This window comes from Oncorhynchus clarkii, chromosome 1 (assembly GCF_045791955.1).
Source record: "Oncorhynchus clarkii lewisi isolate Uvic-CL-2024 chromosome 1, UVic_Ocla_1.0, whole genome shotgun sequence".
Lineage (NCBI taxonomy): Eukaryota > Metazoa > Chordata > Actinopteri > Salmoniformes > Salmonidae > Oncorhynchus > Oncorhynchus clarkii.
The window spans coordinates 70,691,204-70,763,292 of NC_092147.1; the positions used below are offsets into that span (position 1 = coordinate 70,691,204).

General features: G+C 42.3%; 3 protein-coding genes across 3 annotated transcripts; 2 read left to right on the plus strand and 1 right to left on the minus strand.

Moving 5' to 3' along the window:
- The first annotated feature begins 16,365 nt into the window (after positions 1-16,365).
- Positions 16,366-28,507, plus strand: LOC139411594 (polymerase (DNA directed), eta). Its single transcript, XM_071158157.1, has 11 exons — positions 16,366-16,426; positions 16,635-16,802; positions 17,198-17,332; positions 17,444-17,676; positions 21,370-21,536; positions 21,745-21,848; positions 22,058-22,177; positions 24,684-24,807; positions 24,968-25,033; positions 26,687-26,859; positions 27,060-28,507. Exons 2-11 carry the CDS (start codon positions 16,666-16,668, stop codon positions 28,168-28,170), a joined length of 2,370 nt encoding a protein of 789 aa, XP_071014258.1. The 5' UTR covers positions 16,366-16,426; positions 16,635-16,665; the 3' UTR covers positions 28,171-28,507.
- A 6,024-nt stretch (positions 28,508-34,531) lies between these two features.
- Positions 34,532-58,228, minus strand: LOC139411601 (GTP-binding protein 2-like). The gene is made up of 12 exons (XM_071158170.1): positions 57,781-58,228; positions 54,546-54,572; positions 50,269-50,453; positions 49,825-49,933; positions 49,460-49,657; positions 49,158-49,332; positions 38,954-39,173; positions 38,031-38,166; positions 37,881-37,939; positions 37,447-37,618; positions 37,103-37,267; positions 34,532-36,769 (listed from the first exon to the last, which is right to left on the minus strand). The coding sequence occupies exons 1-12, from the start codon at positions 57,991-57,993 to the stop codon at positions 36,584-36,586; spliced, it is 1,845 nt and encodes a 614-aa protein (XP_071014271.1). The 5' UTR covers positions 57,994-58,228; the 3' UTR covers positions 34,532-36,583.
- An 8,927-nt stretch (positions 58,229-67,155) lies between these two features.
- LOC139417255 (otoraplin-like) lies at positions 67,156-68,689 on the plus strand. Its single transcript, XM_071166514.1, has 4 exons — positions 67,156-67,388; positions 67,638-67,777; positions 68,201-68,317; positions 68,487-68,689. Exons 1-4 carry the CDS (start codon positions 67,262-67,264, stop codon positions 68,508-68,510), a joined length of 408 nt encoding a protein of 135 aa, XP_071022615.1. The 5' UTR covers positions 67,156-67,261; the 3' UTR covers positions 68,511-68,689.
- Positions 68,690-72,089: the final 3,400 nt, after the last annotated feature.

A 72,089-nucleotide genomic window follows, 5' to 3' on the forward strand; every position in this document is an offset into this window, starting at 1 on the left:
TTACAATTCTAACAGAGCTACACACATCCTCAAATGATCTTCTTATGATTCTCAAACATTTCACACCATTATACAATATCAGAGTGGAACACTTTAGCCATTATCTCAAACCAGACAAATTATTCTATCAATTATCCATTTGGAAGACCCATTTGCGACCAAGCTTTAACTTCCTGACTGATGTCTTGATGTTGCTTCAATATATCCACATCATTTTCCTCCCTCATGATGTCATCTATTTGTGAAGTGTATCAGTCCCTCCTGCAGCAAAGCTTCCCCACAACATGATGCTGCCACCACCGTGCTTACAGTTCGGCTTGCAAGCCTCCCCCTTTTTCCTCCAAACCTAGCGATGGTCATTATGGCCAAACAGTTATATTTTTGTTTCATTAGACCAGAGAACATTTCTCCAATAAGTACGATCTTTGTCCCCATGTGCAGTTGCAAACCGTAGTCTGGCTTTTTTTATGGCGGTTTTGGAGCAGTGGCTTTTTCCTTGCTGAGCGGCCTTTGAGGTTATGTTGAGATAGGACTCGTTTTATTGTGGATTTCTATACTTTGTACCTGTTTCCTCCAGCATCTTCACAAGGTCCTTTGCTGTTGTTCTGATATTGAATTGCGCTTTTTGCACCAAAGTACGTTCATCTCTAGGAGACAGAACACGTCTCCTTCCTGAGCGGTATGACGGCTGCGTGGTCCCATGGTGTTTATACTTGCGTACTATTGTATGTACAGATGAACGTGGTACCTTCAGGCATTTGGAAATTGCTCCCAAGGATGAAGCAGACTTTTGGAGGGCTACAATTTTTTTTCTGAGGTCTTGGAAGATTTCTTTTCATTTTCCCATGATGTCAAGCAGAGGCACTGAGTTTGAAGGTAAACCTTGAAATTCATCCACAGGTACACCTCCAATTGACTCAAATTATGTCAATTAGCCTATCAAAAGCTTCTAAAGCCATGACATCATTTTCTGTAATTTTCCAAGCTGTATAAAAGGCAGTCAACTTAGTGTATGTAAACTTCTGACCCACTGGAATTGTGATACAGTGAAATAATCTGTCTGTAAACAATTGTTGGAAAAATTACTTGTCATGCAAAGTAGATGTCCTAACCAACTTGCCAAAACTATAGTTTGTTAATAATCGATCAAATTGTAGACGGGTCTATCTGTTTTCAACAGAGGACGAGAGGAAACTAACTCTACTTTTCAAGTCAAACGCAACTCTCAACAGTGTTACCCATTTCCTAGATGGCCGGACTTCTTCATTGCACAAAGGAATAACCTCAACCAAATTCCAAAGTCTGTTGACATGCAGTGGAAGCGGTAGGAACTGAAAACAAGTTCCTAAGAAATATAGTTTGCCAATGAGACCTCAATGAACAGACAGACCTCAAAAAAAAAATCTGAACGGTTAGTCCTCAGGGTTTTGCCTGCTACATAAGTTCTGTTATACTCACAGACATGATTCAAACAGTTTTAGAAACGTCAGTGTTTTCTATCCAAAGCTATTAATGATATGGATATCTTATATTCTTGGCATGAGTAGCAGGAAGTTGACACTGGGCACGTTATTTATCCAAAAGTGAAAATGCTGCCCCCTATCCCAAAGAGGTTCACTTCTTATGGTATAGGGGACGTTTGCGTCCCACTTTGAGCAAAAGCCAGGGAAAATGCAGCGCAGCATATTTAAACAATTTTTGATCAAAATCAAACTTTCATTAAATCACACATGTAATATACTCAATTAAAGCTACACTCGTTGTGAATCCAGCCACCGTGTCAGATTTGAAAATGGCTTTTCGGCAAAAGCATAAGCTATTATTTGATGATAGCACAACGGTAAACAAAGAGGGTAGCATATTTCAACCCTGCAGGCACTACACAAAACGCAGAAATAAAATATAAAACATGCCTTACCTTTGAGCTTCTTTTGTTGGCACTCCAATATGTCCCATAAACATCACAATTGGTCCTTTTGTTCGATTAATTCCGTCCATATATATCCAAAATGTCAATTTATTTGGCCCGTTTGATCCAGAAAAAATAGCTTCCAAAATGCGCAACGTCACTACAAAATATTTCAAAAGTTGCTCATAAACTTGCCAAAATATTTCAAATTACTTTTGTAATACAACTTTAGGTATTTTTTTACGTTAACAAGAAATTTGTGGAGTGGTTGAAAAACAAGTTTTAATGACTCCAACCTAAGTGTATGTTAACTGCATCTAACATAGAATGTGGGGAATGGTAAGAGACGATCTAAAGGACACTAATGTCGTTTGGTTGGAAATACTGTAACTTGAAAAGTACATACGCTACATGTACGAAGTGTCCATCCGATGCGTTGTGAATGAAATATGACATTTGTGTTAGTGCTAAGCGGGACATGGTTTTAGGAGCCATAAGAGATAATGGTTTTACATAACTCTTTTCAAGTGACACGTCATCCCCCGGAGTGAGGAAAGAGTGTGTGTCAGCCTGACGGAACCACCCTTCTCAAACAAACTGCATAAATTATTGGTATCGAAATTAACATGTCAGACCAGAGAGACATAGAGCTCCAGCTCACATTTAACGTGGTTTGAACTCTGAATCTCAACACGAGGTAGAGCCAATAAAGTCACCACCTGAACAATCACTGGTACAGCTGATTAGCTGTTCTAAGTATCTAGAAAGCTAATTGAAGTGGGACCATTCTACTACTCTGCTCAAACCCCCATAGTACGCTACTCTCATCACCCCATTGGGAACCATCGACACGGCTGGCTAGTCTATCTTCAATAAGCATCTTCCAAAGCGAATGGAAATAGAATAAACTCTGTAGTTCTATTCAGGTCTACACGGCAAGTCACCGGATACGTTGTGACTGAAGAGGAGAACAATAGTAGAAGACGGGTGGGAAATCCTTTTTGACAATCGGAGCCTTACAAGCATAACGCGAAAAGGAATGAGGAATCATTGGTTAAGGGTACACATAAATACTTTACTGAGAAACCTTAGCCGCAGGATCACTGTGCACTAGAAAAAACACAACACTAGGTCTCAAAAAACTCACTCAGGAAACGACCGCACACGATAAACAAGTCAAGCTTCTACAAAAGACAACATAAAACACACCTCTTTGAACAGGGAAATCATGAGTAAATAGGACACACCTGAGAGTTGTTAATGTCTCTAGGACAGTACCTGCCGCCCTCTGGTGACAGGTGGAACCCTGACAGGTTCAGAGAGATACATAGCGAACAAAAGCAGTTAAAAATATATATTTTTAAGTTCTCATTTACAACTGCGACCTGGCCAAGATAAAGTAAAGCAGTATAACAAAAAACAACACAGTTACACACAAACAAACGTACAGTCAATAACACAAGAGGAGAAATTGAAAAATCTATGTACAGTGTGTGCAAATGTAGAAGAGTAGGGAGGTAGGCGATATATAGGCCCTAGAGATGACAATAATGACAATTTAGCATTAATACTAGAATGATAGATGTGCAGATGATGATGTGCAAGTAGAGATTCTGGGGTGCAAAATAGCTATAGGGTAAGTAATAACATGGGATGAGGTAGTCGGGCGTGCTATTTACAAAAGGGCTGTGTACAGGTACAGTGATCGGTAAGCTGCTTTGACAGCTGATTCTTAAATTCGAGAGGGAAATATAAGACTCCAGCTTCAGAGATTTTTGCAATTCGTTCCAGTCATTGGCGACAGAGAACTGGAAGGAAAGACGGCCAAAGGAAGTGTTGGCTTTGGGGATGACCAGTGAAATATACCTGCTGGAGCACGTGCTATGGGTGGGTGTTGCTATGGTGACCAGTGAACTGAGATAAGGCAGGGCTTTACCTAGCAAAGACTTATAGATGACCTGGAGCCAGTGGGTTTGGCGACGGATATGTAGTGAGGGCCAGCCAACGAGAACATACAGGTCGCAGTGGTGGGTAGTATATGGGGCTTTGGTGGCAAAACGGATGGCACTGTGATAGACTGCATCCAATTTGTTGAGTAGAGTGTTGGAGGCTATTTTGTAAATGACATCGCCGAAGTCAAGGATCGGTTGGATAGTCAGTTTTACGAGGGTATGTTTGGCAGCATGAGTGAAGGAGACTTTGTTGCGAAATAGGAAGTCGATTCTAGATTTAATTTTGGATTGGAGATGCTTAATGTCAGTCTGGAAGGAGAGTTTACAGTCTAATCAGACACCTAGGTATTTGTAGTTGTCCACATATTCTAGGTCAGAACCTTCCAGAGTAGTGATGCTAGTCGGGCGGGAGGGTGTGGGCAGCAAATCTGTTGAAGAGCATGCACTTAGTTTTACTAGCATTTAAAAGCAGTTGGAGGCCACGGAAGGAGTGTTGTATGGCGTTGAAGCTCGTTTGGAAGTTAGAGGTGGATCAGAGAATCACCAGCAGCAAGAGCGACAATATTGATATATACAGAGTAAAGAGTCGACCTGAGAATTTAACCCTGTGGCACCCCCATAGAGACTGACAGATTTTCACGTAAATACATTAATGATTTCTTAATCCAAGCGGGCGGAAATATGTGTGCAAAGTATAGGAGTACTAATAAGTGAGAAGTTGTTTCTAAAATCTACCAACGTTAAGTGTCTCTGTCCCTCTCTCTCGCCCTCTCTGTGTCTTTGGTAACAAGCAGCCACATTGCCAGTCCTCTAGGGACGTGTTTTTAATGTATTAAGTGTGTGTTGATCCTGTGCTACCATTTAGTTAGCTAGTAAATAAATAATTTAACCAATTTGTGTAGTACTGAATCATCAAATCAAAGTTTATTTGTCACGTGCGCAGACCCTACAGTGAAATGCTTACTTACAGGCTCTAACCAATAGTGCAAAATAGGTATTTGGTGAACAATAGGTAGGTAAAGAAATAAAACAACAGTAAAAAGTGAGGCTATAAAGGTAGCAAGGCTACATACAGACACCAGTTAGTTAGGCTGATTGAGGTAGCATGTACATGTAGATATGGTTAAAGTGACTATACATATATGATGAACAGAGAGTAGCAGTGGCGTGAAAGAGGGGTTGGCGGGTGGTGGGACACAATGCAGATAGCCCGGTTAGCCACTGTGCGGGAGCACTGGTTGGTTGGCCCAATTGAGGTAGTATGTACATGAATGTATAGTTAAAGTGACTATGCATATATGATAAACAGAGAGTAGCAGCAGCGTAAAAAGATGGGTTGGGGGTGGCACACAATGCAAATGGTCTGAGTAGCCATTTGATTACTTGTTCAGGAGTCTTATGGCTTGTGGGTAAAAACAGTTGAAAAAGCCTTTTTGTCCTAGACTTGGCACTCCGGCACCGCTTGCCATTTGGTAGGAGAGAGTCTGTTTGGGGTGGCTGGGGTCTTTGACAATTTCTAAGCCTTCCTCTGACACCGCCTGGTGTATGGGTCCTGGATGGCAGGCAGCTTAGCCCCAGTGATGTACTGGGCCCTACGCACTACCCTCCTGTAGTGCCTTGCGGTCGGAGGCAGAGCAGTTGCCAGGCAGAGATGCAACCAGGTGCAACACCTATGCTCTCGAGGTTGCAACTGTAGAACCTTTTGAGGATCTGAGAACCCATGACAAATCTTTTTAGTTTCCTGACGGGGAATAGGCTTTGTCGTACCCTCTTCACAACTGTCTTGGTGTGTCTGAACCATTCTAGTTTGTTGGTGTTGTGGACACCAAGGAACTTGAAGCTGTCAACCTGCTCCACAACAGCCTCGTCGATGAGAATGGGGGCGTGCTCGGTCCTCCTTTTCCTGTAGTCCACAATCATCTCCTTACTCTTGGTTACGTTGAGGGATAGGTTGTTATTCTGGCACCACCCGGCCAGGTCTCTGATCTCCTCCCTATAGGCTGTCTCGTCGTTGTCGGTGATCAGGCAAACTTAATGATGGTGTTGGAGTCGTGCCTGGCCATGCAGTCATGGGTGAACAGAGAGTACAGGAGGGGACTGAGCATGCACCCTTGAGGGGCTCAAGTGTTGAGGATCAACGTGGCGGATGTCTTGCTACCTACCCTCACCACCTGGGGGTGACCCGTCAGGAAGTCCAGGATCCAGTTGCAGAGGGAGGTGTTTAGTCCCAGGATCCTAAGCTTAGTGATGAGTTTTGAGTGCACTATGGTGTTGAACGCTGAGTTGTCATCAATTAATAGCATTCTCAGGTAGGTGTTCCTTTTGTACAGGTGGGAAAGGGTAGTGTGGAGTGCAATAGAGATTGCATCATCTGTGGATCTGTTTGGGCGGTATGCAAATTGAAGTGGGTCTAGGGTTTCTGGGATAATGGTGTTGATGTGAGCCATAACCAGCCTTTCAAAGCACTTCATGGCTACGGACGTGAGTGCTAATGGGTCTGTAGTAATTTAGGCAGGTTGCCTTAGTGTTCTTGGGCACAGTGACTGTGGTGGTCTGCTTGAAACATGTTGGTATTACAGACTCAGACAGGGACATGTTGAAAATGTCAGTGAAGACACCTGCCAGTTGGTCAGCACATGCCCGGAGCACATGTCCTAGTAATCCATCTGGCCCCGCGGCCTTGTGAATGTTGACCCGTTTAAAGGTCTTACACACGTTGGCTATGGAGAGCGTGATCACACAGTTGTCCGGAACAGCTGATGCTCTCATGCATGCCTCAGTGTTGCTTGCCTCGAAACGAGCATAGAAGTGATTTAGCTCATCTGGTACTGTAGGCTCGTGTCACTGGGCAGCTCACAGCTGTGCTTCCCTTTTTAGTCTATGATAGTTTTCAAGCCCTGCCACATAAGATGAGCGTTGGAGCCGGTGTAGTACGATTCAATCTTAGCCCTGTATTGGCACTTTGCCTGTTTGATAGTTTGTCTGAGGGCATACCAGGATTTCTTATAAGCTTCTGGGTTAGATTGAAAGCGGCAGCTCTACCCTTTAGCTCAGTGCGAATGTTGCCTGTAATCCATGGCTTCTGTTTGGGGTATGTACGCACAGTCACTGTGGGGACGATGTCCTCGACGCACTTATTGATGAAGCCAGTGACTGATGTGGTGTACTCCTCAATGCAATCCGAAGAATCCCAGAACATGTTCCAGTCTGTGATAGCAAACCAGTCCTGTAGTTTAGCATCTGCTTCATCTGACCACATTTTTTATAGACCGAGTCACTGGTGCTTCCTGCTTTAATTGTTCCTTGTAAGCGGGAATCAGGAGGATAGAGTTGTGGTCAGATTTACCAAATGGAGGGTGAGGGAAGCGTAAGAACAGTGCATTACCAGCGTTCACCAGGTAGAAGATTGGTCATTCTGATGGGGTCAAATTGGGGTCATGATAGGGGCTGCACCAAATGTTTGATTTAGTTTAATAATTGATTATGCCTATGTTGTATTAATAGAAGGGGGAGGGTTATAAGACCCCTCCCCACTACATGTAAAGGGTCCTAGACTACAGATGAACAAAATATAAATGCATTATAAAGGTTTAATATTGTTCCACAGTCTTTTCTGGTCTCTGCTCTAACCACAGCTTGTGAATTGGGGTATGGGAAGGCCCTTACTTTCTACTCAGATTCAGCATATGCTAGTGAGATTTGGAAAGCAAGAGGGTTTACTACTACCACAGGCACACCTATTAAAAACATATTGAACAGTTGATTGAAGCTATGTGAAAATCTAACACGTTGGCTATTGTTAAGGTTGAGGCACACACAGGTTGGTGTGATTATGCTAGAATTGGTAACAGCATAGCTGATGAGGCGGCCAAATTGGCTGCTTCCTATTGTCACACACATGCATTCTATTTTTAGTTGTTTGTGTCATTTGAAACTACTGATGTTGAGAAACAGCAGCAGGCTAATATTCTCAATCACCGGGTGTGGAGGGAGAGAGGGTGTGCTCTCTGTCCTAGGTCTGGCTTATGGCCACATCTTTTTCTGGCACACCCGGTTTACCATCAACAATGATCTTTAATATTTGCTGATTGGCTCATGGAGTGAGCCATTCTTCAAAGGGGGATATTAAGAGAAGATTTCGGCCCAATGCTTTTGCCAAAATTTGAATCCGCACGTGAAAAAACCCAACATGTTTGTTATATTACATAGACAAAGGAATGCCACTGCATCCAGGGAAGTTCCCCACTCCAAAATGACCTTTTGTCCACCTTGCTATGGATTTCATAGACATGGTAGACCGAAAAGAAAGAAAGAGATACTGCCTGGTGATACTTGACAGGTTTACCAGGTGGGTGGAACCAACCCACTACCAACTCTTATGCGCGAACAGTTGCAAAATTGCTAGTTAGGGAAATTAAACTCAGGTTCAGAGTGCCTGAGGTTTGTCTGCAGACAATGGGACCCATCTCATAGGAGATGTGGTTACCCAAGTGGCCAAAATGATGGGTGTTGACCTATCATCCGCGGAGTAACGGGAGTTACTGAGAGGGCTAATCAGACCCTGAAAGGCTCCCTTGCCAAACTATGCCATTCCACAGGAATTACATGGGTAGAGGGATTACCTCTTGTCCTTAAGAAAATGCGCAGCAGCCTTAACAAAGGTATTGGGTGTACACCTTATGAAATGTTAACAAGACGACCAATGAACACCCCAGGGGTGAGACCGATGACTGACCGACAGAAAGACATAACTAAGACATAGTGTGACCATCTTGAGTACATGAAGGAACTAACTTCTGTTGTAAGTTTTCTCCACTCTCACACTATGAAAGCAGCAGAACCAATCCCAGAGGTCCGGATGGCACCATCTTTCCCATTGCAGACTTCTCCCAGGTTGGCAAGAAACGGGGGACACTACAGCCAGAGGGCCGAGACCAAAGGCCAGAAGAACCAACAGAAGGTTCAGCCACAGAACCTGAAGATTAATCAGATGTCGAGGACACCATCATACACAGACTATGGTTGTGAATCAAGAAAATGGCAACCATGGAAACACACATGCAGGATATTTATTGCTCTCCAAATCCTACTCGTTCCCTTTGTGGACAGGGATGTGGATAATAAATGGGTGAAAGCAGTGACAGACATAGGATAACAGGGGAAGGGAACACAACTGGCACACGGGTAATGATTTTACAGAAACCCACCTACACAGCCTCTCTGTAGGGAACCCAGGCAGTACCAATTGGAAAGAATGATTTTGGATGTGGATTACTCCATTTTATGCAAAGGAACAATACCAGGGTTCGACAAAGAAACAGCAATTATACTATTCTGATGTTGGTCACTAGGGGGAAGCAGTATGGGAAGGAGGATTATCCAATAAGACAATAGGTAATAGTTCAAATGTAGCTAAAGAATTTAAGGAGGGTGGACCCATTGAGACTAAATGGCCAAGGTGGAAGCAGGTTCCTAGCGTACAACCAGGTAACATTTCCCAGCTGATTAAATGCATAGGACATCCAAAAGTACAATGGGGAGAGTATCTGATGGTAGTGTAAAGCCCCTAAATGATAAAGGAGATGTTGTGTTGACAGGATTAAAACACACAATAACTCCCCCTGTTTGTATCAGGTGGATGTAGGAAACTAATTGCCTGTCTTACACAGGCCTAAAAATAGATAGCAGTAATTTTGATGTACTGGATGGTCAACAACTGAAAACTAGGGTAAGTATGTCAAACATAGGCAAAGGCATGGGGACACCTCCGGATCATCTCTGGATCTGTGGGGGTAAGGGCTACATTGCCCTCCCCATGGGACAGAAAGGGTGTTGTTAACTTGGGAAAACTGAACTGACAGCAGCAACATTACCTGCTTCTGAGCTGCTGAACAGTTCATTGCAAATTAGTTTCAGATCGAATGGCAGAGCTAAAAGAGCAGTGGCTCAAAATAATGAGGCTTATGGACGTGCTGTAATCTTTCCAGGTGCAGGAGTTGTAGTAAAGCGTAAGGTGATTAACAATTTGACATACTACATGCAGGTCCTTACTAATTTGACCGTACAGGGTTTTACTCAGTTGTCACTAGATGTGCAGAAATTGAAGGCAGTAGTGACCAGAGACGAAATGGCACTCGATTACATATTGGCTGCAGGGCCCTTGGAATAGACGATGCGGATGACTGTGTCATGTTGCATACTGACTCCTCTGACAACACTATTATTAATGACCTCGCTAAATTATGTTGTACTCTGGGAAAAGCTGACAACACCATCTTTGACCAAATTGGACACTGGTTTAAGGGTGTATTTTCACGCTTTACTGTTGCTCTCTGTATAGTAAAGGGCTTGGCTAAAAATACTGTTGAACAATAGGGGATTTGGGGTGGTCTCAAGAAGGGAGCAAATTTACCTCATCTGGTAGGCGGAAGATATGGGAGATACTAGAGCTTGTTGTGTTTATATGGGACAACTGAGAGAAGAGTATAGTGATAGGAGAAACAATACCATAAAGGGGATTGTAGTGTGTTAGACTTACAGCAACAGGTGACCAGTGTAAACATTTCCAGGATAGAGGAAGGCAAGAGAGAACCTTTTGGATGGATGTGGGTATGCAGTGATAAGAGGTATCTCACTTTACCTCCAGGATGGGGGGGATGTTGTTATTTTGGGAGAACAGAAATGTACATGTTAAGAATTCCAGTCACCTATCTTTTCAATGAGACAGGTAAAACCAACTCTGGGGAATTGAAGCGTGCCAAACGACTCATCACAGACAATCAAGAAGCCTATGGTCATGTTCTACACCTGGGTCAGATTTTTGGTATGCCAGTCATACCCTCCTGGGGTGTGACTGTCCTAGGAAAGTGGGTAAACAATTTAACATACTCTTTACAGCCCAATATGAATTTAACGAGCCGAGGAGTTAGCCAACTCTCATTTGATGTCCAAAATCTGAAAGCAGTTGTTAGACGCCATGAGGCTTCAGATTATCTTTTGGTGAAGGAAGGAGGACACTGTAATGTACTAGGTATTATTGATCCTGAAAATTGTGTTATACTCCTCCCTGACTCCTCTGAGAACATGACTGCGACAATTGATAAGATTGCTGATCTTAGTAAAACTCTCTCTAAATCTGAAAAATCTGTTTTTAACAAAATTGGTGACTGGTTTAATGTTAAATTTGGAAATGTAATGGGGAAAATTATGTTGACTTTGTTTTCATTGTTTTCTCCTATACTTGTGGGAGGTTTGGTGATTTTGGTTACTGTTTATATTTGTAAGAAAATGACTAACTGCTCATGAACATGCTGGAGTGATGGTGTTGGTGGAAGCTGATACAAATTGTGCTAAAGGTGAGACTGGTGCATTTTCTGGTTTCTCTTAATCCCATTGTTTATTCAACTCGTGTGGTTCTTCCTAGGACTCAGGAGGAATGGGAGTACAGACAGACTCACCCCACCACCATTCCAGGAACCTCAGGAGTTGTTTCTCCCTTTAGCAGACCACCCCTGGGATCAAATGGATCCGGGGGATTGCCAAATCTGTTTGATTTCAGAGGATAATATTATGATTGAAGGTGTGAAACTCTGGGTGAGTATCAAAGGGGGGAATGATGGGGTAAAATTGGGGTCATGATAGGGGCTGCACCAAATGTTTGATGTATTATAATAATTGATTATTATTATGTTGTATTAATAGAAGGGGGAGGGTTAGACCCCTGCCCCACTACATGCATAGGGTCCTAGACTACACATGAACAAAATATATATACATTATAAAGGTTTAATTCTTCCACAGTCTTTTCTGGTCTCTGCCTGAGAGATGTGTGAAATATTGCATGGGGTCTGTGAGAAAGCACTAAAGTAAAAGAGTAAAAGAGGTAAGAGACTAGTCAGACATACCTCTATAAATCAACTTGGGGGAGTGGACATTTACTGCTGAACCCTTAGAAAACACTGGAACTATTGTATCTCTTGCAAGTTTGTATAGCTGTGTATGCATGGGCTTGGTCTGATGAGTAGAAGGTAATGACGTATGCAGTGACATCACTAGGGCTGGACTTCGGGCTTAATAAAATAACTTGGGACTTTTCCTATGGGGCAGAACTCAGGAGAGACATCAGTTGTATGTGTGATGTTTGATCTTTGACTTCTGTCTACAGCTGTATTTTGATTAAAATTGTTATGATTTATAAGTGCACATTTTGAGTGTTCCTTATTTGTTAAGTAAATAAAACGGAGCACAGAAAAACGGAACCAACAATTCCAGTCTGTCTAAAGAATGTTGTTTTGCCATGACATTTTGAAAATGGTCAGACAGACAGTTTTTGGAGAGCAGATGTGCAGAGGACACTTCTTACTTCTAAACACTTTATACTTACCTCCTTACTTCCCTATACTATACTTCCCTTCTCCAGAATATATTTGCATATCTAGTTATTCATTTTCTAACCACTCAAAGAGCCCTTGAGCACGGCACTTAACCCTAAATGTTCCTGTAAGTCGCTCTGGATAAGAACATTTGCCAATTGAATAAAATGTAAATGCCATATTTGTATTTATTTATAGAAACCTTTTATCAATCAAATGTTCATCCATCTAAATATTTAAATTTAACATAAAATGTGTGGTAAGTTTGCATACATTTCTGTGGGATTTGCATTGCTACAAATGTTTTAAAAAAAGAACACTACTTTCAGAATTTGACTAGCTTCTAAATGAGGAAGTAAAGCATGGATTAAAGCATGGATCGTCGTAAATAGTCACTCAATACTTACTTATGGTGGGATTCTGTGTTGTGGTTTGTTGATTGACAGTCATATGAACAGGCATCTCTGTAGGTCTCCCAATGCACACCAGTACCAGCCTGTGTTCTTCATTTTTAGTGCACTCATAGTCACTGTTACGACTATTCTTCCAATGGCATCAATAATCCATTTTAATTCTACTGATGCTCCATCTAAATTCCCAACACTCCTATCCCCACAAGAGCCACCCAGCCTGCACCACCTTATAGCTCCAGAATTACCATAACAATTAACATTGAGATTCCCTCCTACAATTCCAGTCACATGTTGTTGGTCAACATATAGGCCTGGAATACCTAAAATCTCTGAGAGACAAAAATACAAATGTTATGTGTCAGATAAACTATGTAGACTGAACAAAAATATAATGCTTGCAACAATTGCAAAGATTTGACTGAGTTACAGTTCATATTAAAGGAAATGAGTCAATTGAAATAAATTCATTAGGCCCTAATCTATGGATTTCACATGACTGGGAATACAGATAAGCAAACGTTGGTCACAGATACCTTTAAAAAAAGGTAGGGGTGTGGATCAGAACCAGTCAGTATCTGGTGTGACCCCCATTTGCCTCATGCAACACGACACATCTCCGTCATATAGAGTTGATCAGGCTGTTGATTGTGGCCTGTGGAATGTTATCCCACTCCTCTTCAATGGCTGTGCGAAGTTGATGGATATTGGCGGGAACTGGACCATGCTGTCGTTCAAGTCTACCCAGAGCATCCCAAACATGCTCAATGGGTGACATGGCTGGTAAGTATGCAGGCCATGGAAGAACTGGGACATTTTCAGATCCTTGCGACATGGGACCGTGCATTATCATGCTGAAACATGAAGTGATGGCGGCGGATGAATGGTACGACAATGGGCCTCAGATTCATCATGGTATCTATGTGCATTCAAATTGCCATCGTTAAAATGCAATTGTGTCTGTTGTCTGTAGTTTATGCCTGCCCATACCATAACCCCACCATCATCATGGGGTGCTCTGACATCAGAAACCTCACAACGCCATACATGCTGTCTGCCATCTGCCCAGTACGGTTGAAACCGGGGTTAATCCGTGAAGAGTACAATTCTCCAGTGTGCCAGTGGCCATCAAAGGTGAGCATTTGCCCACTGAAGTCGGTTTACGACGCCAAACTGCAGTCAGGTCAAGACCCTGGTGAGGACGACGAGCAAGCAGATGAGCTTCCCTGAGACGGTTTCTGATAGTTTGTGCAAAAATTCTTTGGTTGGGCAAACCCACAGTTTCATCAGCTGTCCGGGTGGCTCGTCTCAGACCATCCCACAGGTGAAGAAGCCAGATGTGGAGGTCCTTGGCTGGCGTGGTTACACATGGTCTGCGGTTGTGAGGCCAGTTGGATGTACTGCCAAATTCTCTAAAATGACGTTGGAGGTGGCATATGGTAGAGAAATTAACATTAAATTCTCTGGCAACAGCTCTGCTGGACATTCCTGCAGTCAGCCTGCCAATTGCACGCTCCTGTGGCATTGTGTTTTGTGACAAAAGTGCACATTTTAGAGTGGCCTGTTATTGTCCCCAGCACATGGTGCACCTGTGTAATGATAATGCTATTTCATCACCTTCTTGATATGCCACACCTGTCAGGTGGATGGGTTATCTTGGCAAGGGAGAAATGCTCACTAACAGGGATGGAAACAAATTAGTGCTAAAATTAGAGAAATAAGCTTTTTGTTTGTATGGAACATTTCTGGGATATTTTATTTCAGCCAATGAAACATGGTACCAACACTTTCCATGTTGTGTTTATATTTTTGTTGAGTAAAATATGGACACTATTGCTAATAAATCATAAAATAATTTAGTTCACATTTAAATTAAATAAGCATTTTTGTGAAGTATAGACAGTGTGGGATAACCGGGGGAGGGGGTAATATTATTAACTTATTATTGATTTAGACAGCTGCAGCGGGAAAAGTATTCAACACATTTTATATTATTAAATTCAACATTCAACACATAGGACTGTTTATGGGACATTACTGAACCCTATTCATTCTGCTTTACTAAACATAGATGCTAGCAGTATAAGGATCTGAGTTTAAATGTATTTGATTTAGGTATATGTAAACTTCCGACTTCAACTATGTTTGATAACATTCCATGAAATAACGTACAAAAGTCAAGTTGATTCAGATGATTCAGCGAGGGTCGTCCGGCTGTGCAGTGGCTTGAGCTTTTTGAAGTCTGCTAGTCAGGTGGCGCGTTCAAGAGACTCAAACGAAAAGTAGTAGTGGAAATGGATGGAGACAAAAGGAATATGGAGGCTGACAGTGAAAGTAATAAGGATTCTAATGGAAGTATATTTCCAGGCTTGGAGAGATGGAAGGAAGTAGGTTACGAGTTTGAATCCGATGCAGACATCAACAACAAGAGAGGCGGTGCGTCAAGGAAGATTGGGGTCAAGTACAAACAGAATGAGCTGTACTCCAGTAGCACTGGAGGTGAATTGGAAGAGAATAGGGATGAATTACCTGAGGTTGCAGGAGTAGTGAAGATCTTGGAGCTCATGATGAAGATGACTGGTCCAGTAGGAGAGACGTTTTGGGAGAAAGTGGACCCCTTCTTTTTGGCTGACCCAGTTGGGTACTGTTGAATCGTTGAAAGTAACCTGAAGTGGACTTGTGAAGATTTTTTGTGTTTCTTCCTCCCAGAGGGAGTGGTCGCTCCGCATCACATGAATGGGGACAAGACCTGTTATTTGCTTTGCTGTCAAGAATAGAACACCTTTGAAAGGAGTGTTTACCGGGGTAGTGGTAAGGGTGATGGTGGATCAACTGAAGTTGAAGATTCTTGGTGTCTGTAACGCCCGCCGGTGGCGAAGGTGGTAGACCAGAATAGTCACTGTCTGTCTTTTTTAGTTTTAATGCTGAGTCATTACACGACAAAGTAATTTTAGTATATATCAGTTATCCCATAAGAGCTTTTGTACCGAATCCACTACGGTGTTTTAGGTGCCAAGCTTATGGACAGGTTGCAGCAGTATGTAGGAGGGAGATTTCTAGATGTGAGAAGTGTGCAGGAGGGCATGGGACAAAGGAATGTGTAGTATCGGTGAAAGAAGTGGTATGTGTTAACTGTAGGGGTGCCTATGTTGCTGGGGATCAGAAGTGTCTGGTGCGAGAGAGACGGGTTGAAGTTGCCAGGGTCAGAGTTTTACAGAAAGTGTTGTATTCTGAGGCAATGAAGAAAGTAGTGGAAGATGGGTCAAGGGTGAAGGATCCTAAGAGGCTCTTGGTGAGTAGTAGACTTTTGTCAGTACAGAGTGATAGGCCTACAAATGAAAAGTGCTTCAATAAGGTTGGCTTTTTAGTGTTTTATTACCATGGTTATCAACTTTACTGAAGGAATGGAACGTAAGTCACAGAAAATAGGTGTTGTGGTGGCAGCTGCAGAGAAGTACAGTACGTGGGATGACGAGATTTTACAGCAGAAGAGTTACAGGGTGTGTTGAATGATAGTGTCCCGTTCTCCCAGGCTGTCATCCTGGTGTAGGATCGGGTCAAAATAGTGGAATGGGGTCGTGGGTTTTAATGAGTGTAGGGTTAGTTGGCAGGGTACTTTTTTCCTTTCCCCTTTTCCATTTTTGTGTCACAAAGTATAATGAGTTCATGCTCCAGTCCAGTTGGTGGCGGTAATGCACAAATAATATTGGATGCCAACCGCCATTAAACCCCACCGAAGAAGATTATTCGGGGAGCGGCATAGTTACATTATGTAGCATTAATGTAATGTAACGTTATCTAATTTGTTTCCTTCGCTATTTAGCTACAGTAATATCTTAACGTTGTGTGTTTCAAGTTTCATATTTTACATTTAGCAATCTAGATAGCTATTAGATAGGCTAACTAACTAACTTATATCCAATGTAGGTCGGTAGCTTTATCTAGCTAGCTAACATGCATTCTACCATAACAATTCGTTTTTAACTTCCAGTGCTGTCCAGTCGTTCCGCATCTTTTCTGGAATGGATTATGGGAAGGAGAGGGTTGTGGCGTTGGTGGATATGGACTGTTTCTACGTGCAAGTGGAACAGAGGCTGAACCCAGCGCTGAAAAACACACCGTGTGTGGTCGCACAGTACAAGACATGGAAGGGAGGCGGGTGAGTCACCGACACAGAGTCTCCTTCCCAAGGCCAATGGGATTGAGAGCGGCGTAGCTAGCATGCACACATCAATCCAGAATAAAAACATGTAGACCTAGGGGCAATGGGACAGTGGGAGTGACTCGTAGGTGTTTCGCCCTTACCCCATGTTTCTTAGTTGTATGGGTCAGGCTGGCTAAGGTTTAACTTCAGTGTCCATTATAATGTAATGGAGACAGTCAGTGGAGTTAAACATTAGTTCAGGCTGGTCCTGATTTGTGATGCATACCTACATCGCCTGGTTCTCAGCTCTGCAAAACGTTTGTCTCTCCCATACATTACCGTTTTTTTGTTGCATGGACTGTTCAGAATATCATAGTCAAGTCATGTTCTCACACTTTATCTTTACCCAGTATCATAGCTGTGAGTTATGAGGCCAGGGCCCATGGTGTCACCAGGAACATGTGGGCAGACGATGCCAAGAAACTGTGCCCAGATCTCCAGGTTGCAAGGGTCAGAGAGTCACATGGGAAGGCAGACCTCACCCAGTACGTGTCCATTATACAATATTTTAAATGACTTCGGTGACTAAGTGAATCCCCAGGAACCCCTTCGGAAAGCCTGCAGTGCTAACCAGCTAACTGTCACCCCCTGTGTAGTTACCGGGAGGCGAGTGTACAGGTGTTTGAGGTGATGTCACGCTTCGCTGTGCTCGAGAGGGCCAGTATTGACGAGGCCTACATGGACCTGACTGCTGCGATACAGCAGAGATTGAAAAGCATGACTGACCTGCAGGTAGACCCTCAGCTCCTGAAGACCAGCCACGTCCAGGGCTACCCACTGGCTCCTCTTGACCAGGAAGAAGCAGCACAGGACACCACAACTGATAAAGGTGGGTTTTAAACCGCGGTTAGTTTACCCCAAGAACTCTAAATGAGTGTTGAGTTTTAGCATTTCAGAAAATATTTAGGCCTATCTCTTTTAGTGCTGTGTTCTCATTTTATATATGCGATATCTTGATATCCTGTATCTGTCCACATCCCTGGGTTTCTAATCAAATATCCTGTATCTGTCCACATCCCTGGGTTTCTAATCAAATATCCTGTATCTGTCCACATCCCTGGGTTTCTAATCAAATATCCTGTATCTGTCCACATCCCTGGGTTTCTAATCAAATATCCTGTATCTGTCCACATCCCTGGGTTTCTAATGAAAGACCATGTCAGTGCAGACTTTCAAATAAAACATGTCAGTTTCATTTTATCGGTTGCGTATACATATTTAGCAGATGTTCCTAACTCCAACAGTGCAGTAATACCCAACGATACATATACCCCCCCACACACACACACACACACATATACACACACACACATACACACACACACACACACACACACACACACACACACACACACACACACAAAAGGGATTAAGAAATATTAGAACGAGCAATGTCAGAGTTCAGAATATAAATATACACTGAGTGTACAAAATACTGCTTTTTCCATGACAGATAGACCAGGTGAATCCAGGCGAAAACTATTGACCTTTATTGAGGTCAATTTGGAGGTGAAAGAAACGCACACCTGTTTAGGCGAGGTGCGGGCTAGCAGAGTAGAACACTTGAAAAAGAAAAGGAGAGCTGCACACTCTAGGAGCTCAGATGCAACAATTTAATAACCAACGTTTCGACAGACATCATGGTATAATAACAGACACTGCGGGTCACTAGTTTGTATTAACTGGGTGGTTTGAGCACTGAATGCTGATTGGCTGAAAGCTGTGGTATATCAGACCGTATACCACGGGTATGACAGAACATTTACTTTTACTGTTCAAATTACATTTGTAACCAGTTTATAATAGCAATAAGGCACCTCGGGGGTTTGTGTTATATGGCCAATATACCACGGCTAAGGGCTGTATCAAGGCATTCCACGTTGCGTCGTGCGTTAGAACAGCCCTTAGCCGTGTTATATTGGCCATATACCACACCCCCTCGGGCCTTATTGCTTAAATATAGTGTCAAACGACACACAGGTCTCTGTAATCATGGCTGGGTGTGGCTTGATTTCATTGGTTAATTTGCAGATATAAATACAACATATAAAAAGCATAGATGGGAAGGGAGGGTGACCGTTTTCGATGCCGATATAATGAAGGGACGAAATAGTGGTTCGCTTCCAAAAAGTTGGCCGCAACTGGGTACGTCGAGTTTTTGCACCAAATGGTTCTGCGATGCTCCGGGATTCATACTTTTAATTTGCATTTTACCCACATAATTTGGTTACCACAAGGACAAGTTATAAGATAAATAACTGCCTTAGTGGAGCACGTAATAACACCTTTTAATTGGGATCTGTTTCCCAGTTTGAAGGATCTACATTTGTACATGCCTTTGCATTGAGTGCAGCCATTACACTTGTAGTTTCCATCCAGTAGAGGTGCAAATGGATGTTGTGCGGGGCAATTTTGGGGTGGTAAATCAGAGTTTACCCATTGATCTCTAAGATTTCTGCCCCACGAGAATACTACCAAGGGAGGGTCCGAAAACACATTACCGATACTGTCATCAGATCTTAGAATGTGCCAATGTTTGTGAACAATTCCTTTAATTTGTTCAGAGCAATTTGAATAGTGCGTAGTAAGAACGCAATAATGATTATTTTTGCGAGACTGTCCTTGAAAGAGATCATGTCTTGATTTGTTTTGGATTGGATTGTCTCAATGGCAGTATTTGACCATTTTTGTACCCCCTTTGCTTGAATTTTATCTCAGCCATATGTTATTTTGATTCAACAGAATTGGCTGTAGGGCAAATTGTTTTTCAAGGGAAGCGGGTGACAGCTATCAGCCCTCATCAACTGTCACGATCAGTAGGTTTCCTGTAAAAATCCGTGTATACTACATTATCCTCACACAAAATCAAAAGATCAAGGAAACTGATTTGACGTGTCTCAGATTGCATAGTAAATCTCAGGTGCTCAGAACAAGAGTTAAGAAAAGCCTGGAGCTGTTTTGCATCACCCCTCCATTGAACAAAAATATCATCTATGTACCGTTTCCAAATAATAATGTTAGGCAAGGAAACATTTGAGAGGATTGAGAATTGACTGTTTCTCCATGTAACCCACGTACAAATTAGCATAGTTAGGGGATCCCATAGCAGTATCCTTCATCTGGATAAAGAAATCCTTTAGAAACATTAAATAGTTGTTGTGTGTGTACTATTTCACCCAATGTTATACTGCATGAATGCACTGGAAGGTTGTTCATTAGGGTCACGTTGCAGAAGAAAATGTTCCATAGCTTCAATACCGCCCTCGTGTGGAATATTCGTGTATAACGACTCGACATCAGAAGTCATTTACAAAGTATTCTCAGGGAGAGGATCAAGAGATTCAATGATAGAGATCATACTGCTGGTGTCCTTTACAAAGGAGGGGAGCTGTTCTGTGAGTGGTCTGATAAAAAAAAAGTTGATAAAGGGGCCGTAAACTGTATCAATGTCTGCTACAATAGGGCACCCAGCAGGTTTTGTAACATTCTTGTGTAATTTTGGCAAAGTATAGAAAGTGGCAATTTTAGGGAGTTGAATAGCCAAAAAGTTCTTATTTTTTGGTGATTAGACCAGAACTTAACCCATCTAGGACAGTAAAGATGGTGTTCTGACATTGGGAAGTGAGGTCACTTCTGAGTTTCTTGGATAAGGTGTTGTCAAGCAGTTGTCTGACACTCATTTACATAAACTGTCCTATCCATGATTACTACCGACCCACCCTTATCAGCAGGGCGGGTAAGGACTGACGTACCAGACTAAGTCAAGCAACGCTTGTTTTTCATCCTTACGTAAATTATGGAAAGAGATGTACTTGTTCTTAAAAGAGATTCCCAACATCTTTTTCAACGAGTCTGCAGTATGTCTCAATAGAGCGATTGCGGTTGGCTGGAGGTACAAAATAACTCTTACTTCTAGAAGGAGTCGGAGTGTGTGCAGGTGAGGTCACCTGTTAAATCCACTTCAATCAGTGTAGGTGAAGCGGAGGAGACAAGTTAATAAAGGAGTTTTAAGCCTTGAGACAATTGAGACATGGATTGTGTATGTTTGCCATTTCAGCGAATTAATTGGCAACACAGAATCTTTAAGTGCCTTTGAGCGGGGTATGGCAGTATAGGCCAGGTGCACTGGTTTGTGTCAAGAACTGCAACCCTGCTGGGTTTTTCATGCTGAACAGTTTCCCGTGTGTATCAAGAATGGTCCTCCACCCAAAGGACACCCAGCCTTGGAGTCAACATGGGCCAGCATTCCTGCTTTCGACTCCTTGTCGAGTCCATGCCCTGACCAATTGAGGATGTTCTGAGGACAAAAGGGGTTGCAACTCAATATTAGGAAGGTGTTCTTAATATTTTGTACACTCAGTGTATATGATGGTGTATATAGACATTATGGGCAGTATATGAATAGAAAAGGGGTGTACAACAGTAGTTATATAGGATAGGCCTTGACTAGAATAAAGTATAGACATATGAAGTGGGTAAAACGGTATGTTAACATGGTGCTCCTCTCCATGTTTTTCCCCAGAAGAGCGAAGGTCCAGTGGCCTGCAGCAGTGGCTGTCCTCTGTGTCAGGGGGCTCTGGCTGTGCAGAGCTGCAGTTGGCTCTGGGGGCTGTGATCGTTGAGGAGATGAGGGCTGCAGTGGAGCAGCACACAGGTTACCGCTGCTCGGCAGGGATATCCCACAACAAGGTCAGTACTCTCTTCCCCTCTCAACACAACCAGTGTGTTCTACCTCTTTCTGTCAAAAGTTCTACTAGCTTTCTTTACTTGTGTCCTTTCTGTCATGATCACTGAATCCTGGCAGAACACAACTGGTCGTAGCAACATGGTGGAAACTTGGCCAGTCCTTTCAGCTGTCAGTTCCAGGCCAGTCTGTTTATTTATCATGTCTCCTCAGGTGCTGGCTAAACTAGCCTGTGGTCTGAACAAACCCAACCGCCAGACACTCCTGCCATTAGGCTCTGTTCCAGAGCTCTTCAACTCACTTCCCATTGGCAAAATGTGAGTGTACTGCTAGTTAAAACTAACCGTGTGCTGTAACTGAGAGAAAATTAAGAGAATTGACACAATTACACATATCCGTCAATAAACGCAACATACAATACGATCTTTCCTGGACTACAGGACCATCAGACTATGCAGATGAATACAGAATCAACTTTACAGACTCAGAGATAGACTGATGTTGTTCCTGTTGTTCCTCTCTCCAGCCGAAACCTGGGGGGTAAGCTGGGGGCGTCCATCACAGAGACCCTGGAGGTAGAGAACATGGGGGAACTAACCCGCTTCTCTCAGGCCCAGCTGGGACAGCACTTTGGAGACAAGACTGGGTAAACAACACACACTTCCTTCATATCATGAAGTATATAAACCACTCTTCCTCAATGAACCACACTTATGTAATACTGTGGATAATTTTAAGTTATTAGCTAAAATTGTAATATTGCAATCTGGTGTTGTAAAAGTAACTATCCTCTTAAAGATGTTATACTATTTGGTGCCAGTGGTGGCTAATGTACAGTGCCTTCGGAAAGTATTCAGACCCCTTGACTTTTCAACATTTTGTTATGATACAGCCTTATTCTAAAATGTATTAAATCATTTTTTTTCATCAATCTACACACAATACCCCATAATGACAAAGCAAAAACAGTGTTAGACATTTTTGCTCATTTATAAAAAACTGAAACATTATATTTCCATAAGTATTCTGACCCTTTACTCTATGCTTTGTTGAATCAAATCACATTTTATTGGTCACGTGAACATGGTTAGCATGTTGTATGCTTGTGCTTCTAGTTCCGACAGTGCAGTAATATCTAACAAGTAATCTAACAATTTCACAACTATTACCTTATACACACAAGTGGAAAGAGATGAATAAGAATATGTACATATAAATATATGGATGAGCAATGGCCGTGCGGCATAGGCAAGATTATTAATGATTAAAGTGGCTAGAGATTTGAGTCTATGTCGGCAGCAGCCACTCAATATTAGTGATGGCTGTTTAACAGTCTAATGGCCTTGAGATAGAAGCTGTTTTTCAGTCTCTCTCGGTCCCAGCTTTGATGCATCTGTACTGAACTCGCCTTCTGCATGATAGCGGGGTGAACAGGCAGTGGCGCGGGTGGTTGTTGTCCTTGATGATCTTTTTGGTCTTAGTGTGACATCGGCTGATGTAGGTGTCCTGGAGGGCAGGTAGTTTGCCCCCGGTGATGCGTTGTGCAGACCTCACTACCCTCTGGAGAGCCTTGCGGTTGTGGGTGGAGCAGTTGCCGTACCAGGCTGTGATATAGCCCGACAGGATACTCTCATTTGTGAATCTGTAAAGGTTTGTGAGTGTTTGTGAGTGTTTTTGACTCGTGAGGTTGAAGAGGCGCTGTTGCGCCTTCTTCACCACTCTGTCTGTGTGGGTGGACCATTTCAGAAGTGCCTTTGGCAGTGATTACAGCATCAATTATTGGGTATGACACGACAAGCTTGGCACACCTGTATTTGGGGAGTTTCTGTATTCTTCTCTGCAGAGTCTCTCAAGTTCTGTCAGGTTGGATTGGGACTGTTGCCGCACAGCTATTTTCAGGTCTCTCCAGAGATGTTCAATCAGGTTCAAGTCCGGGCTCTGGCTGGGCCAATCAAGGACATTCAGTGACTTGTCCCAAAGCCACTCTTGCGTTATCTTGGGGTTGTTGCTTAGGGTTGTTGTTCTGTTGGAAGGTGAACCTTCGCCCGAGTCTGAGGACCTGAGCGCTCTGGAGTAGGTTTTCATCAAGGATATCTCTCTACTTTGCTCCATTCATCTTTGCCTCGATCCTGACTCATCTCCCAGTCCCTGTCGCTGAAAAACATCCCCACCGCATGATGCTGCCACTACCATGCTTCACCGTAGGGATGTATTCAGACCCTTTGCTATACAGGTTTCCTCCAGACGTGATGCTTGGCATTCAGGCCAAAGAGTTCAATCTTGGTTTCATCAGACCAGAGAATCTTGTTTCTAATGGTCTGAGAGTCTTTAGGTGCCTTTTGGCAAACTCCAAGCAGGCTGTTATTGTGCCTTTTACTGAGGAGTGGCTTCCATCTGGCCACTCTACCATAACGGCCTGATTTGATGGAGTGTTGCAGAGATGTTTGTCCTTCTGGAAGGTTCTCCCATCTCCACAGAATAACTCTAGAGCTCTGTCAGTGACCATCAGGTTCTTGGTCACCTCCCTGACCAAGCCCCTTTTCCGATTGCTCAGTTTGGCTGGGCGGCCAGCTTTAGGAAGAGTCTTGGTGGTTCCAAACTTATTCCATTTAAGAATGATGGAGGCCACTGTGTTCTTGGGGACCTTCAATGCTGCAGAAATGTTTTGGTACCCTTCCCCAGATCTGTGCCTCGGCATAATCCTGTCTCGGAGCTCTACGGACAATTCCTTTGGCCTCATGGCTTGATTTTTGCTCTAACATGCACTGTCAACTGTGGGACCTTATATAGACAAGTGTGTGCCTTTCCAAATCATGCCCAATCAATTGAATTGACCACAGGTGGACTCCAAGCAAGTTGTAGAAACATCTCAAGGATGATCAATGGAAACAGGATGCACCTAAGCAAAGGGTTCCAATTTCATAGCAAAGGGTCTGAATACTTACATAAATTAGATGTCTTTTTATTCTAAAAACCTGTTTTCGCTTTGTCATTATGGGGTATTGTGTGTAGATTGCTCAGGATGTTTTTTTTTTAAATCCATTCTAGAATTAGGCTGTAATGTAACACTGTGTAAAAAGTCAAGTGGTCTGAATACTTTCCGAAGGCACTGTAGTTCCCATATTGATATAAATAAATATTGCTCTCTTCAGTCAGTGGCTGTATGACCTGTGTCGGGGGATTGACTTTGACGCAGTGAAGCCCAGACAACTCCCTAAATCCATCGGCTGCAGCAAGAACTTCCCTGGGAAGACATCTCTCACTACCAGAGAGCGGGTACTTGGCTATATTCATGCCCTCTCTCCATCTGTTCTTCTGCCTGCCTCTGGCCATAATCTATTGAGATGCACCAATCTCCCATTTTGATTCCTCTTGAGCTCTGTTCCTTCTATGTCTGTTGATGTCTGAATAAAATACTCTTGTCTTATCTCTGCAGGTGCAGCACTGGCTCTATCAGCTGGCTCTGGAGCTGGAGGAGAGACTGACCAAGGACAGAGAGCTGGTGAGGGACTTCATCTCACCATCCTCTGTTTGTCTCATCCCTCCCTGTCTGGTCACACCCTCATGAGACTGAGGGACGGAAGGATAATCTACAGTTGAAGTTGAAAGTTTACATACACCTTAGCCAAATACATTTAAACTCAGTTTTTCACAATTCCTGGCATTTAGTAGTAAAAATGCCCTGTCTTAGGTCAGTTAGGATCACCACTTTTATTTTAAGAATGTGAAATTTCAGAATAATAGTGGAGTGATTTATTTCCGCTTTTATTTCTTTCATCACTTTCCCAGTGGGTCAGAAGTTTACATACACTCAATTAGTATTTGCTATCATTGCCTTCAAATTGTTTAACTTGGGTCAAATGTTTTGGGTAGCCTTCCACAAGCTTCCCACAATAAGTTGGGTGAATTTTGGCCCATTCCTCCTGATAGAGCTCATGTAGCTGAGTCAGGTTTGTAGGCCTCCTTGCTCACGCATGCTTTTTCAGTTCTGCACACACATTTTCTACAGGATTGAGGTCAGGGCTTTGTGATGGCCACTCCAATTCCTTGACTTTGTTGTCCTTAAGCCATTTTGCCACAACTTTGGAAGTATGCTTGGAGTCATTGTCCATTTGGAAGACCCATTTGCGACCGAGCTTTAACTTTCTGACTGATGTCTTGAGATGTTGCTTCAATATATCCACATAATTTTCCTTCCTCATGAAGCCATCTATTTTGTGAAGTGCACCAGTCCCTCCTGCTGCAAAGCACCCCCACAACATGTTGCTGCCACCTCCGTGCTTCACGTTTGGAATGGTGTTCTTCGGCTTGCAGGCCTCCCCCTTTTTCCTCCAAACATAACGTTGGTCATTATGGCCAAACAGTACTATTTTTGTTTCATCAGACCAGAGGACATTTCTCCAAAAAGTTTTGGATCTTTGTCCACATGTCCTTTGTCACAAGGTCCTTTGCTGTTGTTCAGGGATTGATTTGCACTTTTAATCCCAAAGTACGTTCATCTCTAGGGGACAGAACGCGTCTCCTTCCTGAGCGGTATGATGGCTGTGTGGTCCCATGGTGTTTATACTTGCATACTATTGTTAGTACAGATGAACGTGGTACCTTCAGACGTTTGGAAATTGCTCCCAATGATGAACCAGAGTTGTGGAGGTCTACATTTATTTTTCTGAGGTCTTGGCTGATTTCTGTAGATTTTCCCATGATGTAAAGCAAAGAGACACTGAGTTTGAAGGTAGGCCTTGAAATACATCCACAGGTACACCTCCAATTTACTCAAAAGTAAATTAGCCTATCAGAAGCTTCTAAAGCCATGACATGACTTTCTGTAATTTTCCAAGCTGCTTAAAGGCACAGTCAACTTAGTGTATGTAAACTTCTGACCCACTGGAATAGTGATGCAGTGAATTATAAGTTAAATAATCTGTCTGTTACCAATTGTTGGTAAAATTACTTGGCATGCACAAAGTACATGTCCTAACCGACTTTCCAAAACTAGTTTGTTAGCAATACATTTGTGGAGAGGTTGACAAACGAGTTTTAATGACTCCAACCTAAGTGTATGTAAACTTACGACTTCAACTGTACCTCCCCACCTGCATGCCTGTCACTCCTCTCCATTCCATTTCTGTCACTCATTCTCTCTCCCTCTGTGTAGAATGGTCGTGTGGCTAAGCAGTTGACTGTGGGTGTAAGGCAGTTGGGTGATAAAAGGCCCAGCAGTTTCTCTCGGTGCTGCTCGTTGGCACGCTACGACGCCACCAAGATCTCCTCGGATAGCTTCGCAATCCTCAAGAGTCTCAACACAGCAGGGAACCATCAGGCAGCATGGCAAGTTGCACAAATTAAGTCTGCCGTGACATTAACTATATATGCAACCAACTCTAGAGAGCATGACAAATATAACACCATTATTTGGAACACAACTATAGCCACCCTGAAATCTTAATCTTCAGAGACGTTGATTTCCCATGGCTGTCTGTTTTCGAATGTATGCTTCTCACTTTCTCTTTCTGTATCTTTCTATCCAGGACTCCTCCCCTCACCCTGCTCCACATTTCGGCCAGTAAATTTAGTGATTCACCCTCTGCCGGGGCCGGAGGAATCGCCAGCTTCCTGTCCAGTGATGTCACTTCCACCCAGGCCTCCACTCAGTCTTGCTCTGGTTCAAAGAAGGACTCCACCCCCAAGAGACCCGGCGCCATCCAGTCCTTCTTCCAAAGATCTGCAGAGAAACAGAAGAAGGAGGAAGAGGGAGAGGAAGAAGATAATGATAGGGGCTATGGAACCTTTGTCCCGCCTTCCTCTTTTCCTGTGTCTTTCTCTGTTTTAGAGAGGAGTGTGTCTGAGAATGAAACAACAACCTCAACTGTCTCTAGTACGTCTTGTCACTCTTCTTCTGTTGTCAGTTCATCAGCCAGCCCCCATACTGGCATCACTTCCTTCTTTCAGAGGAAGACACTTGGGAGAAACCAGCAGCCCGTAACCGCAGCCTCACACAGCGACAGTCTCGCAACAGGCAGAACAAGATGTTCCACAGTAGGATATGATACAATAGGGAGTGTCCAACTTTTAACAGACACAGTTGGGTGTGAAATAGCAGGAAGTTACACAGCTCCGGAAGCTGAAATATGTGACGAGCAGACTGCGAACGTAAAAGGGAAACACACTAAACACACTCAACTCACTAGTTCTAACCAAGCAGAGGACCAATCTCTGGGGTCTGGGGAGGGAACTTGTACTCTATCAGAGGAAAAACAGTCTGTGGGGTCAGACTTGCCCTACGATCCCCCTTCTGACCCGCCTCAGTGCCTGGCCAGTGTGGCCAAAGAGGACCTGCTGACCTGTGAGTGCTGTGGCCAGGATGTGCTGGCCTGGGAGATGCCTGAACATAATGATTACCACTTTGCCTTGGACCTACAGAACTCTTTCTCCTCTACAAGCACAACCACCAACACCTCTCTTCATTCCTCCTCTCTCTCCTCTGTTTCAACTGCCTCCCGCCCCCCTCTCAGGGCAGGCGCCCTTCAGTTGTCCCGGGGGAAGACGCGGGCCAGGGGCCAGTCAACACCTCAGCCTAAACGGCCCCGCTCCCAAGGTGGTAGTACTGGTACGCTGGACTCCTTCTTCAAGAGGAGCTGAGGACAAAGTGGAGGAAAAGAAGAGACGGACCATGAAAGGAGGTAGAGAATCCACTGTGCTGGACTGGTTACTTTTGCTGATGCTATTTAAACTGACCAACAATATTCTAAACTCACTGCCAAAACAATTTATGCGATTGTATGGTGAGATGCTGTTTAATTGTAATGGCAATTGTACAGAATAAATATTTTTACCTATAGAAAATTAACATATTTTATGATAGTTCTACAGATATTGGTAAACCCATACTTTCCTGGAGGTCCTCTTTCAAGGGATATGTTGTCTGGAGAAGCTTGTATATTTCTGTGATCATGTTTCCATTAAACATTGAAAATAGTGCTTGTGTTGTGGGCCTTTTTTATCAACCATGTGAAATGTGTTTTTGCCACTAGATGGTAGCATCACACATGACGAGCGCACGCAAAGTTTAGGCACTCAGTTTAATGCGCATTCAGCTTAGATACAGTATTTGTGTTCAAGGAAATTGTTTGCTTAGTTTTACCAATGCAAATCTAAGAGAAGGCAAACATGCAAAATGCCCCCATGTGCTATTGGGCTTTTGCTGTGATAACATTAAAAGGTCAGCCAACAGACATTTGGCCCACCTTGTGAATAAACTAATGAGTCAGTGTAATCAGTAGAAACAGAGGCCTATTTTGCAGAAACTGGGCTGTAGTGTGACTATCTCCACAGCGGTTGAACACATGCTCGTACTGAAGTGGTATTTTTTTAACTATTCCATATCAGATTATTTTCCTTATAGTTTCAAACAAAAGAGAAGATAAGTGGAAACCTCATGTTGGGTTTACTTCCAGGTCATGGCGGAGTTAGGCTGGTGTGAGAGCTACAAGGAGGCCCTAAACGTATGACAATGATCTGGGAATTAACAGAATATAACTACTTTCATTTTGTGGATTTAACAATATAATTATGTGGATTTAACAATATAATTTAACAATGTAACACTGGAATGACAATTTCAATAAGATCTTAATACTGAGGTTCAATCGTAATGTCTGTTTTGTTATCTTTGACCTCAGTCCAGTCGTGGTTGCCTCTATGATGAGTTGCATTGCACCATTTCTGGGTGTCACATGCTTTTGTGTACATTCTCTCTACGTGAGGAAACAAGTGATCTCCCTTTCATAAAAGTGGTGTTTCAGTCTGACTCACAGTTTCCAGTGTCTTGCATCAGCTGAGTAATAGAAAGGGAGGAGGCTAACAAAGGGGAGGAGTGAGAACTTCATGGACCCATTTATTACAGCTTTTCACCAGGACACCCTTCAGGTTAACAGCCTAACTATACCATTGAGGTGTAGAATCTATAGAAAACACAGACAAAAGTTAATGTAACAACTTTTTATGTGTACCATAATATACAAACTGGATCTATACATAAATATGTGGTACTCCACCCCACACAGACCAGCGCAAACTGGAAACATGCCTCACAAGTCCTTAACTGGCAGCTTCATTAAATAGTACCAGCAAAATACCAGTCTCAACGTCAAATGTGAAGAGGCGACTCCGGGATGCTGGCCTTCTAGGCAGAGTTACTCTGTGCAGTGGCTGTGTTCTTTTGCCCATCTTAATCTTTTATTTTTATTGGCCAGTCTAAGATATGGCTTTTTCTTTGCAAATCTGGCTAGAAAGCCAACATCCCGGAGTCGCCTCTTCACTGTTAATGTTGAGACTGGTGTTTTGCTGGTACTATTTAATGAAGCTGCCAGTTGAGGACTTGTGAGGCGTCTGTTGTTCAAACTAGACACTAATGTACTTGTCCTCTTGCTCAGTTGTGCACTGGGGCCTCCCACTCTTCTTTCTATTCTGGTTAGGGCCAGTTCGCTCTGTTCTGTAAAAGGGAGTAGTACACAGTGTACGAGATATTCAGTTTCTTGGCAATTTCTCGCATGGTATTCCATTTCTCAGAGCAAGAGTAGACTGATGAGTTTCAGATGAAAGTTATTTGTTTCTGGCCATTTTGAGCCTGTAATCAAACCCACAAATGCTGATGCACCAGATACCCAACTAGTCTAAAGAAGGACCGTTTTATTGCTTCTTTAATCAGGACAACAGTTTTCATCTGTGCTAACATAATTGCAAAAAGTTTTTCTAATGATCAATTAGCCTTTTAAAATTCTGAACTTGGATTAGCTAACACAACGTGCCATTGGAAAACAGGAGTGATGGTTGCTGATAATGGGCCTCTGTACAGCTATGCAGATATTCCATAAAAAAATCAGCAATTTCCAGCTACAATAGTCATTTACAACATTAACAATATCTACACTGTAATTCTGATCAATTTTATGTTATTTTAATGGACAAAAAATGTGTTTTTCTTTCAAAAACAAGGACATTTCTAAGTGACCCCAAACTTTTGAAGGGTAGTGTATGTTTGAGTGAGAGGCGAGTGTGTGTAAGCACTTCACTCAGAGGTGTGAATCAACTGTGTTTAAGGTGACTGCTGCTTTACACTCATTTCCATAGTCACTATTGGATAGATCTCTGTGCCTTTTGTAACCAGGTCTTCCTTACACCTCAACCTCACCGTGGTGACTGTTGCTAGGTGAACAGGTGACACAGGAGACAAAATATACTTCCCTCATCAGTATCGAGAAAAGCAAAAGGAAACAATCGAAATAGCAGTTCTTGAAAAGGCTTAAGAAAAGGTTTGGTGACAACAAGGCTTTGGAAAAACAAAGTAAAAGACAGAAGTTGAGGGAAAAGTCAGTTCTTTGCTGAGATGACAGGAGAGGGGCTTTGGAAGAAGCAGGAAGGCTGAAGACGACAGGAGAAAGAGACGGAACCCTCTCCTCCGATGTTCTAGATCCTGGGATCTAGCTGGGACGGCTGTAGTTCTCCTGTTCCACTGGGCGGTTCTGCATTCTAGGCCTCGTCCTCCTCCTCACTCTGTGAGGGCTGTGACTGGGAGACAGGCTGCAGCTTGGTGACCTGGCCGATGCCTTTGGCGGCTCCCTCTCTGAACAGCAGCTTGGCCCCCACCTTCAGGTACTCTGGGTGCTTAATGAACTTAAAACACACCACTGCCTTCTCACCTGTCCTCAGCTCCTCCTGTGGTACACAGATAGATGGATTAGTAGTTTCATGGAAGACTTGTATTAGTTTCATAGAAGAAGACTTGTATAGAATACTACCACTGTATGTTAACACTTCACAACTATTCATTCTACACATCCTTCAAACTAGTGTTGACACGATACCAGATATATTTAAGTGTGTTAACTTTTGTGCAGCGTGAGAGGGGAGCTAACATAATACATCCCAGACTCCCAGTGCAGGCTAGCAATGAGTAAGGGGGAGCAGGCAAGGTTCACGCTATAATAAGGGGTAGGGGACGTTGATAGACATGCTTGATCCGTGAAGTACCTAAAGTATAAACAAATATAGTACCAAACGTTTTTTCATGTTCTAGTATCGAAAAAGTACCGAAGTTTCAGTATACCGTGCAACACTACTTCATAAAAATGTCTGTCTGTGACTGCAGGGTTTACCCAGACAGAGAGGATCGTGGTATGGTGGAGGACTGACCTTGCCATGCACAGCCTTCACAAATCAAATCAAATGTTATTGGTGACATACACATGATTAGCAGATGTTAATGTGAGTGTAGCGAAATGCTTGCGCTTCTAGTTCCGACAGTGCAGTAATATCTAACAAGTTATCTAACAATTCCACAACAACTATCTTATACACACGAATCTAAACAGATGGAATAAGAATATGTACATATAAATATATGGATGAGCGATGACCGAGAGGCATAGGCAAGATGCATTAGATTATATAAAATACAGTACATACATATGAGATGAGTAGTGTAAGATATGTAAAAAAATATTAAAGTGGCATTATTTAAAGTGACATTGTTTAAAGTGACTAGTGATAATTTATTAAATTAGCCAATGAATGTAGGCAGCAGCCTCTCTGTGTTAGTGATGGCTGTTTAACAGTCTGATGGCCTTGAGATAGAAGCTGTTTTTCAGTGTCTTGGTCCCAGCTTTGATATACCTGTACTGACTTCGCCTTCTGGATGTTAGCAGGGTGAACAGCAGGGTGGTTGTTGTTGTCCTTGGTGATCTTTTTGGCCTTCCTGTGACATTGGGTGCTGTAGGTGTCCTGGAGGGCAAGTAGTTTGCCCCCAGTGATGCGTTGTGCAGACCGCACCACTCTCTAGCGAGCCTTGCGGTTGAGGGCGGCCCAGTTTCCTTAACAGGCCAACAGGATGCTCTTAAAACATCTTAGGGATCCCTTCACCCCTATTCCCGCTCGGATCCCGTTAACGGGATTGATTTGACAACATCCAGTGAAATTGCAGCACGCCAAATTCAAAAACAGAAATACTCATAATAAGAATTCATTAAACATACAAGTGTTATACATCAAAATACATTTTATCTTCTTGTTAATCCAGCCACAGTGTCAGATTTCAAAAACTCTTTACGGCGAAAGCAGACCATGCGATAATCTGAGGACAGCACCACGCATACAAACACATGAAAATCAGATTTCAACCAGGCAGGTGCTACACAAAAATCAGAAATATTAAAAGGGGATTACCATAGAAATCTAATGGAAAACACATTGAGCTCAAAAACATGTTTCCCTGGATGAATTGTGCTCGGGATTTCGCCTGCCAAATCAGTTCTTTTATACTTACAGATTATTTAAACCGTTTTAGAAACTTCAGAGTGTTTTCTATCCAAATCTACAAATAATATGCATATCCTATTTTCTGGGCCTGAGTTGCAGGCAGTTTACTTTGGGCACACTTTTCATCTGGACGTGAAAATACTGCCCCCTAGCCAAAAGAGGTTTTAATGGTGCATCTGTAAAAGTTTGTGAGGGTTTAAGGTGACAAGCCAAATTTCTTCAGCCTCCTGGGGTTGAAGGGGCGCTGTTGCGCCTTCTTCACCACACTGTCTTTGTGAGTGGACAATTTCAGTGTGTCCATGATGTTTATGCAGAGGACCTTAAAACTTTCCACCTTCTCCACTGATGTCCCGTCGATGTGGATAGGGGGGTGCTCCCTCTGCTGTTTCCTGTAGGCTGTCTCATCGTTGTTGGTAATCAAGCCGAATACTGTTGTGTCGTCTGCAAACTTTATGTTTGAGTTGGAGGCGTGCTTGGCCACGCAGTGATTTATACTTTAACTTTTGATACTTAAGTGTATTTTAGCAATTACATTTATTTTGATACTTAAGGATATTTAAAACCAAATACTTTTAGACTTTTACTCAAGTAGTATTTTACTGGCTGACTTTCACTTTTACTTGATTAACCTTCTATTAAGGTATCTATACTTTTACTCAAGCATGACAATTGGGTACTTTTTCCACCACTGTCATTTGTATATGTGTCACTCTCTTTCCTTATCTTTCTATACAGGACTCCTCCCCTCACCCTGCTCCACATTTCAGCCAGTAAATTGAATGATGCACCCTCTGCCGGGGCCGGGGGAATCGCCGGCTTCCTGTCCAGTGATGTCAATTCCAACCAGGCCCCCACTTAGTCACGCTCTGGTTCAAAGAAGGACTCCACCTCCAAGGGATCCGGCACCATCCAGTCCTTCTTCTGAAGAGCTACAGAGAAAGGGAGGAAGAGGAGGGAGATTAAGAAAATGATAGGGACTGTGGAACCTTTCTCCCGCCTTCCTCTTTTCCTGTGTCTTTCTCTGTAGAGAGGTGTGTGTCTGAGAATGAAACCCCAACCTCAACTGTATCTAGTACATCTTGTCACTCTTCTTCTGTAGAAAGCTTATCAGCCAGCCACCATACTGGCATCTTCTCCATCTTTCAGGAAGACTCGAGAGAAACCAGCAGCCCGTACCCTTAGCCTCATACAACAGCCGCCTTGCAACGGGCAGGACAAGATGTTAAACAGCGGGATATGATACAATTGGAAGTGTCCGAATAGAACAACTTTCTTTCAGTTGAATTATTCCCATACACTAGAACGACAATTTCAATGGGGTCTTAATACTGAGGTTTAATCTTAATGTCTTGTTTTAACTGTTGACATCAGACAGGTCACAACAGGTCTTTGACCTCAGTTCAGTCCTGGTTGCCTCTATGATGAGTGGCATTGCACCAGTCGTGAGTAATCAGGTGATCATCCCTTTCATAACACAGTGGTGTTTCAGTCTGTCTCTCAGTTTCTTGTGTCTTGCATCAGCTGAGTAATAGAAAGGGAGGAGGCTAACAAAGGGGAGGAGAGAGAACTTCATGGACCCATTTATTATAGCTTTTCACCAGGGCACCTTTCAGGTTAACAGCCTAACTACACTATTGAGGTGTAGAATCTATTTTAAAAAACACAGACAAAAATAAAGACACAAAAATAAATGCAACAACTTTTTATTTATGGGTATCATAATATACAAACTGGATCTGTACATAAATGTGTGGTACTTCACCCTCCAAACTATTTTTTTTTTTAAGAAAAACAATCCTTGCATCCGTGGTAGAGAACACGTGACACTTGTTGGTGCTGGACTAAAACAGTCTGAACAACAGGTGAATTAAAATTGAGTGAAATTAGAAACCACAACAAATCTATAAAAAACAGAAACATTACTTAGATGCAAAAATTCATTGACATCTGATCAGCTCTTTTCATATTTTGGTTCAAATAGTCATTTTCCCCTCTATGAGTGCACACATAATACCATATGTGCAACAAAAAGAGCACATTTAGTTGCCCCTCTTAAATAGTTTTAATGCCACGTTCACGTGCGGGTTGGAAATAGGAGATTCAGAAATGTCCAACTTGCTAACTGGTTGTAGATACACGTACCACGTTCAACCAGTTAGCAAGTTGGACATTCCAGAGTTCTGAAGCACGTGAACGAGGCATAAATGAGCGAGTGATTTCTCTGCGTCATTCTTTCTAACATGCAATAACTTGACACTTTATAAGGTCAACAGCAGACTTGAACAAACAAATTCAGCAATGAACACCTTTCCCTAATTCATCATCTAGATATCAAAAGTTGTTTCAAGGAGTAGCACCAAATCAAGTTGATTTACCTAAAAAGTTGTAAAACCCTGGGGGGTGTCATGGAAGGGTACTCCAAAAGTAGTTCCACTAGGCACTGTGTTTTACCCCTTCATAATCAGAGACAACAGTAACGTAAGGGAGAAGACAGAAAAAGACAACCTCGGACACGATTGCCGAACAGGGCAGTTTAAACGTGGCAGCACAAAGTGGCCGCTTTTTAAACAATAAGCATAATCAAAACACACAAAGTAGTCACTCTTTGGGAGAAATGGCTGACTATTCCTCAAAGACAGTCAAAATGATCAATAAAATCTCAAATCATTGGAGTAGTTCTGTGAGAGAGTGGAATGGTGTCTATACTGTATGAACTATACTGACCTGAGTGACTAAAGCACTTGAAAAGTAGGTAGCAACACCATTCATTGGTTAGTCGGGCTATTGAGAGGCATTGCTGCGAGTTACAAACATAATTCTCAAACTGTGCCAGAGGAAGGAGAACTTTACTGGGGATGAATATCAGTGAGAGCAAGTTCAAGGTCAAGTTTCACCCATACATCACAAGCTAATAGGAAATGCCTCATCATAAAGTGCCAATGTGAACAACATATTCAAACATGGTATAAGAGGACTTTTGTCACTTTCAGCCAGGCACGGTGCAGGTCATACAAACCAGATGATGTGGGATTATGAAGTTGACAGAGGAGGCATAACAATTCTAACATCCTAGTTCTGTAGCTGCAATAGAAGAAAACGCGCATCGATTTGCCATCACTCCTCTGTCTGCATTTTTAGTTTGTAAACATGCCAGACATCTGGTAACAGAACTCAGTGCCTTTTCAGGTGATAAATAACAGCGTCAGTGTGTGTGGACGCACCTGTGTTTCAGTACACGAATGTATGTTAGAGTGAGAGGCGAGTGTGTGTAAGCACTTCACCCAGAGGTGTGAATCAACTGTGTTTAAGGTGACTGCTGCTTTACACTCATTTCCATAGTCACTATTGGATAGATCTCTGTGCCTTTTGTAACCAGGTCTTCCTTACACCTCAACCTCACCGTGGTGACTGTTGCTAGGTGAACAGGTGACACAGGAGAAAAAAATATACTTCCCTCATTAGTATCTAGAAAAGCACAAGGAAACAATCGAAATAGCAGTTCTTGAAAAGGCTTAAGAAAAGGTTTGGTGACAACAAGGCTTTGGAAAAACAAAGTAAAAGACAGAGGTTGAGGGAAAAGTCGGTTCTTTGCTGAGATGACAGGAGAGGGGCTTTGGAAGAAGCAGGAAGGCTGAAGACGACAGGAGAAAGAGACAGAACCCTCTCCTCCGATGTTCTAGATCCTGGGATCTAGCTGGGACGGCTGTAGTTCTCCTGTTCCACTGGGCGGTTCTGCATTCTAGGCCTCGTCCTCCTCCTCACTCTGTGAGGGCTGTGACTGGGAGACAGGCTGCAGCTTGGTGACCTGGCCTATGCCTTTGGTGGCTCCCTCTCTGAACAGCAGCTTGGCCCCCACCTTCAGGTACTCTGGGTGCTTAATGAACTTAAAACACACCACTGCCTTCTCACCTGTCCTCAGCTCCTCCTGTGGTACACAGATAGATGGATTAGTAGTTTCATGGAAGACTTGTATTGGTTTCATAGAAGAAGACTTGTATAGAATAGCAGGCTAGCAATGAGTAAGGGGGAGCAGGCAAGATTCACGCTATAATAAGGGGTAGGGGACGTTGATAGACATGCTTGATCCGTGAAGTACCTAAAGTATAAACAAATGTAGTACCAAATGTTTTTTCATGTTCTAGTATCGAAAAAGTACCAAAGTTTCGGTATACCGTGCAACACTACTTCATAAAATATTCTGTCTTTGACTGCAGGGTTTACCCAGACAGAGAGGATTGTGGTACGGTGGAGGACTGACCTTGCCGTGCACAGCCTTCACAGTAGCAGTCTGTCTGATGTTGCCCACGTGCACAGTGACCTGGAAGCCCTTGTGGAAGGTCTTGGCGTGGAATAGCAGCACGATCTCCGCCTCAAACAGCCAACAGATAGTGGGGTTCATCTCTGGACTCACCATCACCATACCCTGGGAGGGAACACACAGGAAGTACAGTCATTAAACACAATGAAACGGAACAATGGAAAATATGTTGATATTAGAAATTGAAGGCAAACACTACTGCATAAACCACGATGGACAGAGACGTACAACTCAGTTTCAGCAGCTTGGGTGACATACAAGTACACACAGTTTGAGCGTCTCACCTTGCGTAACAGCGAGCGGTCGAAAGTGTCCAGTGCGAGCGTGGCGGCCTGGCCGGCCCTCAGTACCCTGCATGCTGAGCGGTTCCTCTGGATGCTGCACACTGTCAACTTGAGGAACTGACCAGAGTCTGTAGGACCCACAACCAGCTGCTCCCCCTCACGACAGATACCACTGGATGGATGGAAAGAGATGGATGAGAGTTTGACAGATACCAACGGAGAGAGAGAGAGGGGGAGGAGAGTTTGACAGATACCAATGGATGGACAGTTAGACATACCACCACTACAACATGAGAGAGAGACACAGAGAAATGTAATAAGACAAAGAGGGAAGGTCAGACATATGCTACTCTACAAGGAGAACTAGATAAGAAAAAGGAACATGACAGAGAGGAGAGGACAAGACACTGAGGCTCCTATATCAGTGCACTGACCTGTATAGAGTTCCTCCCACCACTGTCCCCACATCAGGCACTGTGTAGATCTCATCCACCTACAGGGAAAGCACACACGGTCAAAACACACATTTACATGTATGCTATTCATTTACTGTGTGTGTGTGTGTGTCTGTATGTGCGTGTTACCTGGAACTCAGTGAGCTGTTGCATGAGCTCCTCCTGCTCCTTGCTGTTGCTGAGTGGGGGGATGATGTTGAAGAAGACCTTGAGCAGATTCAGACTTTCCCCAGACACACTGGACACGGTGAAGATGGGAGTGATGCTGCACAGGAAACAGCACCACCAGTCAGTCACATGACCAGGGCTATGACAACGCACACCATGACCAACATCAAATGACCAATACAATGTGTACGTACAGTACATTAAGTACACATCATGTACATTGATCATGACACTGCAAGTGTGTGTGTGTGTGTGTGTGTGTGTGTGGAGGATTGACCGTGACAATGTATTGTTAAAATGAGAGGCCGCCTGGATCTTTCATTTAAAGATGCTTGCTACCTTCGGTCTCAACGTAGACTTGATCTGAAGCCATTCTTGTGATTGTGATGTTGCTATCCATTGTAAATGTTTGTTGGCCTATGTAGCCAAATTGTATCTATGATCGAATGTTTTCCATCCATGTTTTTTATGTCCTATTTATATCTGTAATATGTATATCTGTAATATTTACATCTGTTTATCTGTAATATGTATATCTGTAATATGTATATCTGTAATATGTATATCTAATATTTATATCTGTACTATTTATATCTGCATATCTGTAATATTTATATCTGTATATCTATATCTGTTTCTGTAATATGTATATCTGTGTATCTGTAATATGTGTATCTGTATAATTTATATCTAAATCTGTAATTTATATCTGTAATATTTATATCTATAATCAAGCCACACCCAGCCATGATTACAGACACCTGTGTCCTTTCAAAGTATATAAGCTAGTGACCCGCAGTGTGTGTCATTATACCCTGATGAAGACAGCTTGTCTGTCGAAACATTGGTTATTAAATTATTGCATCCGAGCTCTTAGTGTGTACCTGGGTGACTGAGCGAACTGCTGTGCGGCCGTGACGGCATCGTCAGCAGTGGACACCACCAGAGGCACCTTGTTGCAGCCGGGCTGTTTGAGGATGCGCTCTAGCTGCCGGACCGTGCGCTCCACCGTTTCGCGCTTACACAGGTCCACCTTACTGACCACAATGAAGATGGGCACCTTCAGAGCCATGGCCAGACCCAGGTGCTCTCGTGTTGTACCGGCTGGATGGGGCACAGAGAGGGAGGGCACAGGTTAATACGAGTCATGTCCATACATTTCATTGATGTGTCAACACAGATCTCTTATGATTAAAGAGTGTTATGTATGGTGCAGCTTTTGGCTTCACTCACGGATTGAAAAAGCATGCATTCCGAAGCTTATTGATATCCATGTGGTTAAGTACCGTGTTGGGGTGCCAGCAGATGAGACTGCTTATCTAGAGTTTAAACCCCATAGAAAGAGACTGGGACATGAGGCCAGGTTAATAACAACAGGTAAACAAGCCATGACATAGGTTATGACTGTTATGTCATGGAAAGAAGTGTGCAAAGGTGAGAGCAGATAATACAAGAAAACCGAGAGCCCCGTGACATAAATCACACTTTGACACTCAACAATTTGAGATCCCCGGCCATCGGATCTGGATATAGCCTAAAGTTGTATACATATTTCACAATGGCTTTGACCCTAGCCATATGTTGGCTACCTCAAAGTTGATGAGGTCACTGTGCATGTTTTTCTGCTGGGTGTGACTTTGGGAAGGAACGTGAGAGAGTTGAGAGACTGGAGAATTCCGTCACATGCTACTCCACGTGGACTCAAATCATCACAGTCTGATTCCATCACATAATCACATCACATAGGAACCCATTTAAAAACAAAACACACACTGCAAATGTAATTAGCTGTCTGGAGCCAGACTGTTTGTACACAGTCATACGCTTCTTAACACTGAACAAAAATATGAAACGTAACCACTTCAAAAGATTTTACTGAGTTAGTTGATATAAAGAAATCAGTCAAGTTAAGTAGATTGATTAGGTCCTAATCTATGGATATGACTTGACTGTGAATACAGATGGTCACAAATACTTATAAAATGTAAAAAAAACACAAAAAAAACAAGTAGGACCGTGGATCAGAAAACCTGTCCGTTTGTAGTGTGCAGCGCGACACATCTCCTTCGCATTGAGTTGATCAGGCTGCTGATTGTGGCCTGTGGAATGTTGTTCCCACTCCTCTTCAATGTCTGTGCGAAGTTGATGGATATTAGAACAAGCTATCATACACGTCGATCCAGAGCATCCCAAACAAGTTCAATGGGTTCAATGATGTCTGGTGAGTATGCAGGCCATGGAATTACTTGAACATTTTAGCTTCCAGGAATAGTGTACAGATCCTTGCGGCATTATCATGCTAAAACATGAAGTGATGGTGGCGGATAAATGGCACATTTCGTTCTCTGTGCATTCAAATTGCCATTGATAAAATGCAATTGTGTTCGTTGTTCGTAGCTTATGCCTGCCCATACCATAACCCCACCATTCACAACATTGATTTTAGCAAACCACTTGCCCAAACGACACCATACACGTGGTTAGAGATTGTAAGGCCGGTTGGCTGTACTGTCAAATTCTCTAAAACGACGTTGGAGGTGGCTTACGATTGACAAATGAACATTAAATTCTGGCAATTGCATGCTCCCTCAAAACTTGAGACATCTGTAGCATTGTGTTGTGAAAAAATTGCACATTTTAGAGTGGCCCTTTGTCCCCAGCACAAGGTGCACCTGTGTAATGATCATGCTGTTTAATCAGCTTCTTGATATGCCACACCTGTCAGGTGGATAGATTATCTTGGCAAAAAAAAAATCTATGCCCATTAACAGGGATGTAAACAACATTTGTGAGAAATGTTTGTGTATAGGGGATCTTTTATTTCAGTTCTTTAAACATGGGACCAAAACGTCACATGTTGCATTATATTTTTGTTCAGTATAGTTTAAATAAGAACTACAAAACAAGATAAGGAGAGACTACAGTTGGGGGAGAAACAGATTGTAGGCCCTATTTGCAGAGAAAGCATAAGGACACAACAAAAAAAAAAGAGAAGAGGAAAGCAAGATCGAGCATGTAAGAGAGAGAGAGAGAAGCTACAGAGCGTGGGTGAGGGAGAGAGAGAGTGAGAACTTCAGAGTGGGTGTAGCCTACTGTGTGACACTAAAACATCACCTCAAGCTCCCTGTAGTGTGTGGAAAAACACGGCTGCTGACAAGTAAACAAAACAACTATGCTTATGCTCATAAAAAATTACCATTTCTGTAGATCAACAATATGTCTGCATCTTAAGCCAGTGTCTCCCTTATATTAATTTAGCAACAGTGGCCAACCACTGCTAAATTCTTGCCACCACTACAAAAAATGTCAATATTTATATATTTCTACAGTGACAAGCTTTTAAATGGATAGTCGTTAGCTCAATGACTGGAAGTCTATGGGAACAGCTAGCATGTCATTGCGCTGACACTAGTAGCAAAGCACCCCCCCGGTGGGTGAAATGTGAGAGATGTATGGCTGGGTCTGGATATAGGCCACAGAAAGGTCAAGGGCACTGACCCACAACAGTCTAGCGGGACCGAAATAAACCTACCCTCTCAGCTGAGACAGATTGTATTTGCATGCTGGCAAACCAAACATAACTTACACTGTGTGTGTGTGTTAGGGGGCACGGCTACATGGTGTCATAATGAGCCAACTTATTCCTCTGCTTTTATGGGCCCCATCAAGAGGCATGTCTTGGCTCAACATGATGCCTCAACAGAGCTCTGTAAACATCCCCCCCCTCACTGAGTGGAAAGTATCTGTGTGTGCATGTGCTAGCAAGAGAGGCATGCCTTGAAAAGCCTGCAGCTTCGCCGATCAGCTGATCTGATTAATTGTCACATGCTTCGTAAACAACAGGTGTAGACTAACAGTGAAATGCTTACTTAAGGGAGAGGTGAAGCTGGTTGGGAGAACGCCAAGAGTGTGCAAAGCTGTCATCAAGGCAAAGGGTGGATATTTTGAAGAATCTCAAATATAAATATATTTAGATTAGTTCAACACTTTTCTGGTTACTACATGATTCCATGTGTGTAATTTGATAGTTTTGATGTCTTCACTATTATTCTACAATGTAGAAAATAGTAAAAATAAATAAAAACCCTTGTATGAGTAGATGTGTCCAAACTTTTGACTGGAATTAACATCAGCTAACTATGTGTATGTGACCAACAACATTTGATTTGATTTGTGAGTGTGTGGGTAGACAAAAAGTGTGTTAAAAAAATAAAAAAATGTCAATGTAGATAGTCCGAGTAGCTATTTGGTTAACTACACTGAAACAACAACAAATGAAACATGCAAAGTGTTGGTCCCATGAGTTTCATCAAAAACTTATCCCAGAAATGTTCCATACGCACAAAAAGCTTCTCTTAAATTTGATGCATAAATTTGTTAGGTTAGTGAGCATTTCTCCTTTGCCAAGATAATCATCCACCAGACAGGTGTGGCATATCAAGAAGCTGACTAAACAGTATGATCATTATTACATAGGTGCACCTGGTGCTGAGGACAATAAAAAGGCCACTAAAATGTTCAGTTGTGTCACACAACACCACAGATGTCTCAAGTTGAGGAAGCATGCAATTGGCATGCTGACTACAGGAATGTCCACCAGAGCTTTTGACCGAGAATTGAATGTTCACTTCTCTACCTTAAGCTGTCTCCAACATCGTTTTAGGGAATTTGGCAGTATGTCCAACTGGCCTCACAACTGCAGACCACATGTATGGCGTTGTGTGGGCAAGTGGTTTGCTGATGCCAATGTTGTTAACAGAGTGCCCCGCGTGGCAGTGGGTTTATGGTATGGACTGGCATAAGCTATGGACAACGAACACAATTTCATTTTATCGATGGCAATTTCAATGCACAGAGATACCGTGATGAGATCCTGAGGCCCATTGTTGTGCCATTCATCTGCCACCATCACATCCTGTTTCAGCATGACAATGCATGGCCCAATGTTGCAAGGATCTGTACACAATTCCTGGAAGCTGAAAATGTCCCAGTACTTCCATGGACTGCAAACTCACCAGATGTCACCCATTGAGCATGTTTGGGATGCTCTGGATCGACAGCTTGTTCCAATATCCATAAACTTTGCACAGACATTGAAGATGAGTGGGACAACATTCCACGGGCCACAATCAACAGCCTGATCAACTCTATGCGAAAGGAGATGTGTCACACAGCATGAGGCAAATGGTGGTCACACCAGATACTGACTTATTTTCTGATCCATGCCCCCCCTAAAAGGTATCTGTGACCAACAGATACATATCTATATTTCCAGTCATGTGAAATCCATAGATTAGGCCCTATTTTATTTAAATTGACTGATTTCCTTATATGAACTGTAACTTAGTAAAACGTTTTAAATTATTGCATGTTGCATTATATTTTTGTTCAGTATATTTATGGCTTAAGGGGTAGAAGCTGCTCAGGAGCCTTTTTGTCCCCGACTTAGCAGGCCGGTCCCCTTCTTATCCAACATTAATGCTTGACTATTGACAGTTTTCTATATCTGGACCCATAGCCAATATGGGCCAGCTTCTCCATGGTCTTTTGGCGGGTCACAGAGAATACACCAGACAAGGCCTATTCCTTACACAGATCCATTTCTCGGTTTTATAATTAAAGTCTGTGCTCTGACGTTGCAAGGCGTGTCTGTCTGTGTGTCCCATGGATGGTCCTCATACCTGATCCATATCCCCCATGACATTAGTCTGACTTCAGAATCACTACCTGGCTGGGCCAGTGAAACAGAGAGGGAGGTGGTATGGCAGGTTGTGTAACCTGTGCACATACCATAACAGACAAGTAAACACATTGCTGAAGGTCACTTTCCAAACAAACATGCCCGTGTCTGGTTACTAGTTATGCAAATGTAAAATTAGAGTATAAAGACAGCTCAGGAATTTGGTACATTAGACTTACAATATTTCCATGGATAAATCGATCAATGTTTTGATCTGTTTGGTGGACTATTTTGACCAACCAACATACAGTACCTTCTGAAAGTAAATCGGGCCCCTTGACGTTTTCCACATTGTTACATTACAGCCTTATTCTAAACTGGATACCATTTTCTCTCAATCCACACACACACAAAATGCCCCATAATGACAAAGCAAAAACAAGTTTTTCAAAATGTCCGATAAAATTAAAAAATACCTTATTTACATAAGTATTCAGACTCTTTGCTATGAGACTCAGGTGCATCCCGTTTCCATTGATCATCCTTGACATGTTTCTAAAACTTGATTGGAATCCACCTGGGGTCAATTCAATTGATTGGACATGATTTGGAAAGGTACAGCAGCATGGTGGTGGCAGCAGCATGGTGTGGGAATGTTTTTCAGCGGCAGGGACTGGGAGACGAGTCAAGATCGAGGCTGAACAGAGCAAAGTACAGAGATTCTTGATGAAAACCTGCTCCAGACCGCTCAGGACCTCAAACTTGGGCGAAGGTTCACCTTCAACAGGATAACGACCCTAAGCACACAGCCAAGACAACGCAGGAGTGGCTTCAGGAAAAAGTCTCTGAATGTCCTTGAGTGGCCTAGCCAGAGCCCGGACTTGAAAATAGCTGTGCAGCGACGCTCCCCATCCAACCTGACAAGAGCTTGAGATGATATGCAGAGAAGAAAATGGGAGAAACTCCCCAAATACAGGTGTGCCAAGCTTGTACCGTCATACCCAAGAAGACTCCAGGCTGTAATCGCTGCCAAAGGTACCTCAACAAACTACTGAGTAATGGGTCTGAATACTTATATTAATTTGATATCCGTTTTTTTTATACACCAGTAAAAATGCCTAAAGACCTGTATTTATGCTTTGTCATTATGGAGTAAGGGGGGGAAGAAACCATTTAATCAATTTTAGAATCATCTGTAATCTAACAAAATGTGGAAAAAGTAAAGTGTTCTGAATAATTTCCCAATTAAGTAACTCAGAAGAAGTCATACAAACTGTCTGCAACAAAAGCAAATCTCATTCACCAGCTGCAGCTGAAAAGTTTCCACCTGTCTCTGTTCTGGGAGAAATAGAGGCCGGGTGACGCATGTCAGCATGGCCGAGTAAGTCACTGCGTTCAGGTCGCAGTCTCCCCTGGAGGCGTGGGATCAAATCCCACTTCTGACATTAACATTTTGGTTAACCCTCACAACTAATAGGTGAACAAATGAATAATGTTGTTACAACAACACAGCCTAAAGGTATTCAATAATCCTGGAACCCAGAAGCAGCCATGATGTCTGGAAAGTTATGAACACGTCTGCAAGGACAGTGAGCCAATTAATACTGTTGTCAAAAGAACACTTAAAGGAGCAGTAGGTAGCTTTATGGGTGACCTGAACTAATTCACGTAGAAATGAGAGTTCTAAGATCTGTCATTCTCATTGAAAGCAATGGGGTAAGTTTTGTTTTTGCTCTTTTTACCCCAGCTTCAAACAGAAGAAAATACAATATTTTTGTTTATTGAATAGATTTCACAGCATTTTAGAAAGTACAATGATTCTCTGTCAAATAAACTGAAATTAGGCGAACCAGTCGAATTTTAGCAACCAGGAAATGGCAGAGCGATTTCTGCCTATTGTAGCTTTAAGTAGAGGGGAAGCGGCGATGCGAGAGGATTTACTCTTGCCCAAAATCTGTCTGCATGATATAAGCCCTTTATTGGTCTATGAGAGAGGGTCAAGTTACGTGAGGCTTATTTAATCTAATAGACATTTCATAATGTTTAGGCTATTACAAAAGTAATGACATAAGTGGATGCACCTGGCATTCTGGCAACTTTGAGAAAAACTACTAAGTTGTGCTGGTTGTTCACAAGCGTATCTGGCCTCTCATTGGCTTCAAATCATTGAGGACATGTATTTCTATTGTTAGAGCGGTCACTCTGTTGATTTTGTCAATATAATAGATATTTTCCCTAAGGTATTCAGATCATCTTAGATCCCAGAAGCAGCCAATGGCACCTGACTGTTAGACATGTAGGTGAGTTAGGAGGAAAGATAAACATGTCAGGTTGGCCAAGCGGTCTAAGGCTCTGCGTTCAGGATGCAGTCTCCCCTGGAGGCTTGGATTCAAATCCCACGTCTGACAACATTTTAGTTGTTCCTGGCAACTAAGAGTGCAAATCAATAGTGTCATACTAAATACCTATTGTAAATGTAGGAGTAACAGCCAAAACCTGAAACAGGGCAAGAGGCTTTAACTTGGCAGGCTGCCTACATTTCCCTTGAGGCACTCAAGCTCACTCTGATATCCAGGCAGTAAAGTATGGTGTTGGCAGACAAGCAGATACCACTGCTTATCTATAGAGTTAGAAACTCAGAGAGAGGGAGTCTTGGTATCACGTGACTGTTAGATATGACAGTTGCACATTAAGCTAAACATATCAGGGTGGCCAAGCGGTCTAAGTCACTGCGTTCAGGTCGCAGTCTCCCCTGGATGCGTGGGTTCGAATCCCACTTCTGACAACAATTTTTTAGCTAATCCTGACAAATGACAGAAAGAAATGGATAAAGGAAAAGGTAATGAACTATTCAGTAACCACTGAAAGATAATCTCTAAATTAAAAAAAAGGCTAAGCAAGGGTGCCGCCTGTGTGTCCGTTTCCTTTCCTTCCGATAAAGCTATTTTAGACTGTCTCCTCTTCCTCAGTCATGACCACTGATCTGGGAGGACTTGAAAGGTGAAAGCAATATTAAGGACACCCATCCAGCCCCTCCAAGTATTAGTACAAAGGAACGGAAAGGAAACAAGAGCAGAATGCCTTTGAAAGCCTTGGGACAGTGGTGAACTTCAAGAATCGGAACCTTTCCTGTAGCGTCAGCACTGACATCCCAAGTGTCTGCTTACTAACACAACAGGTGTCTGTCCTTTGGTGATCTACAGACCAGCATCTGTTAGGGGGCTCAGAGGAACGCCGGTTAGTCTGGGACTTGATTTTGACAGGGGGAGGGGTGGCAGGGGTAGTCTGTTACATAAGCCCAGATAGCAGTGCGTTTTTGTTTTTTTTGCAGTGTGTTTGTACAGCCGTACTGCCCAGCTTGGAACTTAGCTAGCCTGCCAACTACAGGAGAGAGAGAAGGTTGGAGTAGATTGGAGTCAGATTGTGCAATACTCCTGCTTAGGGCTGTCACCTACTAAGGAAAATCTTGGTCGACCGAAAGTCTGTTCTTCCCGAACAATCGATTGCTCAACATTTTTAAACGTGTATTTTTCCATATATAAAACACACAGTACACGCTTTAATAAAATCAACTATGTGTACTGAACTCGTCTGATGCTTTAAATGGTTTGAAGCATCAAGAGGGCGCCAGAGATCTAGATAACCAGAAAAAATAAATAAAACTATTTTCCTCCTACTCCTGCCATTACTCCCCTGAAGTTGCCGGTAATAGGCTACACGAGGAGTCTGCAACCTTTCATGTTGAATGCCAATTTATTTGACAATTTCTACTGAGATGTGAAAAAAAATAACTTTATTTAACTAGGCAAGTCAGTTAAGAACAAATTCTTATTTTCAATGACGGCCTAGGAACAGTGGGTTAACTGCCTGTTCAGGGGCAGAACGACAGATTTGTACCTTGTCAGCTCAGGGGTTTGAACTTGCAACCTTCCAGTTATGGTTTTCAAATGCACATTTTTGTTAAACAGTTTCGTTTAATTTATAATAAAATCTTCACCTCTCAAAATCATTCATGTGTGGTTAATCAAAATTCTATCCAAATCTAAATGAAAAATGGTACAAACCTAAAAAGTAACTGATTGCCATTGCCAACTATGTAAAAATAGCCGACAAAGCGAACAAAAATAAAACATTCTAGCCTGTAGTTAGAAAATATCCTGATTAAAAATAAATTTCCTATGAATCACCTCGTTTCAGACAGGCCATGTGTCACCAAACTTGAAACATTGAATCAACTATTAACTTGGGCCAGCCCAAAGCTTGCACTAGCAAACTTGCAACATTGTATAAATATTCTGGGACCTCAGTTTCCTGAGCCAGTGAGCACAGGACAGACACAGCTGTAGGATATTTGCGCAGGGGATAAGAAGCCGTGCTTGACTTGGGCAGGAGCTCGTCGGAGCTTGGTACCGACACCTCAAATGTTCTACTGCTCGAGTTCCCGTTCCTCTTATAGAATATGAGCTCAAAGGTATTGTGGAGCTCCTGCACCTAAATAAACTCAGCAAAAAAAGAAATGTCCTCTCACTGTCAACTGCATTTATTTTCAGCAAACTTAACATCTGTAAATATTTGTACGAACATGACAAGATTCAAAAACTGAGACAAACTGAACAAGTTCCACAGACATGTGACTAACAGAAATAGAATATGTCCCTGAACAGGGGGGGGGGGGGGGGGTCAAAGTCAAAAGTAACAGTCAGTATCTGGTGTGGCCACCAGCTGCAGTAAATACTGCAGTGCATCTCCTCCTCATGGACTGCACCAGATTTGCCAGTTCTTGCTGTGAGATGTTACCCCACTCTTGCACCAAGGCACCTGCAAGTTCCCAGACATTTATGGGGGGGGGGGGGGGGCTTAGCCCTCACCCTCCAATCCAACAGGTCCCAGACGTGCTCAATGGCCATGGCAGAACACTGACATTCCTGCCTTGCAGGAAATCACACACAGAATGAGCAGTATGGCTTGTGGCAATGTCATGCTGGAGGGTGATGTCAGAATGAACCTGCAGGAAGGGTACCGCATGAGGGAGGAGGTAGCGTTGAGATTGCTTGCAAAGCTCAGTCCGATGATGCTGTGACCGCCCACCTCCAAAATCGATCCCGCTCCAGGGTACAGGCCTCAGTGTAACGCTCATTCCTTCAACGATAAACACGAATAACTGACCTTTAGGAGGCATCACCTGCCTTGGACAAGCACAGAATTCATGTAAACCAGGGGTAGGCAACTAGAATTAGCCGTGGGTTGACAATTCTTTGCTGAAAACTTTGGGGGAACAAAAAATGATAATCACAGGTGGCTGGTCTTGGCCTGCGGGCAGCCTGTTGCCGACCCCTGACGTAAACCAACAAAAAGCGATTTTAACAAACAACCACAGAGTCTGGGTCAAGTGTAGCAGTCAGACTCACCGATGCCTGTGTTTGCACTGACCACCAGCATGGCAAAGTCTGGGCAGTAGCTGGTCAGGCCAAAGATGGTTGTCTTCAGGTACTTGTGGTGGCCGGCCAAGTCAATGAACGTGATCATTTTAGAGGCACTCTCACATATCTCCTCTGCTGTCCGCGACTCACTGTAGTTCACCACCTAAGGGACACAAGAGGTCAAAGGAAAAAAAAAAAAAAAAAAAATCACAAGCCAACCTCCTTTCATCTATTACTGGTCATGAAAAAGCCTTTTGAGAGTTTGGGACATGGCCAGTCCTTTCCCTCACCTCGCCTTTGCTGTTGAAGCCGAGAATCTCAAAGCTGATGCTGGAGGTGCGTCCTGTCTGGATCTCGTGGAGGTGTCTGAAGAGGTTGAGTCTGGCCCGGCCTCGCCCGTTATCCAGCTCACCCTGTGTCAGCACACCTAGCAGGGTGGACTTTCCTGAGTCCACGTTACCCAGCACAGCCACCCGCAGGTCCAGGAACTAAATACAAAAACACGCATATAACATAGTATGAATGTTGACCTAGTCACACATAGCAAACTTATCAGCAAATGTTGTAGTAGTAGTACGACAAGTAGTGACTCTCGCTGTCTACAGCCAATGTAAACACACTTAACGGCTTATGAGCTTCTCATGAGGTCACTAACCTGCTGGTCGTCTGGCACCTTCCTTATGAGAACCTCAGCTATCTTACGAGGGATATCAGCATCATGGTCCACCTCTCTCTCTCTGAGAATGGTGATGTCAGCCCCAACCCTTCAAGTCAAAAGTATATGAAAAGAGTCAATTACACGTACAACATTGGCCCAGAAATACTTCTGGTACAAGTATACGAGAAGAGTATACGGTCTAAGACACTGCATCTCAGTGCTTGAGGCGTCACTACAGACAACCTGGTTCAAATCCCTACTATCACAAATGGCCGTGATTGGGGAAGCCATAGGGAGGCGCACAATTGGCCCAGCGTCATCCGGGTTTGGCCAGTGTAGGCAGTTATTGTAAATTATAATTTGTTCTTAACTGACTTGCCTAGTTAAATAAAGGTTACATTTAAAATTTAAAAATCTAAACAGTTGGTGTGTGGGTCGTACTTCTCTGCCATCCTGCCTAGGGTCTTTAGCGATGACCTCAGGTCTTCCTCTGATAGGCCCACCAGCATGCCGTTGTCATCGACACCAATCTGATAGACAGCCTCACCCCGCCCCTCCTGTAGTCGCCATTTCATCTGTGTGGCCAGGTGTTCAAAGCGGTATTGCGTGGGGTCGATCAGCTTCAGCTGTAGAGGGGGATAGGAAGCTGAGACTAAAGAGCTGAAGGAATGGTATGGCTAATACCTCGGTTCAGGTAAATAAATGGCTAACGCCTCTGTTCAGGCCAATTAATGTTTCTAGTTTGCACTTTGCAGGTGGTGAAAATAACTAATACTGTAAGTAGGATGTCTTTGTACATTTGTTTGGAGGCAGCAGCTGCCCCGGGCCCTAAAAATGACAGTGCTAATCCACTGTGGTAGGACATGAACATGGGTTGCAGCCAGACTATTCACTGCTCTTTGGTCATAATACACCTTTACATACAGAACAGAAGAGTGAAACAAAGCTACATCCAGTCTTTTCCACGAGCGCCGGCTGTCGGCTAAACAGCCAATGACAGGCTCATTTTCAGCCAGCTACTTTTTCCAATTCAATTAACTAAGCTACTTTTCAAAAAAGTCAACCGATCCCTCTCCCGCTAGAAGAAACAATATACATCTTCTAGCAATCTATTGACTTTAAACATCAGCTATCTGAGCAGCTAACAGATCGCCGCAGCTGTACATAGTCCATCTGTAAATAGCCCACCCAATCTACCTACCTCATCCCCATATTGTTTTTATTTACTTTGCTGCTCTTTTGCACACCAGTATCACTACTTACTCACCATCATCATCTACTCATCTATCACTCCAGTGAAAATCTGCTAAATTGTAATTACTTTGCTATGATGGCCTATTTATTGCCTTACCTCATGCCATTTGCACACACTGTATATAGACTTTCTTTTTTTTCTATTGTGTTGTTGTTGTTCATTCCATGTGCAACTCTGTGTTGTTTCTGTCACACTGCTTTGCTTTATCTTGGCCAGGTCGCAGTTGTAAATGAGAATGTGTTCTCAACTAGCTTACCTGGTTAAATAACGGTGAAATAAAACAAAATAATATATATATATTTTTTTAAATAGGCGCTTGTCACTCACAAAGCGAGCGATGACCGAGAAAAACTGCTTTGTTTCGCCTTCCGATGTGCAGTGTGATTTGTCTGCGTTGTGGTTGGTTGAAGTCAAATGTCCTTACATGCAGGGGGAGTGCATGATGCTTCTTCATCTTCTCTGTGAGTGAATTTCATTTTACTTGCATATACACCTATACCTTTTCAGTTCGCAAGGTGTAAAGTATGAGCAAATGTGCAAGTTGTGGTTTATACCAAAATAAATTGCTGCCATAGCGAAAATACAGTTGAAGTCAGAAGTTTACATACACTTAGGTTGGAATCATTAAAACTCGTTTTTCAACCACTCCACAAATTTATTGTTAACAAACTATAGTTTTGGCAAGTCGGTTAGGACACATACTTTGTGCATGACAAGTCATTTTTCCAACAATTGGTAACAGACAGATTTCACTGTATCACAATTCCAGTGGATCAGAAGTTTACATAAACTAAGTTGGAAAATTCCAGAAAATGTCAAGGCTTTAGAAGCTTCTGATAGGCTAATTGACATGATTTGAGTCAATTGGAGGTGTACCTGTGTATGTATTTCAAGGCCTACCTTCAAACTCAGTGCCTCTTTGCTTGACATCAATGGAAAATCAAAAGAAAATCAGCCTGGACCTCAGAAATAAATTCTAGACCACAACTGTGGTTCATCCTTGGGATCAATTTCCAAACGCCTGAAGGTACCACGTTCATCTGTACAAAGAATAGTACGCAAGTATAAACACCATGGGACCATGCAGCCGTCATACCGCTCAGGAAGAAGACGCGTTCTGTCTCCTACAGATAAACATACTTTGGTACGAAAAGTGCAAATCAATCCCAGAACAACAGCAAAGGACCGTGTGAATATGCTGGAGGAAACAGGTACAAAAGTATCTATATCCACAGTAAAACAAGTCCTATATCGACATAACCTGAAAGGCCGCTCAGCAAGGAAGAAAACACTGCTTCAAAAATGCCATAAAAAGCCAGACCACGGTTTGCAACTGCACATGGGGACAAAAATCGTACTTTTTGGAGAAATGTCCTCTGGTCTGATGAAACAAAAATTTAACTGTTTGCCCATAATGACCATCGTTATGTTTGGAGGAAAAAGGGGTAGGCTTGCAAGCCAAAGAAGACCATCCCAACCGTGAAGCACGGGGGGGGGGGGGGCAGCATCATGTTGTGGGGGTGCTTTGCTGCAGGAGGGACTGCTGCACTTCACAAGATAGATGGCATCATGAGGAAAGAAAATGATGCGGATATATTGAAGCAACATCTCAAGACATCAGTCAGGAAGTTAAAGCTTGGTCACAAATGGGTCTTCCAAATGGACCTTAAGCATACTTACAAAGTTGTTGCAAAATGGCTTAAGGACAACAAAGTCGAGGTATTGGAGTGGCCATCACAAAGCCCAAACCTTAATCTTATAGAAAATGTGTGGGCAGAACTGAAAAATTGTGTGCGAGCGAGGAGGCCTACAAACCTGACTCAGTTACACCAGCTCTGAGGAGGAATGGGAAAAAATTCACCCAACTTATTGTGGGAAGCTTGTGGAAGGCTACCCAAAACGTTTGACCCATGTTAAACAATTTAAAGGCAATGCTACCAAATACTAATTGAGTGTATGTAAACTTCTGACCCACTGGGAATGTGATGAAAGAAATAAAAGCTGAAATAAATAATTCTCTCTATTATTCTGACATTTCACATTCTTAAAACAAAGTGGTGATCCTAACTGACCTAAGACAGGGAATTTGTACTCTGATTAAATGTCAGGAATTGTGAAACACTGAGTTGAAATGTATTTGGCTAAGGTGTATGTAAACTTACAACTTCAACTGTATTTCTGCGTTTTGTTTCATAGTGGGTAGCTAATCACAAAGAACCATATAAATAAGAATGATTTCTTATTTCTATGCAAACAACTGAGTCTCACATAACCCACCTCACATCCAGTAACAGTGCCTGGGGCATTGCATGCACTGAGTGAAGTGCTGAAAGACTAATTTTTAGAACCGCACCAGCATAGAAGCTGGTCGAATTTAGCCGGAAGTCTACTGAAGTTTGACTTTGTCCTTAGTTTCTTGGCTTTTTACATAATTTTGTTCACACACACACACACACACACACACACACACACACACACACTAGATTGTTATCCAACGTTTGTTTGATCTTGATCAACTGCTACTAGCAAAGGGATGTCAGAGAATCTCATCTATCAGACAGACAAATCACACCGTTACCACGGTAAAAAGTGTCAGCTAAATATTTGTCACACCCAAATGACTCAAATATTTGAGGGCACATTGTACTTTATTGGGCATGGAAAACACCCCAAAATGTTTATTCATTTGCAGTGTTTGTCCTATATTTTTGGGATGGTAAAACGTTTTCAGTGTAACGTTTGTGTAAAGTATTCAGATATAAAGTACGTAGAATTAACAATCACCAAAATAAAAAATAGACAGTCAGGGAAAAAAATTGCATGTAAAGTGTTGGTCCCTCGTTTCATGAGCTGAGATAAAACATCCCAGTATTTTTCCATACACACAAAAACCTTATTTCTCTCAAATATTGTGCACAAATTTGTTTCCACCCCTGTTAGTGAGCATTTCTCCTTTGCCAAGATAATCCATCCACCTGACAGGTGTGGGATATCAAGAAGCTGATCAAACAGCATGATCATTACACAAGTGCACCTTGTGCTGGGGACAATAAAAAGCCACTCTAAAGTGTGCAATTTTGTCACAAAACAAAATGCAACAGATGTCTCAAGTTAAGGGAGCGTCAAATTGGTACGCTGACTGCAGGAATGTCCACCAGAGCTGTTGCATGTTCATTTCTCTACCATAAGCCACCTCCAACGTCATTTTAGAGAATTTGGTAGTATGTCCAACCAGCCTCAACCACAGACCAGGACCTCCACATCCGGCTTCTTCACATGTAGTGATAAACTAGGGCTAGGCTATTCACTTGTAAAGTAAAGCTGAAATATAGACAACCAATGATGGAGGTAAGATTATTGGAAACTGGAAGGGCCTTCCATCAGCTGACAACTGCTATTCTCCAGTAATGAGTGAACAAAGGTGTGTGTCATGACACATGTATAACATTGTATTTCAGCTTACCTTGTACTCTATATTCCCCTCTTCAGCCTGAAAGAGAGGAGAGGACAGCATTGTTATGTTGGACAGAAGAGAACTGAGACAAATGGTGCCTACTGTTCTCTAAAAAGGCACAAAGAACCCCAATCTGACTGAAAGAGCAGTATCCAACAGTAAATGAATGGAGTGGGTAGTTGGAAGAACTTTAAAGCTGCTACATTGTTTCAACTAGCCATAAAAGAGTCTACATGCAAATAGAACTGTAAAGTGATGCAATGTTGGCTTAAATTGCTCTTTGAGTAGAGATTTCCTGATTATTCTGTGAACTAAAGACCACATACAGGCAGCCAATAGCATAGTCAATGGAAAAACAATAAGCCCAACATCATTGGTCACCAAACGGTTGATCACGATCGGCTGGTCATCTCCAAGGCATTCCTAGTCAATCGTCAAAATATTTCTGTAAAAAACCCAACAATAAAGTGCTACTCGCGCTGTTGGGGGTAAGTACACCCGATTCAGCTGCCCTGAGGCTGGGTAAGCGAAGTGTTCCCATTTTGTACCATCTCATGTGTCTGAAGGTACAAATCAAGTGCACTATATGCCTACCGCTGGCTGGCTCAGATTAGTGTCGGCAGTAACGGAGTAGGCGTAAAAGAAAGCTATAGGAAAGTTGGTACGGTGAAAAAAAAAAGTGTTTTACCATGAATAGTGAGACTCAAAGAATACAGGAAAGAGCTGCTGTTAAAAAGAAAATGTATGAGCGAGTTCATGTTTGTTCTTAATCAGCACTGTCACTTTTTATTCAACCATAAAATGTGTGTTCTTCCTAAATCCACTTGCGCTATAACCAGCACTGCAGCTGTACTGAATGAGTAGGAAAGTGTATTGATGGGTTTGCGTTGTTATTATTAGCAGTTTGTGTCTTAATATCAAGGAATATTTCACTTTCTCTGCCCATAAGAGTAACATGAATTTGTGCACAAGGTAGAAATAATCCGGTGCGTCTCGAGTTTCAATCAACTGGAAGACTGTCGCTTTTTGGTCAGTGTCAGCAGAGGAAAGGGAGGTGGACCATCAGTCTGCTACTCTCTCCCTCCACTGAGACTGACCATCAGTCCAGTAAAATAAAAACAAAAAGAAAAATATTGAAATGTATGCTCACTCAGCTGTACCTCACAAGTAATACAACAACTGTTCTATTACCGGTGCGATCATATAGCCTACCTCAAACCTTGAAATATATATATTTTTTTAAAGGGTTCGAACAATGCATTGGCAGGACAAGTCAAGCAAAGCCAATATGCAGTGACAATGTATTGGGCCGATAGCCTACTGCACAAGCCTCATTGTTACAGTAATGTTTTAATAGGGTAATGTTGTATAGGCTTACATTTAAGTCATGTTAATAAATAAATCAAAAATCTGAGTGGTAGATCTCAGCTTGCATTTTTACTCAGAAAGTGATCTTGACTCAGAAAAGGTTGGTGACCACTGCCCTACATAATGGGAATTCTAAATGGTCATGGCAGACCACTGACATTCCAGTCTTGCAGGAAATCGTGCACATAACGAGCAATATGGCTGGTGGAATTGTCATGCTGGAGGGTCATGTCAGGATGAGCCTGCAGGAAGGGTACCACATGAGGGAGGAGGATGTCTTCCCTGTAACGCACAGAGTTGAGATTGCCTGCAAAGCTATGTCCGATGCTGTGACCGCCCACCTCCAAATCGATCCCGCTCCAGAGTACAGGCCTCAGTGTAACGCTCATTCCTTTGAAGATAAAAGCAAATCCAAACATCACCCCTGTAAAGACAAAAACGCGACCCATCAGTGAAGAGCACTTTTTGCCAGTCCTGTCTGGTCCAGCGACGGTGGGTTCGTGGAAATAGGCGACATTGTTGCCAGTGATGTCTGATGAGGACCTGCCTTACAATAGGCCTACAAGCTCTCAGTCCAGCCTCTCTCAGCCTATTACGGACAGTCTGAGCACTGATGGAGGGATTGTGCATTCCTGGTGCAACTCGGGCAGTTGTTGCCATCATGTACCTGTCCCGCAGGTGTGATGTTCGGATGTACGGATCGTGTGCAGGTGTTGTTACACGTCGTCTGCCACTGCGAGGACGATCAGCTGTCCTTCCCGTCTCCCTGTAGCGCGGTCTTAGGCTTCTCACATTACATATATTGCAATTTATTGCCCTGGCCACATCTGCAGTCCTCATGCCTCCTTGCAGCATGCCTAAGGCACGTTCACGCAGATGAGCAGGGGCCCTGCCGTTTGTAAGCCGTTTGTAAGCTGTTAGTGTCTTAAAGACCATTCCACAGGTGTATGTTCATTAATTGTTTATGGTTCATTGAACAAGCATGGGAAACAGTATTTAAACCCTTTACAATGAAGATCTGTTAAGTTACGGATTTTGCCGAATTGTATTTGAAAGACAGGGTCCTGAAAAGGGAAGTTTATTTTTTTGCTCTGAGTGAGTGGGAGAGTGAGAGTGAGATACATATATATATATATATACACACACACACACACAGCAGCCCAAGTTCAAGTCCATGGGAAAGAAAGCTAAAAGACTAAGTAATAAACTATAGCTAATTATTATGTGAAGAAGCTCTATTCTATCAAAATCTCTCTGGGGGAGAAAGCAATTCATCAGCTCTGCAGAGGATTTCAGTGGCGTCTGCTTTGGTTCAGTCCTCTACACTCAGCAGGCGAGAACGCCGTCCCTTTTCTATTTACAAACACAGCTGTTCAAGATTTTTTTGGCTAGCTAGCTAGTAACGTTAGTCAACAAACCATTGGACACAATTATACAAATTATTAAAAGGGAACGATCTGGCTAACTTGGCTATAGTAGTTTTACTGCAACTATTCAGTTCAATAAACAACCAACGCTGCTACAATGTATTTTGTACAGCCAGCTAACATAACTAGCTAGCTATAGCTACTTGCTACGTGTCACTGCATCTGAAGCCAGGAAGCTAGCTAATAGTGTAAAAATGACTTTCTGCTTGCAGACACTTGCTTCAAAACGGACAGTCAGTTCACAAGAACTTCCAACAGAAGATGATTACAAACATGTTTTTGGACAATATGCATGCATACAAGTATGGTATGCACAAACAAATTGTAAGAGTTTTTAGAAAATAATTGGCGGGTAATAAACTTGCAAGCCATTTCTCGTTAGTCAGCTAGCTAACGTTAGCTAGCTACTGTACCACCCAATTGCAGGCTACGGAAGCATATCTGCTTACCTCTGGGGGTAGATTAGCCGGGGGAAGATATGGGGGGTTATTGCTTGGTTTGGAGTTTCGGGATGACCGACTCTTAGCTTTTTTGGCATTCTTCAAACACTTTTTAGAACTCATTCCGAAGCCATTCCCCGAACTAACGTTAGATCCAACTCCTTGGCAACCAGACTTCTGCCCGGAACCTGAACCAAAAAGCTCTGATACCCGCGAATCCATTACTTCGGAACCGTGTGTACGCTAGCTATGTACGATTTTAAATAGAAAACGTCCTAAAACCGAGACATTCAAGCGTATTTTTAATGGTGAGAGTTTCAAAAAAAAAAATGTAAAAAGCGAGAACAACTCAACTGCCAGCTGTTTAGGGTTCCTGCCCCCACTACAAAGTGGACAATAACAACTCCGCGTCATTGACTCGTTTTGAGTTGACAGCGGATCTACGTCAGACCTATATAATTCATATTTAAAGTAGCTTGCTACGTCAGTACATTTCATCAATACAAAATATTTGGGCTTGTTCGACATTGCAGCCCACAGTGCAAGTGACTTCCGAACGATTGATCTACAAATCAACTTGCATCAAAATAATGACTCAATATTATTTTTAGATCATTCAGTCAATCACAATTTACCCATGGTAGGCTACATCACGGTTTTGACACGGCCAAAATTAGCTACTTAGAGGTGTATTCATATTACCTATATTTGAAGATTAAGTAAACTTTTAAATAACTTTCCAACTGATTGTGTAGCAATACCATTTGTTAGAAATGTTGAGTTAATACAAGTTAAGATATGTATTTTAACCTAACCAATAGGCCTAAACTTTATGAGGTTACATTGTTACTACTGGGATCAACTTGTATGAACATGTATACTGTTCAATAGTACCACCATGTGGTCATACACAAAAAATAATATTGGCTTTTGGGGAGGTGCATCTGTGACAGCCAAAAGTTGCACACTATTTGGTTTTCCAACAGCAAGGTTCAGTGCAACATGGCAGTGTTGCCATTGTTTATACGTTTTCCTTTGTAATTTTGAAATAAGCCTTGTATCCAACCCCCATATCACACACAAACTGTAAATATGCACTCAGTGTCCAGTTTTCAAGGTACACCCATCTAAAATATATAAAACAAATATTTGTCACATAGACCTTACCGTGAATGGCGTTGTTTATTAATGATTTTTGAGCCCATAACCAACAATGCAAAGTTGGTTAAGGGCTCAAAAGTGGCGCAGCGATCTAAGGCACTGCTTCTCCGTGCCAGGGGTGTCCCTGGTTCAAATCCAGACTGTCTCATCTGGCTGTGATTGTGAGTCCCATAGGGTGGTGCACAATTGGCCCAGTGTCATCTGGGGTCGGCTGTCATTGTAAATAAGAATTTGTTCTTAAACGATGGTAAGAAATGTTTGCTAACTCAACTAAAGGAAAAATATTAGCACAATAAACAACAACAAGGCTATATACAAGTGGCACCGAGTCAATGTACCGGGGTACGGGTTTGTTGAGGTATTTGAGGCAATATGTACATGCAGGTAGGTAGTGACAGTGCATAAATAATAAACAGAGAGCAGCATGATGCAACAGGAACCAGGATTCGTAGCACCAGGCAATGTTTTTCCACTCCGCAATTGTCCTGTGTTGGTGATCGCATACCCATCGGGCCCGCTTCTTCTTGTTTTTAGCTGATAGAAGTGGAACCTGGGGTGGTTGTCTACTGCAATAGCCCATCAGTGACAAGGACCGACAATTTGTGTGTTCCGAGATGCCGTGTAGCAAGCCGCTATTGTACTGATATATTTGGGCTTGAAGTGACAAATTCGTGCCAATGACGTGTCTTTTCGTATGAAATTATGTGTACATTATTTTTAGGCTACGTTTCATTTCAGGGTTGGGTTTTATTTTAATGGTACCACCCACTAGCATGGCGTTGTTTATTAATGATAAACACCTGCAAAGTTTGCTAGTCATAACTGAGCTGAGCAATATAATATATCATCTTTGACTACAACAAATATGGTGAATATATTAAGATAGTTGACTCAGGCTGTTTCCTAGGGATGCAGGATATATCCGTGAACATAACGGAATCGGCCAATATTAGCTAAAAAGTCCAACATCTGTATTGGCCATTGTCTAAATTTAACGCCGATGTGAGAAAACAATGTCAGAGCTGACGTGCACACCTATATAATGTTATTACATGACATAATGACTCTTTTGCGCTACACCTGTAACACAGCATTCCTAACCTAGCCCACAATGTCTGCTGTGTGGATCGAGCAGTCAACAAGTCGAGCAGTCATTTGAAAGAGTAAGAACATTTCAGCGAGACAACTCAAAGCCAAAATCCACTAACGCCAAGATATTAGAATTCATTGCCATTGACAATCAACCGTTCTCTGTCCAAGGTGATGTTGTCACGAAGACTGGTCGAGCACCGGTACACACTAACATTACCAAGTGTGCTATTGTTCAGATGTTGCCCTACCGGAGTTGCACAGTAATAGCGTAACTGCTATTAGCTTCACAACATACTGTAATGAAAAAGGCAGAACCCTCGACCTTCTAGCCCGAAGTCCAGCGCGCTATCGACTGTGCCGCAAAAGCATGCTCGAGCAGCAGAAAACCCAGGGTCGTTACAATACTATGGAATGTCATGTGGGTCTTTGCGTGTCAAAAACGGTACACCTCAAATAACGCTATTTGACAATAACACTATTTTACACATTAAATAAGCTTTTAATTTGGCATGTCAAATAACACAGTTCCATTATAGAAGGTTGTGTGTTCTGAATTTGCACGTGCAAGCCTACTATCAGTAGCACTGTCAAAGCTGTACAAAAAAAGTCTGCAAACACCGGCCACGAACGATGTGTTTACAATACCGCGTTGGTAATAAAGCATGATTTGTTCACACGCAACTTCTTGGGTAGCTAGCTAGCTTTTGCTTGGTACCTAGCTAGCACCAATACAACCAGACTGAAAACAATGACCAGAAGAAACTTCAGTCATTTTCACTATTCTTAGCAATGATTTAGGAATCCTTGTGAGTAAATATTAGCTAGGTAGCCACTTGTTGTTCGCCCATTGAAATTGAACTTCAGTTCATGAAAATAAATAGCTAGCCAGCTACTTAACCCTGTTGCCCAAAGCTGACGTAATAAGCAGCCAGCTTGCTTCATCTGGCTAGTGAGGCTCGACCTGACAGTATTGTGAAGCTAGCCACAATAAGGATTAGGCACAATAGTGGAATTTGCGGTTTGCCTTCAAAATAAAAGTACCCCTTTGAAAGTGATGCAGAAGGTTACAATTGGTGGAATCATGCCATATTTAGACTAGATAATGTTAACAAGGTTGGAATGTGAACCAAGGAAATGGGGTATCAGTCTACTCGGTGACACCCACAGAACACAACTGTGAAGAGTTTACGCAAATATTAGTTTTAGCCCTTATTGCGGGACTGTGACTGTATGAAATCACCTCCAAGGTCAGCCTATTGTGTGTATTGACATTCATATTGCACTGTACAGATTTACCTAAGGATTGGGGATCAATTAAATGGGGTAACAGTCTACTCAATACCCAAGATATTTTTTCCCAACGCCCTCCTCAGAGTTATCAGACTCCAAAACATCCACTCAGTATTGTTTTTCCTCAGGAATGTTCAATACACATAGGTTGACAATAAATGTGTCTCAACTCACAGTTGTTTCAGAGTCCCACATTAAGAGCTACGATTCTAATGTTCTCTGGGTGTCACTGAGTAGACTGATACCCCATGTCATTGATCCACAAACACAGGTAAGGCTGTACAGTGAAATAAGTATGCCACCAATGCTATTCTAAAGTATAATACTGTAATGACCTGACTAGATCATAAAGGAACAATTGTCCAGACAATTTACGAATTGATGGTTTATTAACCCAACTTTACACAGGCTACTGTTTGACCGTAGCCCACGCCAAATAAATGAAAGATAACCCACAGGCCAACTGTGACCTTCTCTTGTGAAGGCCAGACATAAGAGAGAGAACAAAGGCTAAACCTGGTCTTAACTTCCAATGCTCCGTCCACCTGCCCAACCCCACTCCACCAACCACTAGGATGCCCGGCATCAGAACATTCCAGGCATTCCCGTGATTGGCAGATAGCAGGTTGATTGGCATGTCGGACCCCGCAAACACTGGTAAGTACAACACAACCCACTAATAGCCTAACACATAACACACAGCTGTGCGGGTCGCTACAATAGATCCAGTGTGATTTCAGCAGATTTTTGCAAAATTAACAAATTATTATATATAACAACATTCAAAACTCGTTTAGCATGATCTTTTTAATTGTGGCATAATTCTACTATTTGCATGCATTTGCATCACTGTCAACGACATTATTTTATTTTGAAGGCTAACCACGAAGTCCACTATGTGGCTGTTCCTTATTGTGGCTAGCTTCACATAGATGGGGCCTGGCCACCCTTAATCAAATTAGAAGTGTCTTATAAATTAGGGTTATTTTAGATGATCACACCTAGCTATTTAGTTAGCTAGCTAACTATAGCTACTGAAACAGATTATGTAATTTTTCTATTTTGGGGAAGAACATTGTTTGCATCCATGAGCTAGGCTGCATCACATCCGGCCGTGATTGTGAGTCCCATAGGGCGGTGCACAATTGGCCCAGCGTCGTCCGCGTTTGGCCGGGGTAGGACGTCATTGTAAATAAGAATTTGTTCTTAACTGACTTTCCTATGTAAATAAAGGTTCAATTAACAAAAAAAAAATGTCTAGCTAGCTTTTTTTATGACCAGCACTGTAGGTGCGCGAGACAACTTTAACAGCGTCATAGCATACGTATCGATGAATCATTGTGACATATGAAATACGAGTGATAGCGTAATCAATGTATAATAACTACTTAAAAAACGAATGATCGCATAAAATTATTATGTGACATGCAGTCATATTCAGGTCCTGATTGGTCAGGTCCTGACACGTCAAATAGTGTTATTTGACACATGCTTTTTTTTTAATTGCAGAGACCCAATTTGCGTTCCATATAAATCCTGGTTGAGAATGAAACGACTGAACAAATGAACAACGAAACAGCACAGCAAGTAAGTGAAATAAATAGGTTTTGATTATGTTTTACAGGTAATGGGGACACATGTAAATCCAACAAAATAACTTTTGGTCAGTGTGTGTGTGTGTAACCTTTATTTAACTAGGCAAGTCAGATAAGAACAAATGTTTATTTACAATGATGGCCTACCCCGGACGACTCTGGGCCAATTGTGCGCCGTCCTATGGGACTCCCAATCACGGCTGGATGTGATAAAGCCTGGATTCGAACCAGGGACTGTAATGACGCCTCTTGCACTGAGATGCAGCGTCCATGCACCGCTGCCTTAGACCGCTGTGTCCATGTGTGTGTGTTAACTATTTAACTGTACTAGAATGCTTAAAAATGCTTTAAAAAAATGTTTTATAGCGGTTATCGGTATCGTTTTTGGGTCAGTTCCGGTCTACTTAACGGGGTGGGTCTCCCATAGACACCGATGCAATAGCAGCTTGGTCTGGTCTACTTAGTTCATTGACTTTCATTGAACCAGAAAAAAAACATGAGTGGGGTGTCTCGCTTCCTCTTCCATCTCTCGCTAAACTTGGCTGCCTGAGCATGGAACAAATTATGTTTTTGCACCTTTTTGCACCTGTTTTTGCACCTTTTCCAATAGTCTGGAAATAATAAAAAACACATTTTATAAATCCTAAAATTGCATGATATGACTTAAGTTTTAGACCCCCACTCCCCCATCACCCAAAGAAAAATGGTTTTGATCACAATCCAGTGGGTAAACGATGTGATAAAGATGTAATTTACTGGTTTATTAAACTGATTTGGTAACAACCCAAGAAGCCTCTGATGGAATTGGCACTTCTCTGCCTTGACAAACAGGTGATTGGCCAAGAGGCGTTCCAGGACTGCTCGAACAGGGGTGATGTGATCTTCCAGGTAGGTCGAGAAGATCAGGATGTAATCGATGTATACAATCACCTGATGTCCATGCATGTCCCTGAACACCTTGTTGATTAATTCCTGAAAAACTGACGGAGCATTGGCTAAGCCAAAGGACATAACCGAGTACTCGAAGTGGCTCAGCATCGTTGCGAACGCCGTCTTCCACTCATTCCCCTCCCGGATGCGGATGAGATTGTAGGCACTCCGCAGGTCTAGTTTGGTGAAGAACTTGTGTTGCTTGGTGGCACAAGAGGGTACTGATACTTTGTGGTGATGTCATTGAGTCCTCGATAATTGATATAAGGGCATAATCCTCCCTCCTTCTTGGCCATGAAGAAGAAACCAGCCGATGCAGGGACGTGGATGTGCGGATGAAACCCTATTGGAGGGCCTCTTGAATATAATCCTCCATGGCCTGGGTCTCAGCCACAGACAGAGGGTAGATGCATCTGCGATAAGGTGTAGCACCGGAAAACAGGTCGATGACACAGTCCCAGGGGCGATGAGGAGGGAGACAGGTAACGCAGGTCTTGGAGAATACCTCCCTTAGGTCCTGGTATTCCTCTGGGATGTTGGGCTGAAGGGCAACCACAGGACTCTCAACTGACGTGGAACCACAGGGGACAGGGAAGCAGGTCCTCCGGCATTCAGGTGACCAGTCTGATTCTCATCCTCGACCATGAGATGGTAGGGCCTTGGCGTTGGAGACAAGTGAGGCCGAGGATGATTTTGTGAACTGGTGCACTGGTGATGAAGGGGATGTTCTCCTGGTGATTGGACTCCATCGTGAGGGTGAGTGGTTGAGTGATGTGTATGATGGTTCCAGGTCCTAATGGCTGACAGTCGAGACTTTGAACCGGAAAAGAAGAGGAGAAGAGGCTCTGATCCCGAGTGCTCGCCGGAGGGAGACAAGCGATGAGAATGCCGATGCTCCCGGATGAAGGTTATCCAGATGGATGGCCATCGCAATGAGTGAGTCCAGGGTGAGGTTATTGTCACGACAGGCCAGTTCCATCTGGACCTCCTCGCGCAGACCTCTAATAAATATTTACTCTGAGCTGCGCTTCGGTAGGTTGGTGGTAGATGGAAGGCCATGTTGCCCAACCGAGTCCTTTGAAGAATGTCTCTGGTGGTCAATTGGATACGTTGTAGTAATGTCGTTGTGTGATAGACAGGATACTTTGTCTGTTCCTTCCTAACCCTCGTTTGGATCTGCTGTTGCTAACTCAACGGCTAGGAGGTATCACTTCTGTAGTGAATAAGAGTTCTAAGTTCATACCATTTGCAACCAAAGCTAACGCTGATGTTGGCTTCGTTCTGTAGTTATTATCTGAACCATTATGACATAGGACCGTCGTCTTATAAAAGTTTTATAGCCCATGTCCCTTCACAGGGCAGGCCACTGATTGAGCAGCCTTATCTTATGAAAACCCAAATCTCACATTTTAGAAGCTAAAATCACATTTCATCCCATCACAAATAATTTCATATTCAGACATTTCAATTGAACAACAATTCCATGTGAATCCGATAACTCTGATGTGTAGACTTTCCACTGTAGAGTTTATGTCATCTTATCATTGATGAGAATGTCTCAGATGACAACCGAACTGACATCATTAAGTACCACCGCATATGTTCAATTGTTCAGATTACCAGAATATAGTTCATTTCCCCCCACCTTCTGATGTTCCCAGAATCTCTATGTTAGCCAAGGATTTTGCAAATGTAACCTCAGTAGGGTAGAGAGAGGAAAAAAGGGGGGGGGGGGTTATGACTGTCATAAACCTACCCCCCAGGCCAACGTCATGACAGTACAATCAAGACAAAACAAATGGAAAAGAAACGTAGATCGGTGGCAGCTAGAAAGCCGGTGACGAGAACCGCCGAACGCCGCCCGAACAAGGAGAGGCACCAACTTCGGCGGAAGTTGTGACAATAAGTCACATCTGTGACATAACTGCATATAAAATTTAGTCCTAGATTCAATCCGTATCGCGGAAGATCCACGCAATAGCGTGATTGAAATTTAAAGGCGATTTTCCTGCATTCGCAGAGACTGCATTCACGGTAAACGCTGCATATGTTGGCTCTAATGGAAATAACCTTAACATTTCAATCGCACTATAACGCAGATCTTCGACTATATAGATTGAACCTAGTGCTTTTGCTCAAAACAAGTGAGAGGCTCTGAAAACAATATTGTTAACAAGTTGTGTGCATTCACGTGCTTTAAACTCATAGAGAACTACGATTGGCTAACGGCAAACAAGCTGCGTCAAACATAAACTAAAAGTACAACTATTAAGCTCATTAACACGTTAAGAGGTAATAATCCACATGAATAGATTGTCTTTTATAAATAATATTTTGTTGTTGCATTTAACTGCAGAAATCCTGTTATCAAGGTCATTTCCTTAGTATGTGACGTCAGAGTTCAGAGATGATGGACACGTTTCCCACTAGTAATTACTAGTTAAAGGTGCGTTCAAGTTCATTTTCCCCAGTCGTATGCTGGTGTTTAAGAATTTACCAGTTTTTAGAACGCATGATCAATCCAGTTTTACTGACACCATTTCCAGCTGCCATGTAGGTAAAACCTGAAGACAGGGCCCATCTTTTGTAGGCTCCTGCTAGGATATCACCAAGGTGTAGTCTGCAAAACAACAAACCTGTTAGCCTAAATGGAACTAGTGGAAATGAAGGGCAGAAAGAATATATTCCCTAAACGCAGTAATGTCCTGAATTACATTTTTTATTTAACCAGGCAAGTAAGTTAAGAACAAAGTCGTATTTATAATGACAGCCTACACCGGCCAAACCCTAACAATGCTGGACCCATTGTGCCAGGGTCTGTAGTGATGCCTCTAGCACTGAGATACAGTGCCTTAGACCGCTGCGCCACTAGGGGGCTCCCTAGTGGCGCAGCGGTCTAAGGCACTGCATCTCAGATTAGGTGCATCTCAGATTAGGTGCATCTCAGATTAGGTGTTATTTAACACCCCCGGATTTAGAGGAGGAACAGAATGCGGAGAAGGAGAATTCACACATATTATCTGTTTCTTATGGAACTCTGGAGAAATCAAGTGGATGTGGTTGAATCATATTCAAATCTCAAATGTTCTATAAAGCACAAAGGATATACCTGTTTATGGCAGCTGCATGTTGCCAAACACAAAAGAACAAACAAGAAAACATACAAATATCCATGTCTGTTTTTGATAAGAGCTCACTGCAGGGCTTTTGTTTTTCCCATAAAACTTGCAGACACTTTTTTTCTTTTTCGTTTAGGAATGTGGAATGAGGAGCCGGTCAACTCTGATTGGTCAGAATTCCTGTGATGAACGGGTTCTGCCCATCCAGACAAAGGAGAAGAAGTGTGTGGAAGTTTACAGTAGTGAGTTATTTCGCACTCACTCACACACATACAGTACATTCACTTTCTCACCGTCTTCAGGATGAACCATCCACTGCATTTCGCTCTCCTGCTCCTCTCTTTGGGATTTCTGTACCAGACCACCACCAATGCTGTTCTTATGGACAAACTGGCAAACAGCAAAATCTGTGCAGATGAGGAATGCTCATGTGAGTACAGTAGATTTTATGCACCTTACCGATCAGAAGACCATTTTTGGAGAGTATGGATTTGGGTTCTCTATTCAGACATTCTGCATTTTTTGAGGGGTGTGACAATACCATGCACCCATCAATCAATCCAGTCAATAGTGGCTTTATATGTGATTTGACAAAAGAGTGCACAGTCAATGTATTTTCTTATTTTATATACTGTCGGTAATTTGCTTTCATGTTGTTTTTGTTGTTGTTCCCTCTCAGATGTTATCTCTATGGCCGTGGCTCTGGATGACTTCACCGCTCCTGACTGCAGATTCATCAACATCAGGAAGGACCAGATGATCTATGTGTACTCCAAACTCACACCAGAGGAGGGAACTGGAGTCTTCTGGTCTGGAAGTGTATGTTCTATGATGACGGGTTTGTTTCCAGAGTTACAGAAACATTTTCATCACTGTTCACAATATGTTTTTAGAAAATGGTTCATCCAAACCGTTTTTGTCAATTCATGTTGAAATGTAAAGACCGTAGGGAAATTATTCCATGTGATCAATGTACCAATCAAATCAGGTGATTCTATGCTCCATCTTGTTGGTCGTGAGGTTCATACCTTTTGAGGTGCATTTTGCTGTGCCTGTCACATTGTTCAATCATTTCGAGTTGTGGAATGTGTGAGATTTGGGCAGAAACTCACAAATATATGACTCGATCACACAAATGCATCTATTCTGCTCTTCCTAAACCTGCCCCCTAGATATGAATGTTTCTGTCATGGTGAAACACTTTAGCACATCTATCTAGCACCATGTTCCTCTCTCTGGCAGGTTTACAGTGAGCGTTATGTGGACCAGATGGGCATCCTCGGCTACTTCCCCAGCAACCTGGTGAAGGAGACTACCAAGTTTAAGAAGGATACTGATACTGTTGCGATCCCTACGGCCGTGAGTATTACCTCAACTTCCACGCATTCAACACTATAGCTACCACAACATGTTGTTTGTCTCCATTCATTCTGGCTCAGTAGCTACATTCTCACAGGTAATCAACAGATCCTGAAGTATTACTTATTGTTGTAGTTTTGATCATTGTTACATTTGTTCTCTCTTGCAGGACGTTGACTTCTACTGTTTCTGAATCTCTGGATGATGTAGGCCTCTTTATTGATCAACTGTTTTGCTTTTTTTCTGAGAATTACAAAGGAAATATGTGGAAGTAGAGATCCTTATGATCTGCGGAGCAAAGTTTTTTTTATTTCAAAGACTTTTCTTGTATTTTGATATAGAAAATGTGTCAATAAATCCCTTTCATCCCAATGTTTGTACTGTACTTGTTGAATCTTCTCAAATCAGTGATTCCATGATCACTAATATGACTCAAACAAATGTTCTAAGCTTGCGGTAGGTTATATTAAACTTGTTGTAGTTTGGCTGAGTGGAAATTCTATGTTTCCAAGTACCCAAACATACAACAATATCACAGTGAGGCTAGGATACTGCTGCTGTGTGTTGGAAAGACTCCTGTATATTTTGGTTGTGTTTAGATCCTTAGTAAACAGGACCGCGGAGTAAGCCTGCCAGGGTTATGGGAGTTACCTTGTTTCATAGGATTAGGTGTTATGAAAAGCACTGCTGAAAACATTCTGATAAAATGTTGGTGGAAGATAATATCAATTTGATATGCTTGGAAACAGATGGAGGAAGGAGAAAGCGTGTCATTGATTTTGCAGTTGATGAGGCAAAACCTCATCATCTGGCTGGGTATGACAAATTTATTAGAAACAACCTAACGACTTGATATCAGGTTATAGAGTAGTAAATACCTCTAGAAGAAATATTATGTGAAGATTTGTCAAGAAGATATTTTACAGTGGAAATAGAATGATTCGTTTTTTTTGGGGCCGTGTGGAGCGTGAAGTTGTGTATTTATCTGTGGTGATGGAATTTCTTTGGGGATGCATCCTGGTCTGTGGATGTTGAATGGCTGAAAATTGAAGTTAATTATGTTTAAGAGCACATTCTCTTCCTCCTGCTGTAGTGGTATTAATGATATTACCTAATTTAATTTGTTATCCTGAATGAAGCTCTTTGTAGCAGTGTCAAACCTGCATTTACATAATCAAGCAATAAGCCAGAAAAAAGTATGCAAACTGTGTTTTACACAAAATATTTAAGTGTCACAGTGGAAAAATGATTAGGTCACTTTAAAATATAGTAAATATGATTTGTTTCCTCTTCCTTGCCTCTTTCATAAACATTTGCATATTTGCAAATATTTTATTAACACCGTGAGAAAGGTAAACACGAAAATCAATTTTCCCAGTATACCCTTACAATGAGGCTAATTCGAAATGTGGTTGCATAGTCTTGTCTCTCGCTCTCTGTCACATGCAAGCATGCACCCACACATGCATGCACCAACAGTGCATTCAGAAAGTATTAAGACACTTGGACTTTTTCACATTTAGTTACTTTACAGCCTTATTCTAAAAAAAAATGTTTTTTAATAATTGGAACCCGAAGCTTGTAGAGTTATACCCAAGAAGACTCGAGGCTGTAATTGCTGCCAAAGGTGCTTCAACAAAGTACTGAGTAAAGGGTCTAAATACTTACATACATGTAATATTTCTGTTTTTATTATAATAAATTAGCAACATTTCTAAAAACCTGTTTTTGCTTTGTCATTATTGGGTATTGTGTGTAGATTGATGAGGGGGAAAAACTATTTAATCCATTTTAGAATAAGGCTGTAACGTAACAAAATGTTGAAAAATTCAAGGGGTCTGAAAACCTCCCGAATGCACTGTATGTGTGTGCGTCCGCACACCACACACACACACGCACACACACACACGCGCGCACACACACAGATAGAGACACACCTACACTCAGAAACGCATCGACACACTGATTGTGTTATTCGGTGTGAGTGAACATTCGCTGTGTGTATGAGTGTGAAGGGTATGTAAAGGTGTTAAAGGCAGTGTAAGGTCATCAGGGATGTGTTGTGAAGGTGAGCTACTGAGGTATGGTAATGACCCATCTGCTGCCATGGCAATGGTACTCAGGCCTACATGCTCACCTTGAGAGAGAATGCAAATCAGCTTTGGAATTCTAAACATATGAATTTGAAATGTCATGTTTTTAATTTCCTAATGTTAATGCATTTCTTATGGGTTGGTAATGACACCCCGAGGAAGGCAGCTTCCAAAACTTTGGTGACTATTAATGAATAATTTGCATCAGAGCAAAAGTCCCAATTAATACTAACTAGAAAAATTGTGTGATTTTGCTAAACTAATATTTGAGTATTTAATCTATGTTGCATATACAGTGCCTTGCGAAAGTATTCGGCCCCCTTGAACTTTGCGACCTTTTGCCACATTTCAGGCTTCAAACATAAAGATATAAAACTGTATTTTTTTGTGAAGAATCAACAACAAGTGGGACACAATCATGAAGTGGAACGACATTTATTGGATATTTCAAACTTTTTTAACAAATCAAAAACTGAAAAATTGGGCGTGCAAAATTATTCAGCCCCCTTAAGTTAATACTTTGTAGCGCCACCTTTTGCTGCGATTAAAGCTGTAAGTCGCTTGGGTTATATCTCTATCAGTTTTGCACATCGAGAGACTGACATTTTTTCCCATTCCTCCTTGCAAAACAGCTCGAGCTCAGTGAGGTTGGATGGAGAGCATTTGTGAACAGCAGTTTTCAGTTCTTTCCACAGATTCTCGATTGGATTCAGGTCTGGACTTTGACTTGGCCATTCTAACACCTGGATATGTTTATGTTTGCAACAAACAACTTGAACTGCAGTGTATTAAAGCTGGTTTTCATAAAACAATAGTAATGGGAAATGACATGCACCTGCTTGCTAAAATAGTCTTGATTCCAATGAAAAACACATAACAATTTACGAGTAGATGAACTGATCTCTCATTGTTATGGCTTCTGATACCAGACAACTAGGTTCTCTATTTCCGCTACCAATTAAATAACGAACGTTAGGAACATCGAAAATCATCAAAGGCCTGTAATAAATTAATGTAAAATACTTGTATGCTTGTAATAATGGAGTATACATCATAAAATGTTTGATGTCAACATAGAATACCATTTTTGTGCAATTTGAATGAATTGTATTAGACCTACAGTATTTATAGGCTAAACAACATGAGTTTTCAATTAATACAATGTGTAGGGTAAATTGCCACAGTAGATTTTAGTGGTAAACGAGGAAATACTTTATTTTAGTTTTACAGAATGACTATCAAATAGATACTGTACATCTGTTCTTAGTCTGCTCAATTAGCAGGTTTTAAATTAACACTTTCTAGGCTTTAGTGGGAATGGTAATACGGTAGCCAATAGGCCTAATGGTTGCAACTGACATCAGCTGTGTGGCTGGTCATAGCCCGTATTGACAGTTTAACAAGAGATAAACTTGCTGTAATACGTTAGGCCCATAATGGTTGCAATTGGCCTGATAGTTTTAACTATTTATTTGAAGCTATACTGTGTTTGTTTACAGTTACATTGTTTACAAACAACGGAGTTAAGAACACTTATATTTGGGTTTATGAGGGAGTTGTTCATGAGGCATTTATATATTATATTCTTCAAGAATCAATGTACAGTATACATCATTCATTTAAATGTTTTTAAAAAATGGTGAAATCACAGATTGCCCCATAAATTCAACCCTATGCCT

Bases quoted from the DNA above. Each gene is read 5' to 3' on its own strand.
- LOC139411594 (XM_071158157.1), top strand. From the start codon at position 16,666: ATGGATTATGGGAAGGAGAGGGTTGTGGCGTTGGTGGATATGGACTGT. The intron at 21,537-21,744 runs GTCAGTACTCTC...ATGTCTCCTCAG, and splicing joins CAGGGATATCCCACAACAAG to GTGCTGGCTAAACTAGCCTG. The intron at 25,034-26,686 runs GTGAGGGACTTC...CCCTCTGTGTAG, and splicing joins TGACCAAGGACAGAGAGCTG to AATGGTCGTGTGGCTAAGCA.
- LOC139411601 (XM_071158170.1), bottom strand. From the start codon at position 57,993: ATGGATTCGCGGGTATCAGAGCTTTTTGGTTCAGGTTCCGGGCAGAAG. The intron at 37,619-37,880 runs GTCAGTGCACTG...CCATCCATCCAG, and splicing joins GTGGGAGGAACTCTATACAG to TGGTATCTGTCGTGAGGGGG. The intron at 37,268-37,446 runs GTGAGACGCTCA...GTTCCCTCCCAG, and splicing joins ACCGCTCGCTGTTACGCAAG to GGTATGGTGATGGTGAGTCC.
- LOC139417255 (XM_071166514.1), top strand. From the start codon at position 67,262: ATGAACCATCCACTGCATTTCGCTCTCCTGCTCCTCTCTTTGGGATTT. The intron at 67,389-67,637 runs GTGAGTACAGTA...GTTCCCTCTCAG, and splicing joins TGCAGATGAGGAATGCTCAT to ATGTTATCTCTATGGCCGTG. The intron at 68,318-68,486 runs GTGAGTATTACC...TCTCTCTTGCAG, and splicing joins CTGTTGCGATCCCTACGGCC to GACGTTGACTTCTACTGTTT.